General features: G+C 35.6%; 4 protein-coding genes across 5 annotated transcripts; 3 read left to right on the top strand and 1 right to left on the bottom strand.

Moving 5' to 3' along the window:
• The first annotated feature begins 5945 nt into the window (after positions 1-5945).
• On the top strand, positions 5946-27456 carry LOC135692673 (uncharacterized). Its single transcript, XM_065210918.2, has 21 exons — positions 5946-6505; positions 7641-7749; positions 8724-8800; positions 8904-8999; positions 9861-9899; positions 10385-10453; positions 11027-11089; positions 13050-13192; positions 14066-14132; positions 14498-14569; positions 15024-15137; positions 17586-17703; positions 18183-18239; positions 18617-18793; positions 20333-21478; positions 21811-21908; positions 22471-22588; positions 22908-23026; positions 24253-24334; positions 24657-24683; positions 25628-27456. The coding sequence occupies exons 1-21, from the start codon at positions 6401-6403 to the stop codon at positions 25693-25695; spliced, it is 2964 nt and encodes a 987-aa protein (XP_065066990.2). The 5' UTR covers positions 5946-6400; the 3' UTR covers positions 25696-27456.
• Positions 27457-31992: 4536 nt separating this feature from the next.
• LOC135692592 (mesoderm-specific transcript protein) lies at positions 31993-41781 on the top strand. 2 transcript variants are annotated; one of them, XM_065210778.2, is made up of 11 exons: positions 31993-32266; positions 34686-34789; positions 36462-36539; positions 37359-37489; positions 37814-37881; positions 38290-38330; positions 38835-38902; positions 39709-39810; positions 40520-40596; positions 41090-41150; positions 41553-41781. In XM_065210778.2, the coding sequence occupies exons 1-11, from the start codon at positions 32002-32004 to the stop codon at positions 41680-41682; spliced, it is 1125 nt and encodes a 374-aa protein (XP_065066850.2). In that variant the 5' UTR covers positions 31993-32001; the 3' UTR covers positions 41683-41781. The 2 variants fall into 2 exon arrangements, with proteins under 2 accessions (XP_065066850.2, XP_065066852.2); XM_065210780.2 differs by having other exon boundaries at positions 31994-32266; positions 34686-34771.
• A 338-nt stretch (positions 41782-42119) lies between these two features.
• LOC135692591 (uncharacterized) lies at positions 42120-51007 on the bottom strand. The gene is made up of 13 exons (XM_065210777.2): positions 50871-51007; positions 50056-50132; positions 47523-47567; positions 46733-46965; positions 46448-46530; positions 46240-46302; positions 45772-45820; positions 45545-45597; positions 44752-44856; positions 44259-44332; positions 43970-44071; positions 43388-43460; positions 42120-43031 (listed from the first exon to the last, which is right to left on the bottom strand). The coding sequence occupies exons 1-13, from the start codon at positions 50980-50982 to the stop codon at positions 42934-42936; spliced, it is 1167 nt and encodes a 388-aa protein (XP_065066849.2). The 5' UTR covers positions 50983-51007; the 3' UTR covers positions 42120-42933.
• A 7-nt stretch (positions 51008-51014) lies between these two features.
• Positions 51015-61718, top strand: LOC135692593 (protein FAM50A). The gene is made up of 12 exons (XM_065210781.1): positions 51015-51204; positions 55712-55805; positions 56392-56479; positions 56805-56917; positions 57360-57433; positions 57863-57929; positions 58378-58439; positions 59391-59467; positions 60307-60361; positions 60706-60825; positions 61027-61137; positions 61460-61718. The coding sequence occupies exons 1-12, from the start codon at positions 51094-51096 to the stop codon at positions 61481-61483; spliced, it is 996 nt and encodes a 331-aa protein (XP_065066853.1). The 5' UTR covers positions 51015-51093; the 3' UTR covers positions 61484-61718.
• The last annotated feature ends 447 nt before the right edge of the window (positions 61719-62165 follow it).

Genomic DNA, 62165 nt, shown 5'->3' with positions numbered 1-62165 from the left:
TAATAAATAATATTAATGTTTCTGTTTGAGAAATATGTAGCCGGAGCCAATCCTATGTAGCCTGAGAACTGCGGGTCCTTTTTCAATTCTATCTAGCCTGAGTAAGATCATAGAGGGGATTCATATTTACGCATTCCTAGTCAAGGAAGGATTCCTTCACAAGCTACAATGAGGGTTCAGAAAACTCCACTCAGCTACGCCTGCCCTCTTACACATGATAGATACAATTAACACTGACATGAATAATAATGGTCTATTAATTGGTGCTCTTTTTGGGGGGTCTTTGGGGTTGACGGTATTGCGGTATTTGCCCTTTTCTCTGTCGGTAATTCGGTAATCTTCCTCAAATTAGACGATATTTCGGTAATTATAAAATCTTCGGTGAGCGATATTCAGTGAATTCAATGCTCAGTGTATGGTATTGTCCAATCCTGAATTAAACAATGTAGTAGTTTAATTAGAAATGTGGGAGAAATGCTAGCGGTGGTTTCTTGTTTCATCCATGTTGTAACCTTCATGATTTTTCTCCGATAAACCTTAAATTCTCTCAACTTTAAATGACGTTAACACTGATTGAAAAATCCTAAAGTTGCAACTGCAAATGTACACGATTTAGTTTCGGATTATTCATAATTATTTTTTTCCCTTCGTTCTCCTCACAATCTAAAATACAGATTCGCTGGAGACAGCGAACCATTTATCTTCTACTGAGCTTTGCAGCACAGTAGAAGATAAGGGTTTCTTCACAATAACTTTGGATTCAATTTAGCTTTTTCAAAATTGTAGACCAATATCACGTAACTGATTGAATATTCTATATGTTTTGATTGAAGAATGAAATTTGGATACCACTCTCAGAAACATATTTCAATTTCCCCTTCATTTGTTTTTAAAACTTATATTCACCCAAAAATTTATTTATCAGTAATACTGAATCTTCGCCAAACATTCTTGCCGCTTACGCAACAAATGTTGTTGAAACTTTAACTGCAGGAAATTATATAAAATAGATCAGATGGGTGGTCTCAGGTTAAATATTATACTTGAATAGAGGGAGGGGCACAGTCAAAAAAATAACTTTCTTTTACAGCGTCCTTTAAGTTTCTGTGCAAAGAAAAGTTTTAGCTGTATCCAATATCCATCAAGAAGACTCTGAAAATGTATAATGTCAGAAGGGAAAGTCAGCTTAATATGATGAAATCTTCAGATGATTTTTGCTAGAAAGATTGATGAAAAAGGGTCCTGCACAAGCTTCATATCTCGTGGGCGGATGAGTCTTTGGATATATTGTAAACTTTCCGCGGATAAATGGGCATATATCACATGCTTGAATCTTCAAGATTTCCCCATAAATTACTCGAAGCTTGAATGAAGTTAATAAAAATTCAAACTGCAATGTGTTTATATTGAAAACTCAGTATTACGGTAAAATCGATAAATACTTGCGGAATTATGGTTATAGAGACATTTTCTTGCGGAATCAGGGTATTTGATACCCCCCTCCCCCCAAGACCCATCTTTGTCTGGACTTAAGAAAGGCTTTTGATACCGTAAACCATCGAATCCTGTTATCCAAATTCAAATCCTTAAATCTGGACGTTAACTTGGTATACTGGCTGTCCTCATATTTAGAGTATAGAACGCAGTTAGTTGATTTCAATGGAATCGTTCTGCAATAACTTCCACTGGTGTTCCTCAGTGTTCCATCCTCGGACCACTTCTGTTCTTATTATATGTAAATGATCTACCAAGCCTTATTGATTCCGAAAGAGTGATGTTTGCTGATGATACAACTATCCTGTCACATGGGCCCTCTCACAGTAGTCTTACTCCCATCATTCAAAAGGACTTGGACAGTGTTAGTCTATACTCTTCCATAAACCATCTTGTCCCTCATCCTACCAAGACAATAGTAATTATCTACAGTAAGCCATCACAAGCAACAATGCTTAAAAAACGTGCCGTCCTATCCCTCAACAATGCATAAATTGAATATGTCAACTCTTACAAGTGTCTTGGCTTACAATTGGACAACTCTTTACATGTCAAGGAAACCTGTTAACAAATTAATTATGGTCTTGAAAAATGTTTATTGCCTTGCGGAGTTAGGGGTATAGTTTTTATCATGTTTGCGGTATTTTATTTCCAAATGTTTTCGTTGTTTAGTTCTAACCTGACTCTGTTAATAAAACTTCACGTTGTTGAATTCATGACTTCTTCTGGTTCAGTTCATCTGTTCACCAATATTTCACCACAAAGGCTAGTTGAGATGATCTATAATTGTCTCGTTGAAACAGTCTTCAAAACGGTGGAAAGTCAATTCAATATCTTGGGGCTGAACTCAGGAATACATTACCCACAGGACCCCTGCATACAATTTATCTCTTTTTATCTCTTGAATTTGTAGTGTGATGTATTAATATTCCGAGTAACATCTTATTGATTTCTGTAGCATTTTATTTATCTATTGTTTAGCTATTTGTTTTTACAGTTAGGATTATAAACTACATGTAGGATTGGAATTTATTTAATTGGAAACTGAAACAGGAAATGAAAAGAAATGAAAGAAAACAGTTACCAAAGGCGTCCAGAGTGCTTTTTGTGGTTACTTCAGTAAACGTAATAGGTAACCACAAATTTTAAAACATGGCAGCAAAAGGCTCTCATACATAACAAATTTGTGTCATCAAGGGTGACACCAAAGGGGGTGATATCCAATTTTTAAAAATGGGCGTTTCCATAATTTACCAGTGACCTGAAAGGTGTGGCACAAAAATTAGTGTCTAACACCCCCCTCATTGTCATTGTTGCTTAGATCCGCCCCTGATGAGTGCCCTACTGTAATATAAAAGATTTTGTCTAGTCAAAAATGGCTGTTTGGCCATGCTTCTAGTTTCAAGATCTCTAAATTGAATATCATTAGCATTGTGGTTCAAACAAGAAAGTTTGTAAAAGCATGGGCTCCGACAAAGGTTGAAAAGTGGGGGGGGGGGGGCCAAGGGAAAATTTAACACCCATAACAAAGATTTTGAAAAAACTCTATTATTTTGCGAAAATGTTGGGGGGGCCAAGGCCCCCCGGCCCCCCCTTCGTCGGACGCCCTGTAAAAGTAGATAGATAGGTAGGCGTTGGATGCAAACTTCTTGGACGCCCCAATATTTTAGAAAATATTTATCGATAAAAACTTTTCATCTGGGCACACACCCTTGATAGCCTACATTTTGAGGAGGGAATCAGCACCTCTCTCTACAAAAACACAACAGAAATATGAAAATCTCCTATAAAAGCCTATTTTTTTAGACTAGATCAGTAGAAATCTCAAATCCCTTCAATTGTGATTCCTTCTATCCACGTAGTCATGCACAGCAAAGTATTCCCTTATAGAAGTGTTATCGCCGATGATGAAGAGCTTTAGTAACAGTTACAAGATTGAAAAAACCTCATTATAAGAGCTGTCTTTTCCATGTGCGACATAACTTTATAAATGCTTATTTCTATATGAATAAAACCTCATAAGGAAGCATCAGTAAGCAACGATAAAGATGATAAAACGAAAAAATATATTGGCCTTACCGAAGGTACATTCAAATTACGATATGCTAACCACATATATAAAACCACAACAAAGATTTTAAACATTTTAAACACAACAAATATAGAAAGAGTATTGAACTTTCAAAATACGTTTGGAAATTGAAAGGACAAGGAAAGTTACCAACTATTAAATGGAGACTTGTCAAGAAAATAAAGAGCAAAGCTAGAAATAACTTTTGTAAATTATGCCTGGCAGAAAAAGTTTATATCATTCAATCTGTAGGGGACAATAAAATACTTAAAGTTCATATGAAATGAAATTTCACACATATTTTTTTGGGGAGAAATTTAAGCAATCTAAGCTACATGTTGTTGCAGTATAAAACGAAAAATAACTCGAAAATTTACACTGGAAAGTTTGTGTTGGGGGTAATGAGTGCGAGTGACAATGAGTAAAAATCAGTGACGTCACAAGGTTTGCAGTTGGTTCCGTCTTCACATAATTACACCATACCACATCAGGGCAGTTAGTCAAACAATTGTTAAATTTGTGACAACAGCGTGAAATTTTGCAAAAAAGGGGTAGTTTGATACGCTGAAACAGATAGGATATAGAGCCTAACTGAAAAATGCTCCTTTGGGCTATTTTTAGACGGGGTTTATCACTTCAAGCCCCTAACGGCGTTATTTTGATATCTCCTCTGAAAGCAGGTACAATAGCACGAAACTTTATAACAAAGGACAGTTTGATAAGGTACAAAAGATAGGATATAGAACCTAACTGAAAATTGCCTCTTTTTCTATTTTTAGATTGGGGTACTTTGCTACAGATCTTTAAAGACAGTGTTATCGCATCTCAGTCGCACTTTAGTACTACAGCATGGAACTTTATAAAAAGGACAGTTTGATACGCTGAAAAAGATAGGAAATAGACCCCGATTGAAATTTGCTTCCTTGGGCTATTTTTTAGACTAGCGTACTTTACGGCATGACTCCACTAACGACTTTATTTTGATATATCTGCTGAAAGTAAGTACAATGGCAGGAAACTTTGCAATAGGTGGCAATCTAATACGCAGAAAATGATAGGATATAGACCCATCTACAAAATTAACCCCTTGTTCTATTTTAGATTGTGGTACACTGCTGTAAAACCACTTAAAAAGGGGGTTATACAAACGTGAGTTCGTAGGTCGTTCGCAGAAACGTACACGATAAATACGGCAAAAACTGTTATCCAATTCTCTATACACTTCTTCTAATTCATCAGTTCACGGCAAACGACTAAAAATATCTTAAATTGCTACGGCGACAATGTAACGGCAAACCCAATTCTGCAAGCTAGCGACAAGGTACACTGAGTTCGACAAAGCTTACGGCAAGACTGAACCTAACTATAAAGCCACCCCTTATGTACCCTAAGAATAATACAATTTACAGCAGCTGATGCAATTGCAGTGCAATGATGCAATTGTCATGTGATGTCCTGCAATGAATGGGAACCCTGTGTTCTAAAACTGCCCCAGACCTTAATAGACGGTATTATCGTATTTCAGTCGTACTTCAGTACAACAGTATGAAACTTTGCAAAAAACGACAGTTTGATGCGTTAAAAAAGATTGCATATGGACCTTGCCTTAAAATTGCCCCCTTCGGCTATATAAACTGTAGTTCCAATAGAGATCTCCATTTTGCTTAGTATACTGAACGCCAACTGCCTCCGTGTTTGCGAACTTCGTGACATCACGGATAACGTACTCTGTCACAGTCGAAAACGTGAAAATGGGATCATCACCATCAGGTACCATCTTCTATCTACCATGACCCTCCAACTATCCCAAAATCTGAGTTTTGGTTTGCTGTCATGGTCATACATAAAACTAAGGGGCTAATAGTAGAGATGACCCCCAGAACCACCTGAAAATGGGATATTCAACCTAAATTTTAAGACGGTTCCGCAAGAAAAATATCAGCTTAACATATATCATTAAAATCAGCAAATTAAGTGTGCTTTCATCTAAACTTGTTAAATTTAATTTCATAGGCACTTCAACAATAGAACATAATTTATCAGCCAATGTAGACGCCAGAACAAACTTTTGATTAGCAATTTTCAATCTTGAAATTGTGGTTACGATTCATCACTCTACACAATCAACTTTGTTTGATTGTGTTCGATATATTTCTATGAGATATATTTTACCATTCTCTAGAATGCTTAGTTTCAAAAAATGTCTTCCGTGTCGGACCCAACCACGGTAGGTCCTCATATGTCACTTAACTTGATGTTTATTCCCCCTCCCCAGTTTCAATTTTGTGACGCCCTTTCTTATAAAGAAATTGGGAAATGAATTTCATGTAGTGGGAGAAGAAGGCATAAATGTAATTCACGTTCGTCACCGTTGTGAAGGAATCTGCCTCGTTAACAGCATTTCCATGGCTGACAGCAAAGTTCGATAGGTGAAAGCGGAAACAAATTTGTGGCGGATGTACTTGGTCCCTTTATTGAAGATCCTTTTATTTACAGAGAAAAGGGACACTTGAAAGGGGATGGTTGAGAAGGAGGGAAGTGAAACGAAGCCTTTCCACCTTAGCATTTCTTCTTAAATACGGCGATCGCATAACAGCCATCCCGTTTGTCATGGAATGTCAGAGACATCGGGGGAATTTTGTATTTATCATGGACGAATGCACTAACATAACGTTTTAGCTTCCTGAAGTTTGTCGCTTATCTTAGCAATTTGGATGGTCGTTGTATATACATTTGATCAAGTTTTTTTAAAGTTGTTCGTCTTCGATCGCTGTCAAAACATCAGTTAGATTTCCGTGGAATCCAGCCATTTTTAGGTGGTCATAAGGCTCAATAATGACTGACTCAGACGCTCTGCAAAGTTTTCTGCAAAGATACGATCAGCTCATGAAGGAGAAAAGCCAAAGGCCAGGGAGAGACACGTTTACGACAGAATTTCAGGTATTATTGACTGGAAACAGCTTTTTATGAATTGTTTTTGTTTGGAGTTGAAAATAGATGAAAATAAACACAACAAATTAAATAACTTTCTATCTTTCTTATTTAAAAAGATTTTAGTAGTGAAAAATAGCTTCAAAATTTTAATGTGGACTGAGGTTTTTATGGTCTACTGTATACTTATGGAAGATAAGATAATATCATCATGCAAGTTGAGACTTAACTATCTTGGACTCACTGAAAGAGTATTATGTTGATTGAAGTCTAAGCTCTGGCCATTTTTCTAAATTCCCAAGGATAATATTTGTTTTAAAAAAGGTTCTTAAAAACTGAGTGTGCAATCTAAGGTTGCTCTTTTTGTTGGCTGAAAGCAATTTTTTCCCTATTACATTTCTGTTTATTTTACATAATATCACCTCAGACCATGCCCATGAACAACGACCATGATTATGTTGCTAGTCATTTTTGCCAGATACTGTAAATACTCCAAATTAATTGCTCTGCCCCTGGAAAAAATGTTCCCTCCCCTCAATTAAGCACTTTGAATTGTTGCTTATTAAACGATTTGCAGTATATCTCTGCCCCTTTTCTTAAAAAAATATTTAAGCTCAGTAACGACAAAATAAGTATATATGATTTTCATGGCTTTGGTTTTCAATTACAGAAGGTAAAGCATTACAGGAGCATGTCTTTGACTATGAATGTTATCTGAAGCAAAACTATTTGTAATGGAATGCCACAACAGGGAATGGAACTTTTTGTCATATACCCCTTTGTGTCATATGGAAGGCTTTTAGAATGTGTGGACCAGAAAACTTCCTAGGAATCAAAAGTTGTCACTTTTTAAAGTATACCAGAAAAGCAAATATTTTAATCACCAGTTAAGAGGGCCACAGAGAGAGAAATCTTCACTGTTCTTTAATAGGGTGAAATATTGCTTTTATTGTTGTTTGGCACTGATTGGAGAGTTATGCACCCCTTCCTAAATGACTTAAGGCCATCTATGTATTGCATCTTATTATCAATAGACTGGAATTTGAATAATTGTCTCTCCAACTCTCCTAAGTCTTCTTGTTTTGTATTTTGGATTTGGTAATATTGCCAAACAGAGTGATTTATTGAGCTTTTTCTGTTGTAGCAAATCAAAAGGGACTCAGAAAAGCTGTCCGTGGATGGACAAACTGTTGCAACTGCTGGTGCAAAAGAATGCAATAGAAAGAAAAACAGATATAAAGATATCTTACCTTGTATGTGCAAAGTTCTATTTTTATTTATCACAGTTTGCTATCATAGAAACATTGACAAAGAAGGATGGGACAGAAAGAAACATTATGAATGTACCTTTACAGCAAATAGGACTTCAAGATTTCTGTCAATGAGATGATTTCTTTTACGCTCTAGATGATAGTGCATCATTGAATACTTAGTTTTTGCTTAGGTCTAGTGCAATGTACTTATTTGAAGTTTAAATAAGTTTTCAGACAATGATTGCGACACATTCATATTTGAACAACACAAGTTTTTAGTAATTTTGTTTTAACAGAATACAAGAAACTTGTTAAGCGTTTGAATCACACAGATGTTCTTTCAAGGCCAGGAACTCTCTAGGAGTGTGTGCGTGTCTTGATGTGCTTTAAGAGTATTGCAACCTGTAGTGACAATTTTCCAACCATAATATGTCTTTCATTGTATCATTGTCATTAACACCTTTCATTGTCTCTGTACCCACAATAATGTAATCAACAAAATTTTTTTAGCGTCCCCTTGTTTTATGTGTATATGCCCTGTAATGTAATTTAGTCAGTTAATTCATCAAGATGCAATGGTCACACAACATTGTCTCTTGCTGGCTCTGTATTTTCTGGATGTTAAACAAGATCTGATAAATGACAGCACATACGTCAAAGAACTTTTCAACATCAAATGTAAATAAAGGAACATCCAAATGAGTGTTCCTATAAACCTTCAAGCCAAGTGTTCCTGATTTCCAGGGAGAATTCTGGATAATTGTTAGTATATTTTAAAGTGAAGTTTATAAAAGAACACGCACATACCACCAACCTTTTTATATCAAAATGGGATGAAGTAGAGTATTAGTGAAAAGGGGAAACTATTAGTGTTTCCCATCCCTAAGCTTTTCCATCAGGCATCTTTAGAGTGTGAGTGATTTCATAATCTTGCAGAATGGTCTATGTTCATCATTTATTTCATTTCTTTGCAGTTGACCATACAAGAGTTATTTTGAAAAGAAATGGCAGTGAAGAAGGATCAGACTACATAAATGCAAGCTACATTAAGGTATCAACACAGCATTTTTCTGGCTTTTTACTTGGACAAAAGTTTTATTAAAGAAGCAAAACATTCAAGAAATTACCATTTCATCCCTCTTGTTCTATCTTAGTCACCAGATGGGAAAAAGGGATACATAGCATCACAGGGGCCAATGCCTTCAACTGTTGATGACTTTTGGTGGATGATATGGCAACACAAAATTAAGGTGATTATATTATGTAAATTTTCCAAAGATTATACGATTTTAGATTTTAGCATATTAAGTTAAAATGGTTTTTATGAATTTTAAGTCCTGATATTATGAAATATTTGAGAAACTGGTTCTGCTCCACAAGCCTGCCAATAGGGGGCATGGGGGAAAATGCCTCAGAGAACTTATTGACAGCCTTTTTATTATTTTTGAAAGCAAAGTATGAAATAGAAAGAGAACAAACTGTTTGTATACTGCTTGATTTTCTTTAATCTATTTACTAATTTGTTTAGATGTCTATTATTTGCATCAATTCAGTAGATAACTTTTGCATCATTGCAATGTCTGCATTTTGGATGTGTTAACATGACCTACTGAAAATTCTTGAGACAAAGAAGATGCAAATTTCTGTTCAGGAAGTAAAATTCTCTAAATCAATACAACAGCTTCTTGTTATTCACATCGATATGCACTCTGAAACCAAAGGTCACTCTTTCTTTCTTTCCCCAAAATCTGTCACTAGATTTTTAGCATGACTCCTCCCCCCTTCAAAATGTTTCCTTAAAATCAATAATCAATGTTTTGCTGAGAATTGTTGAATCATCTTATCTGGGCGGTATAGCAATTTGTTAAGTTTTAGCCTGGGAGATGCATTTTTAGCCTTTCTAGAGGGCTCAATTTCAAAACTTTTCTTGGGCTTTTCACCCAACCCGTGGGCCCTTCTGTGTCACTACCTTGATTCTTAGCCCCCATGTCCAATTTTGTGGCTCTGTCTCTGAGTTTGCAAAATGTTTTGTTCCTCTTTAAGAGAGTAATTATAAAGCTGTATGTAGTTACTTTTCATTGACCAGTTTTTTGTAAATCAATCTTTTCTAGGTTGTTGTAATGGCTTGTAAAGAGATAGAGCTTGGAAAGGTAGTACCATTACAATATTTCTATCATTTTAATGCTCATGGATTGCCTCTGATTTGGAAGTAACAAGGCAATTATTCTTGAGGCAATCATATTTTCAATCAAGTGACCCTATCTGTAAATTATGTTTTTATTGTGTTTGACTGTGTTTAATTCAAGGACAGTGAATGTCCTAGCTGATATTTAACTGTCACATTGATTGGTAGGATAACCAGTGTTGCGCAGAGGTCATTGACTGTGAAATTGAAAAGTCATGACGAAATGATTATAGAGAATGAGCTCTTAGTTATTTAAAGTATTTTCTTGTATATGAGACAGACATAACCACTGGTACAAATCTTGTAGCGAACATCCTTTGGGTGTCCAGGAACAGGTTTCTGCTGACTATGATTCTCACAAGCGTTCTTTGTTTATTGATAACAAATACCTAGTACTTTTTCAAACTCAGTATTTTTTACAATACTCAGAAGCTTTCTATAAATTAACAGCATAGATGCCAAAGATACTGGCCTGCTAATGGAGAGGAGCTCAGATTTGGTCCAGTAGCTGTTACCTTGGTTGGTAAATTTCAATCCTTTACCAAAGAGCCTGAACATTATAAATTGTTTTTAGAGTTTTTTCTTGCTAGAGCTGCAGTCAACCGAAATGATTCTACTTAAATGGTCCTAAAATGACATTAAATCTTCCAGAAAATGTTTTGTTTAATACGACGAAAAGAAAGGAAATAGACGATAACATTGCTTTCTTGTGAAGGCAAAGTCGAAGTTTAAGCGATTTTGGAAACTGTGGATAATGGGAGGATTCAAATCATCCTATATAATAAGGATTTAATGGTCAAGCTAAGACATCTCTGATGGCTGTATTGCTTTATATGTTGCACGTAAAATGTACTTCCTTTTGGTTAGAAGGAATAAACCACAACATGCGGAAAGATTCAAACAGGATGAGCGTAAACAGAGGATTATTTTAGTCTTGAAATTCCGTAAGGTGGTCTAGCAATATATATAGAAAATTTTATTGTTGAATTTTGCTTAAGGCCTCCATCATATTTTGCATATTAACCAGGCTGCTCCATACCTATTTTAAAGAATTATTTTTGTCATATAATTTATCGTTTATTTTAATTGAAGGTGCGGGAAGAGTTGATAGCAAACTGCCTTACCAAACGAACGCTCAAAGCTGTCTTTGGCAATGTAAGTCTTGCTCAAAGTAACTTAATTAAATGTTTTCATAAAGGTTTTTTATTAACTTTTCTCATTTTTTGCAAACGGCAATCTAAGGCAAAATTTTCTTATCGAATTTGTATCTCAACTTTTCAAATTTTTTTGGCCAGCGGTCTAGAGATTATGCAAGCATTACGAATCCAATGATTTGTTGTAACACTAATGTGTATATTTTTTAATACGATGACGGCATGCTGGCTCATGCTCTTTATGGTACATGCACTGTTACGCTGAAGAAAACATCCATTGTGAAAAGAACAATGATTCCGAATGCTTGTGGCCGACTGAGATCGATTTAATGAGGGTGGACGCGAAAATTTTTCAATCAGAAAAGTAAAATTTGTTTTTACAAAAATATCTGCTTACTTGTGTGAAAGGGGTCAAAATTGAACGAGGTTTAGCTAAATAAGCCATTCACTGTTCTGTTTTAGATTTTTCATGTCTTATATACATGGCTGTGCCTCGAAGGGAAGGGGGTACAGGCGCGGATCTAGACAGGCTGCACAGGTTTAAAAAAACCGGTCAAATTCTAAAAGCTATGTTTCTCTGTAAATCTTGAATTAGTGAAAATCTTGAATCTGTAAATCTAAATTTTCAACTGCAATAATTGCTGCATTTCTCCCCTACTGACTACAGTTCTTCTGTTAACATACCGAATTGAACCCCCACACAAGTTCTTAATCTCATAAGGACAGCACTCCCTTGTTGCAAAGATTCCGACCCAAAGTACCCAAGGAATTCAAAATCGAGGAAGTCAGTCGCCACTCAGAGTGACAGCTTAGAGTGTGCTATCCATGCGCCAATATTGAAACCGGTGGCTATTGTTTTGTGCAAACTTGTGAAAACCGGTACCAATATGTTTCCCTTATGCGAAAAAACTGGTGGCTAAAAAGCATATTCGATATCGATATCCATAGCTCGAAGGCGTGGACGCTTTGATACAAAATGATACAAAATTGAATACGGTAGCAAATAAGAATCTGAGGTCCTGTATTGTGGGAGTAGACTTTCCTTCTTGGAAAAATTCATGAAAATTAGAATCGAAGTTGCAAGATAAGGATCAAAGGCCATGATGAACCGAGTAAAATTGCGACATTTTAGATAAAGTGTGGGCAAATTAATCACATTTTACTACCGCATTAGCAACTTTTAGCAGTATTTATAGACCAATAACACACAGGGCCGTAACGGGGTAAAGCACCCGGGAACCAGTCAAAATGTTGGCTAGATCCGCGCCTGGGGTAACTAAGCCTAGTTTTGGACGGGGACATGCCATCTTGGTTGAAAATTTGGACCCGTAATGTGAATCCAAGGCACATGTTTGAAGAAATGTGACCCATAATTCCGCAAACATGATAAGACTATACCCGTATTTCCGCAAGGCAAATAGCATCTTTAAAGCGCAACAATATCATCAAACAAATTTTATATGTCCTTTGCCCCAGACTCTCAATGCTACACATATTTCATATTTTCATTTCTAACTAGACCTTCGTTTTTTATGCAAAATTTTCCTCTGTATAATTTTGCAGTATTTTCCTATAATGGTACCCCTAATTGTGCATGTTTCTTCACATGGTACCCATAATTCCGTATACATTTCAAAAGCTGCTACCGATAATTCTGCACTTTTCAGAAAAAAGTACCTCTAAATAATGGCACGTTCCCATACCTCAAAACCTATCAAGGTACCACCCCCCCCACCCCTTCCGAGGGCTGTACACATTTTGTTGCGTGAAATACCTAGATTCCTACTTTGATTTTCACGTTTATTGCGATCACCAGACCAAGTTCTATAGCATAGCCTTGAGTGAGTCTGTATAACATTGAGTGTGGAAATCTTAATAACACCTCAAAGCCGCCCTGCTCTACATACCATAACGTGAAGTGATACTCCTCACGTAATCAATCAACTACATTTACTTTGCAGGAGGAGCATCGACTGTGGCAATTGCACTACACCGCATGGCCAGACCACGGTGTACCGAAAACAACACAGAATCTCATTCATATTATCGAATTAGTAAGGGAAATCCACCCTTGGGACAGCCCCCCTGTACTGCTCCACTGCAGGTTAGTGCTTCCCAAAACAAAAATCCTTGTCAAACCACTGTAAATAGTTTTTGTTCTCAACACAATGAACCAAGCCAAAACTAGTTACCATTTAGTAATGTTCAAGTATTGAAGTGGCTTTCTTAAGGTAAGTTAGCAACGTTTCTTTCTTAAGGAATTAGTCCTCGGTTCTGCAAAAAGTTGGAAAAATTTAGTGCTGGATGTTTGAAACCTAGCAAAGCTGAAAAATAAAGATGCTCAAAATTTAAAGGAGAATTGGCCGTGCACGTGCGATCATATTCAACCCTTGGATGTGGAAGCTGTCGAAATCATCTGTCTTAAAATTTGCATGATTAAATCATACCCATTGTGTTCTGTGTGTTAGGTTTTATTCGATAGTTGATGTTGGAATTATTTTATTTATTTTATTATCGTTTTATTAGAGTATTTTTTAGTGATATGGTATATTTATAGCATTGCACACTATCCGTCACTGCGCACGCGGAGTGATATAAAACTTTTCAATTTTTGCTAATAAAGCCTTTAAAATGTTTTAGTACTGAAACTGGGAATTCGCTAAGAAAAGTTTAAGTTCTTGGTTGAGTACGAACTTTTGTCTAAGAATAGAAAGCATAAAGTAGTTTCACTTCACTTCAAAATTTCACCTACAATTTCATTTCAAACAAGCTTCATTTGTCGTAATCTGTAATTTGTCGAGTATAGGCCATTACTGGCAAAAAGATATGTTTGGAAGTTTGGGCTAGATTTTTTGGCCTTTTTTCTTCAAGTGACGCTGGTATCCATCTTTTCTAAGCTGAATATATTTTATTTCGTAAAAGATCAGTCCTTTGCTAAGTCCCCTGCTAACCCCCCAGTTTTTGCATTACTTTGCAGTGCTGGATGCGGAAGAACGGGGGTGATGGTGGCTGTTGATTATGGCCGTCGAATCATTCGAAAGTCTGTGAGTCTTTTTAGCTAAGTCTTTTAAGAAGATTTCTTCGCAAGAGTTCGTTTTATTACTTAGGAGAATTAATGCAGTCAACTGGCGTAAATGCCACGCAAATTTCTCATTTCATAGCAATAACCTGTTAATCAAAGAAGTTTATATCTAAACAATTCTTTTTAACCTCCTTGAAAGATTCAAATTCTGGCTGTAGTTGCGCCATTCTGTTTTCATTGCAATATTCTTCTTTATAATAACCAGTTTTGAATTTTTCTTAAATTCTATCGTATGCAGTATCGCAAATTTCCAGTGTCACACAGCAGAAGTAACTGTATTTTGACGACAACCAACTTCACTATCAATTTTTTTATTGTTATAATTAGCCTTCAAGTTTCAACGTGATCGACATTGTTATGACTTTGCGAAAACAAAGACCGGCGATGGTTCAATCGAAGGTTTGTTAAAACTCTTCTCTCCAATAAAAAAGCAATGGTTTTTCTAGTTCATTGTCTACGGATTTTCCCTAGAATTTGTTACATTTAGTTATTTATCTTAATACAGTTATGAAAACGTACTGCAAATTGACAAAACCACCATCTACATTCAGCTTTGTTTCAAATTGCAGATAGAAGTTCAGATTTTAGTACATTCGTCCTGTTTCTTCTACAAGTTGGTCCACCTTTCACACTAAGTTGGTCCAGTTTTCACACTAAGTTGGTCTACCTTTCATACTAAGTCAGATGGTCTCTACATGGTGTCGTAGAAAAGCATTGTTGTCTTTTCCAAATAGTAAGACTAATCCTACATGTTGGTATATAATTATTGCACTGAAAGAAATAACAAAGCATTTGTCAAAAATATTCCATGATTTACATAGCCTCAATTAGTTGACTGATGTTTTTGTTCTAGGAACAATACGAATACCTTCACGAGGTTTTCAGAGACTTGATTTTGGAACAAATGAAGAAAAAGGGAGACTTTTCTTCTTCATACGTAAACCTCGAGTTTCCAAGGAAAGATGAGGTTCGTACCGTACGACTGCACATAAGCCGTTTAATACTTTTTTGACGTCATCACTAAGGAACTCTCTTGCTTACTATCGTGCCTTTAAAGTGGGTATTAATTTTAGAATTTTAACGAAGTTGCTGACTTTATGTTAATGCTGTGTAAATTTGTCATAAATCTTCAGGTGTTTTCGGTTTTTTTAATAGTTTAACCAGACAAAATGTCGTGTTGCATTTACAGAATAACAGGTCTAATTACAAGTCAAAGAAATTATGTGTGTTCGATGAGACAAGGAGGCAGATTGCCCCAGAGCCTCAAGCTCTAGGGGGCCTCATAAAGTAATGGAATTTCATTTTAAGAATGGAATAAATCGAACGTAACAATGCTATGCTTAGAAACAGTAGAGCTTATTTAAGGGGGTGGTGGAAAAAAATTTGTCCCAGGACCCTTTTTCAGTTCTGCCCCAAGACCTCCGAACCTCTTGGCACAAACTTACACCTATTTGAAGTCGCTTATTAGAGTGTGTTTTGTTTTAAAGTAACATTAAAACCACATCTAGCCAGTACTATACCAATGTCAGCAGATATCAAAGGCTGTCGTTTCCATGGGCAGACTTCTGTATCAAATCACACAAATACCCTGGCACACAAGGCCCTGTCACATGAATACCTCTGTTTTCGTCAAGTCATCCATATAAACACAGCTATGATACTGGATTTTTTTCTTATATCCCCTTGCTCTTTTGGGAATGCGACCCAACAACAAATACAAATGCATGCATTTTCGTACGAAAACGAGACAGTTTAGACAGGGACATAGATCGTATTGGTTATGATGATGTTTGTAGCAGAGGTAAAATGCGTGAAGCCGCGAAACAGCTGTGGAGGAAGCCCGGTTGTCATGTAGGAAGGAAATGAGAAAGAAAAGAAGAAAGAAGAAGGAAAGAGAGAGAAAGGAGAGTAAAGAAAATGAAAGGGGAGATAAAGAGATGAAAGGAAGGGAAGGAAGAGTAATTTGAAAGGTTGGAGTAAATTAAAAGGGAAAGAATAGAGTTTGATGAAAAAGAATATAAAAAAGCAAACTTCTCAAAATCGGTTAACTATGAAAATTGTTAATAATCTGAATCCTTTTATGGCTGACCTGTGAAAAATTAGATTTGTGGAAGAGTGACAATGTCAGGATCTTTTAATCACCAACTTTACAACCTTAATGTTAACAGAAATGCTGCCACTCCCAAAACATGTGCTCTGATAGATCTCCCTCTTTTTAGGAATTCCCCACATACAGGTTTCACATATTCCCTTTGTTAGTCTAATTTTTTGATGCTTATCGTTTGTTTTTTATCTGTATTATTGTATTTGATGTATTTTGTATTGGAACTTGTATGTTGTGTGAATTTTGAAATGAAGCTGAACTAAGGGAGGGTTAACAGATGTTAAAAGAAAGAAAAGGCAATATTTAAGATATGTACACTGTCTCCTTATATTGTAAATCACACTAGATGCAAATATATTATTGAGATTAGAACAGAGCTGCTAAAATAAACTGCAACACAAAAGGGAATCCGTATCAAAACCAGTTGATCGTATAATTCTAAAACAATCCAAAATTCCATTTATGGACTAGCTTGCTTACGTTAACAGTTTATAAAAAGTTCAGAAGCAAGGAAGGGTTTCGATAGGATACAAATATTTGCAGGAAAAGGTAAACTTGAATGTAAACGAACAGTTTGATAGAAGCTTGATAATTTTACTTTATTACAAGGCTACAAAAAGGCCATTAGGGTAAATCGGAAACAGAGATAGTGCTACTGGGTAAGAAACAGAGAGTTAATAAATCAGCAATTGTTTTTTCTTTCTGAAAGTCTTCTGAACAAACAAATAGAAGCCACTTAAAAAAAATTGAGACATATTTCAATAAGCTGACATAAGCATGCTGAAATAGCTTATGGTCATGAAAAATTTGAATTCAAACACAAAAATTTTACGAGGCAGCCTTAAACTATATTCAGACCTATGAAAGGTTTCATTAAGTAGTTGTACAAACCTTCTCTCCTATGTAATTTGTCTTACATTATTTTTGTTTTGTTCTTGTTAATGTATCTTTTGTTTAACTTAATAATTGTAAATTATATTTGTTATTAGTAATCTGTAACATGTAATTGCAACATTTAATGTAACTCAAATTTCAAGTAAACATGTTTAATGTAATTATGTATTTCCATGCTCCCTGTGGCATCGTCTTATAGTTAATCTGTTTTGTAAAACTTTTTGAGAATATATAAAAAAAAACTTATCAGCTCTTTGGAAATAGCTTGCTATAGATTCTGGTAAAAAAGAAGGAAGAATTTGAGTTATAATTTGTTGGAAGATAAAAATTTGTTGGAAGGTTGGAAGGAATATCTTTTACAATTGGAAGGTAAAAATTTTTCCACCACTGATTTGTACTAAATTTATTGTCTAACAGGATATTCATTTATATGAAAACGTGGATACTGCATGCAGACTTGGCGAGACCCAAGCGAGAACCGAGCCGACTGTTGATGCCAAGAGCTTTTTCCTACGAGAACGTCTTGAAGAGCCACGTAAGTTTTTACTCCTAAAGCTTGGAAATCTATGTATAACCTATGAAAATTTTGATAATCAATGTTGTTCAGAGTGTTGTATGTCGAGAAATGAGCAAAAATTAATGCAATATAATAACGACTTTGTACAAGAATGAAATATAAGTACGACGTATCGAGCACAATTCTTCATCAAGTATAAAGAATAGGAGAAATAACGGTTAAAAAGAGAATAGAAGAGTAGAGTCACAAGATTTACTATATGGAACATGGTGGGAATACGACGTAGAGAGTGGAAATACATTTTCTAGTATTTTTATAGCAATCTGGTCCAATTTAAAAAGTTCGTTAAAGAATTTAGTTTCTGGTTTGTTTGTTACAGCTATGCCCTGGTGTTAATTCAACGTTTTTCACATGAAGACTTATTTATTCGAATTATTCCATTCTAATTATCATCCATTATATTGAACTGATATTAATTTATTCATTTTTGTTTATAGGAAGACCAATGATAACTACCAATGTAATGAATCCACAAAAAGCTGTTATCAAGACTGGTATTGTCTTATTTTATTTTGCTATTGTAATTAAACCTGTTTCCATAAAAATTAATGCAGATCTAGGAATGCAGAAAGCTCTTTGTATTTATATCACAATTGTATTTATTTTCTTTTTACACATTCACTTGCACGGTACAGCCAAGAGTCCACATGAAAAGGGCACAAGCTGCTTCTAGGGTTTCGGGCCTAATTAAGTTTAATTCTTTGAAAGAAAAGCCTGGAAAAATAAGGTTTTGTAAGACTTAGATGCAGCCTCTAAAGTAAACTATTTGCAGGTAAGTACGAATTGCTGTTTTGTGCTTTTTAAATTAAAACTTAATACTTGAGCTAGAGGTTTGAATTACCTGTTTACATTCCTTTTTGTTTGTCTCTAGAACTGCGGAACAAACCGGTTCCATTACCAAATAAAAAGCCTGGGCTGACGAACCAAGGATCCACGAGTCCGAAGCCGGTATTACCAGTTCCATTGAGTCCTACCCCTGTCATTCCGGAGACGAAGCCATTTTCGAATTCAGAACATGTACCGCAAAATTACATCAATGTGGAAGTAGGTAAGTAATTGGAGCAAAGTTTGAACGCTTATTAGCTTTTGAGTAGTGTTATTCAGGAAATCATAAAAAATATGGAAACGTCTGCATTGCCCATAGACACTCTTGCAGGACTAAGCATATCACATCATATGCTGGGTGTCATATTGCTACAAACTTTTTTATGTAGCAGCGGTTTTGGGTCCTGAAGTTTTGTTATAATTGGCTTATTGATTATGCATCTTTTTGTCAGCGGTGTCTTTGAATTGGTGTGCTATATCTTGAGGTGGTGTCTTGAAATTGGTGTGCTTTATCTTGAAGTGGTACCTTTGAATTGGTGTGCTATATCTTGAAGTGGTGTCTTTGAATTGGTGTGCTATATCTCGAAGTGGTGTCTTTGAATTGGTGTGCTATATCTTGAAATGCTGTATTTAAAATTGGCATGCCATATCTTGAGATGGTGTCTTGAAATTGGTGTGCTATGTCTTGAAGTGGTGCCTTTGAATTGGTGTGCTATATCTTGAGGTGGTGTCTTGAAATTTGTGTGCTATGTCTTGTAGTGGTGTCTTTGAATTGGTGTGCTATATCTTCTAGTGGTGTCTTGAAATTGATATGCTATGTCTTGAGGTGGTGTCTTGAAATCGGTGTGCTATATCTTGAGGTGGTGCCTTTGAATTGGTGTGCTATATCTTGAGGTGGTGCCTTTGAATTGGTGTGCTATATCTTGAGGTGGTGTCTTGAAATTGGTGTGCTATATCTTGAGGTGGTGCCTTTGAATTGGTGTGCTATGTCTTGAAGTGGTGCCTTTGAATTGGTGTGCTATATCTTGAGGTGGTGTCTTGAAATTTGTGTGCTATGTCTTGTAGTGGTGTCTTTGAATTGGTGTGCTATATCTTCCAGTCTTATTTCAAACTCAGTAACATAGGATATTTGCAGGAAAAGGTAAACTTGAATGTAAACAAACAGTTTAATATAAGGTTGATAATTTTACTTTGTTACAAGGCTTTCACCAAAATTATGACTTTTACCAAAAAAATAGCAGCATACAAATTATCTTTCGTCTGCTGTGGCATTTATTTATGATAACAGGCTGTAGGATTCAAAAAAATTATCTTAATCAAGTTGAATTTTTGGTAAAGACAATGATAGAAGGTTGCATAAAAAGGGTTGTCATGAATGATTTTTGCTAAACCGTGAAATTCGACTTGGAATTAGACCGTACTTTCACTTTCCCATTATTAAGACAAAGTGAAGTATTTAACCGATGAAACAGCAGATATATGGTTGATTCGGTCAGGAAGGATTGTTATAATAGGAAGGATATACAAACAAGCATGCCTTGCTTTTGAATACAAACCTCAAATGATTTTATAAGTTTCCCGCTTAAAAATAATGCGTAAAGCACGCGTAAAAGTAATTGAGACAAACCCCTTTTCTATATTCAATTTTGAAAAATGTTCGCTCACGCCTCATCCCGTTAGTTATGTAGTCGAATGTATTTGCAATAACCTGAGGGTAAGCTATCAACGATCTTAAACTGTGGCACATATTTTTCTGTTCTAGGACCACCAAAAGTTCCAGCAAAACCCGTACACGCGGAAAGTAAGCAAAAATTGCACGTGACAAATTCAAATGAGAATTCAGACAAACGGAATGATTTCAGCCATTCAGCCCCCAGCCTTCCAGAAAAACCAGCATCGCAACCGAAATTGCCACTAAAGCCAAAGCCATGCAAAGAGAATGCGAGCCCAATTAAATCCATAAGTGCACCTCATTTTGATTACGTTGACGGGAAGAAACCTCCTTTGCCATTAAAGCAGAAAGATCTTGCTGACTTCGATTCCTTTGCACCTTCGGATAAGACCAAAAAGGGGAGTGATTCTGGTAACGAAGCGATACTGTCACTAGGAAATGAGCCTTTGTTTGGAACAACAAAGTCAAGAACACTTGGAAAAGAGGATGAGAATAGCCGCAGACTTAGACTTGATCTCTGGGACACGTTTTCTCCTGATTATGACACAAGTTCAGAAAACAAAACAAAAAGAAGTCACTCTGATTTTAATTTGTCGGAATCGACTAGAATACCCTCTCAGTTTACTGACAGAAGTGATAAAGGGAATATCTCTTTGTCAAAAGTAAAGCAAGAAATCCCCAAACAAAAACAACTTAATTCTGCGACTGTTAATGATGTTGTCCGTCATTCTGAAGGACCTGCGATGAAAAACATGTCAGCAAAAGATATTTTTACTCCGTTTGAGCCTGCCAGTACCGTGCGCGTATCACCTATTCCACCAGAGATGGCAAGAGACAAAAGGGTAGAGGTGAAACAGACAGAGTCTGAAACTCATATACCATTCACCGAAAAGAAACAACAGTTCCAAATAAGTGACGGCCTTGTTGGAAGGACGAACGCTTCAATTATGAGGAAAGGTGTAAGAAACGATGGCTTGGTGAACAGAACAAATTACTTGGTGTCTATTGAGAAATCTGTATCTACCCAGAGATCCGATCATCATAACCCGCCTTTAAACGCAACGAAGCGACCGATGCTACCCAAAACTGAATCAGCAGACTCTATAAAGCCAGTTGGGTCGAGTAATAAAAGTTTGACTCGTATGGCAAGATTTCTAAGCGATAATTCCGAATTGGAGAGAAAGGGGAATAACTCTAAAAACCCTCTTGACAACGGAAGGGACCTCGTCGATGCTGGTGAGTGTATGATATGTTCCCTAAAATGTCACAATTAATTTTCGTTTTTGCCTCTTTTTCTCCAACCTCAAATGCCTTGTAGTAATTAATTCCATCAAATTAGAGAGCAACGATTTTCACCGACCATCTATATATGTGGGCTTTGCTGAATGTCTGTGTACATGCTTTTAATAGATATGAACCTTTATTTTATGAACCTAGTCCCAATACTAAACGTCATCCATTTTACATTCTGATGCTTCTGGATGGAGAAATTACCAGCATACAAATCAAATATGATAGCCTTTTGTGTTTTCTGCAAGCGCATTCGCTCTATATATTTTAATTTTTAGGAGATGCGAACTATGCCATGATCGAAGTAAAGTCACGTGATAAAACAGATCATCTTTTGTACGAGTCAATTTGGGCGGCGCCGACACCAAAACCAACTGTACGTTGTAGAAGAACGATTACTTGTTTTCTGAATTAGTGCCTTATCCTGGTAACATTACTGAACATGTTCAGTACAATTGATAGGATGATGAAGTTCACATTTGTATCGATGTAAAATAAATATGCAACAACGTCTTATTTGCCAATTTCATGGAGAAAGCAAATTTTTGCATTCAATTTGATTAATTATCAAATGTAGTATATTCCTACAAATTATATTCATTTCAGGTTTCAAGTTTTTTATTCAAAGGAGTATATCCCTTGAATTTGAAAGGGAGGGCAAATTTGCTTTGATGTAAACAGATTATAATTCAATTTTTCTTTGAGTTTTAGAATTGTTTAAAACTGACAATACAGCATTTTTAAGGGGAGAGTTTGTAGCAGAAAATTGCCAACATGCAGACGACAACTACAAATTTTCATTTGTCAACACGCAAAACGTCACGGATTAATCTGTTATGTTGAGAACCTTAAGTAACTTTTTGCCTAAATGAATGTCTTTACATAAAAGGGGCTACAAGTCAAAGAAATGTCCACTAAAAAGGATCTTTCTATTTTAGAGGCCAAAAATAAAGGAAGATCTGCCCCCTGAATTACCCCCTCGAACACTAGATTCGCTGATTTTAGTTGGCAAGACCGCAATAGAAGAAGAAAGAAACCCTGATAATGAAATAGCAGGTAAGGCTGGAATTAAAAGTTATGTTGCAGATCAAATTGTTCCAACGCATACAGATAAAGCAGTGTTGGCTCCTTTCAATGGACGGGGGATAGTCGTAGTAACAGGAAGGTTTCACTCCTTTTCCAAGGGTCTAATCGAAAACAATTTAGAAGATATCCTGAAAAACGTGTCTTTTAGCCAATATGGTTAAAATAAATTGTAAACTTTTATGCTTAGTTGACCTTTCTTATGTCTTTTATGTTGCACTTACCACCTTTCTTGCGATTAGAAAACTTCTCGATTAGAAAATTTTGCGATTAGAAGAAATTGTTCTCACAGAAAACGGAGATACTACCCCGAAAGAAACCGAAAGCACGGCCAGTGGAGACCAGGGGTCATTCCCTTGGATGTCGGCCGGGGTTGACCGGCTCAAGAAGATCACAAATCTTAAAGGAGCGGTATGTCAATTCTATTAGTATACTTAGGCCCGTAGCGTGTATTTCCTTAGCGGCTCTTGATCTCGCGCTGATGATTTTTATCGCAATGTTAAGTACTTGATCGTTTGCACTCTTTTCTCCCTCTGGTTACAGGCATGGTAAATTCTTGAAAGTTAAATCCAGCAAACCTCCTTAAAAACGAATTTTGCGAATGTTTATTCTTTGCTATTTAGAGAACTTTGCTATCGACCGTCCTGGAAACTTTGATGACGAATGATTGTTTTTAACGAATTTAAATATTATCTTCGTTGATTTATTTGTAGTAAGTGGAATGAAACCTCAGTTGAAAAGAACTTCATGTTTTTCGCGCCAAACTCAAAATTTTTAATAAACCGTACAAGTTTTTTCTCGAAGAAGATCATATTTCGCTTCTTTCGCGAAAGTTAATTCCAAAAATTTCGCGCTTTTCTCAATTCGCAAAACTTTCTTCTTGCAAAACGCTCTTACCTTTAAAAACAGTATAATGCCGATAAATCGAACGCCCGGTAACTCGTACTTCTGATAACTCAAAATCTTGATTACTTGAAACACTCGATAATTCGAACGATTTTTGTATTCCCTTTGAACTTTCCCCAATTTGTTCTGTTCATTTCACGAAAATTCGAACATTCCCTTGAAGGTTTTGTGATCACCTTGCAAAGCATCGAATGAATAATGCAATTAACTTAGCTACCCCTCTGCTTTTGCAATTGTGATATGTTCTATAGCGCAATCGGGGATACAGAAGGAACCTGACTTTATTTTGTCCTAGAAGGCTCAGTCTATCAAGCTAATAGAACACGCCTATTCCATCCCATGAATGTCATCTCTCTCATGGTTTATGTCCGTTTCAGTACATGCTGCAAGTTGTAACAATCATTACTGGTGATATTGTATGCTATTTATATTTCGCTAGCATTGCATAACTTAAGGGACACATTTGATCCTAAAGATAATCGTCAAGACATCTTCTACATTAGGGACACTTTCAAAGAAATGTTTCTATATATAGGATAAGAAGGTGAAGAGTGAGAATTTTTCGAAGAGAAATCAACTTATTACTCTAGAACAATATGGCCAAGACAAAAAATTTAGTAAATGGTTGCTAACTTGATGGCACCAGAAAGCCCGAGGGACAATATACTTGTGTTTGCTTTATTGCTGCTAATAAATCGAGATTGGGATCTGAAATAACTTTTATTTTTCAGTTTGCTGTTGCTTTAAAAAATCCGTCAAGGCAAACTTCATCAGGGGCTAATTCTCAGTTCTACTCAGAGGGTGTCAGCGCAGGTAAAATTACTTTTTTCATTAAAAAGCATGTTATGCAATTCGTAAGATCGAATTTTTTGTTGGCTGAACTTATATATTGTGCTTAAATATTATATATTTTGTATGTTTTAAACTGTAAAAGTCTTTATTTGCTGATCCATCTGTTATTATTGTAATTTTAAACATGCAAGCGAATTGTAACTTGTAAATGACACGACTTCTCTTCAGATACAGATTTGTTGATTTGAAAATCCCCATCTCCTTCTTGATGTGTTTTGCTTGACAGCTTTTGAAATCTTTGAATTATATCGATAAAGCATTTTTTGATCTTATTCAATTCTAGAGGCTTCAGTCAGGGATCATGATATGTGTGAGTATGGTCATTGGTCGCACAAAATTTGTCCGTCATTAAATTGCATACTTGGATTTCAACTCTTGCCCCAATGATTCTTCTTTGTTTGAACTATTGTCAAATAAATATTTTTTTAATCGCTTATATTTATTCCACTAAAGTGATTCTAATAGGGGCCGTTCTGGCCTAGATACCTTGCCGTACACAAGACAACATGTTGAACAGAGAATAGGAACACCTCTTTTTTTCCTTTTCTGGGAAACTGTTTAAACAACGACCGAGTCTTACCAACTTGGTTTTTAGTTATCAACCATACTAATCTGTTCATTTTCAAGAAATGATGGCGACAGCTGTTGCTCAAGGGGGGCAATTGCCGCCAGACCCGAAAACAAACAGGGTTCCTTGGGATTTGAACTGTCACACATGATACCTGAACTCTTATAACATGGTAATTGGAAAACATATCTGTCTGGAACACTTTAACAATGCTCTAATCAGTGGCTGCGCCAAGGGGTGGTATAGGGGGTGTAATTACCCCCCACTTTTCTGAAAGTATGGTCTACATATTTCTTCTAAAAATGGATTAAAAAACGCTGGGTAGGGGTAGATCAAATTTCCTAAGGAAAGTTAACTAGGTACAAATCACTAAAACGAGGCAAAAGAGGCGTGATCCCACTGGCCGCGCCCATTACCCTCCCACTCTATAATAGCTGGCGCCGCCACTGGCTCTAATAAACATTGTTGTACTGTTAAAGTCTTGTGATCTTGAAGAATGCAGCAATCAGAGAAATTCCATACCTATTAAATCCATATTAAACGTATTTTAGTCTTACTGTTGTTGGTAGGAAGTAATCCAAGCATTGGCTCACCCCAAGCCACTTTACCCATGGAAGCAATGAGCTCATAGTCCGTTGGTATACTTTCGGGTCAAGTTATCGAATAACCAAATAATTTTTTTTCAGCATTTGGTCGTCGACTGCCTCATAGGCCCAAAGGGCCAAGACCAATGCCAAGCAAATGGCACTTTTAGTCAAGTTGCGCGTAAGACTCATGCAAGTATTAACGAATTATCCAGTATCACAAATACAGAGGGCTACCCTTGCCATGTTTAAGGAGAAATTCCACAGTTTCGGCCTGAAAACTGTGGCAAAATGTATTAAACGAGTAGTAAAGGATAGTAGTAAGTATGAATTTCAAACTTTATTTTCGAAGTCAGATGGCTCAAATCGGTGCAGAAAGTGCCTAGTCATGGTACGAAAGCAAAACATTGTGCGAAACGGTCAAGTCAGATACTAGACTAGTAAGACACCCCTCCGTTGATCCCCCTTTCCCATAATTTGTTTGTAGAATTTATCTAAAATAGTGCAAATAGTTAGTGTTCTTGAAAAATTATTGGAAAATTTTAATTAAAAGTTTCAATAAAGAAGGATAATTGGAAAAGAAACAAAGAAACACAAGGTTGATACAAAATCAGCTGGAATTGTGTTCTGTAAACTGATAGCTACTCTCCTAGAAAAACCCTGAACACTCGTAACCTCAGTGTATATAAACGGGAGCGCTCACTTTTTAAATGCATGTATTGAGCAAAGGGAATGCAATATCAGTTCGGCTAAGCGAATGTTCGAGTCGTCGGGGGGCTCGAGTTATCGGCAATTTACTGTAGGTTGTTTAAATTGTGATTCAACTTTAGTTGGTTTTGTAACTTTGCTATTTCATAATTAGTATATCGTTAAAACATTGCATTTTATCTTGCACTTTTCAACTTTGTGATATATGTGAGATAAGATAGTTGACGATTCAATATGGAGGTTAGTAATTTGTAAATTAGAATAATGAAGTATATTTTTTAGCAATAATGGGGTATAATACTCTGGAAATTTAAACTCTTTCAGTGAAGTTGTCAAACATTTTCCCGCCATTCAAATATAACAGGTAATTTTTGAAATTTTGATGACATCAAATTAATTCCTCATTTATTGTTAATTCATTAGCAAGGGACTCAACATAGACGTAGTTTATATTCCAACGTAACTGTATTTTTACAACGTAACCAATGTACAACGCATTCTCTTGTATCCTTGTTTATCATGTTTATCAGGCTTTTGTTAGCCTGTGCTCCAGACCCTTCTACTTTCAAATTAGGGGTCTGGAACACAGGGTATTATTTGTAAAAAAGTAGTATTTCAAAACAGTCATAGAATTTGAGAATCAGTTCGTGCAAATGGATAATATGCGTATCCCAAAGTCTTTCGAACCCTGATATCTTTCGAATCAACCAATATAATGATTTTTTGCAAACATGGAGAGCTGTCAACACGAGAATTTGATTCTTTCCATCATATTAGAACTGTACCAATGGCCAGGCATTTTTGTCAACTGTTGATTGAAAACCTAACTGCTGACTTAAAGCCTTTGATATATTTTAATAGGTTTCCTGTATTTTTATAGATAATTTCGTTTTACACGGTAACCAATACCCGTTCTTTTTTGCTTGGTAAAGACACACTAGAATAATTATATGCCTCTGTATTATAATAATTGTAAGTAGAATCCTCAGAAATATCCCAGCGATTCTGAGAATTTTATTTTTTTCAATCTTCATACTATTAAGGAGTTTTTGAAACTTGCATGCAGCGTTTGGACGCGTGTAGTTTTTAATAGTTTTTACATTTTGTTATAATTTTAGATTTGTATTTTGATTAGTAGATAAATACTTTTTTACGGTTAGATATTTCTCGAAAGCTGGTTTTTACAGAATTAAAAGTTATAAATTTGGTGTAATACAACCTTCTATCTTAGTAAGAGTTGTCTTAAACTATTTATCAAACATGATTTTTCACTAGCTTTTACCCATCCACTATACCAGAACTTGCTCATCCTAATTCAGGGCCATAGTGAGAGAAAAATTATTTGAGGAGGGGGGGGGGGGGGTGAAGATGGGGCTATGAGATAAAATCTCCAGAAAATGTTTCTGCAGACCACCCCTACAGAATGCCTTATTTTGCGATGCTGTCACAATGTTATCCAAAGTTGCTTGCCAAACGCATAGAATATGTCACTATACTCTTTGGATTATTTGGGAGACAAATATGTTTCCTAAGGCAACCCAGTTTTTTAGAGACAAAACTATATTGTAATCGACTTTGATCGAGGGTGATAGAGGGTTTTAGTTTGCAGTTCATCGTATTTCTTTTGAAGTATACAAAGAAATGTTAATCAATTATGTATAAGCGAAACCATAAGCAGATCAAATGTTTTTTCTTCTGGATTTCCTAGGTTTTCATTTTCCTGTTACAGAACGTCGTCACAATATGTCAAAATAGCTGTTCTTGGTGATGCAGGATTATAAGTGACTGAAATTTTGATATGACATTTTCAGTGAAAATCAATAACCATTAAATGAAACTGTAATTATAAACCAATTGCTAATCTTCCCATCGATTGAAACATTAATATTTAATGCACAATATCTTTGATTGGTCTCAAAAAGCTACGAAGCATTTATCTTCGTGTTTTAAATGATAAAAACTGTTTACTTTTTCAGAGTCATTGTCTTTGAATAGGGTAAAAAGCAAGGGCCTCACTTTCAAGACAATTAATTGGATTATACATTCGGGGGGGGGGGTGAGTAAGGAAAAGAAGAATTTTCCTCAAAAATGTGCACAAATTAAACTGGAATCTGATAAGATTGAAAATGCTTGTAGGTTGATATCAAGAAACGGTTTATTTGCAACAGCTAATACTAATTAAAAAGAAAGCTTTTAATAACAAAAGATCATTTACAGATAAGTGCTAAAAAATATTTGATTAAAAGCAAAACGAAATTTAAAGCAAAAGTTTGAAATTCATCATCTGATCTTTCCATCAAGGTCCTACCCTAACTTCTGTTTTTGGATGGTTGTGAAGATTCAATTTGTTAAATTTTCGACCAGCCAAAAAATAATTTGAAATATCATCTCCTGAGAAGCACAAATCTACGAGACAGTTATCAAATTTCTTTCGCGGTGTTTCATAGAAATTAGGTGTTCTAGTAACCATCTATTTTCTCATATACATAGTTTTGTCCATGCTTAGGAAAGAGCAATTTTGTTACAAGCTGTTCATATCAACTGTATTTTCATTGCAGTCAAACCTGTTTCGGTAGATTTCAATTTTTGATAAAAGAACAACTTTTTCCAAAAAAATGAAGGCAAGAAGTAAAACGTCAAAATTCGCAAGATTAGTTGTAGCAAGATGATCGAATTTTTAAAGAATCTTAATGAAAAGCAGCGACATGGGTAAGAATTTCATATATGAGGACTGCTCAGCCATCAGCTCCTCATTCCGCTGTTATAAATAAAATACACTCTTTTTTTATAAGAACAATTTTATAAGAACTCGAGCCTCAAAATTGGTCAAAAGTTAAGAACAAATTAAGAATAAGCTGAGGCTTAGCTTCTGCAAAATGCAATTTTGAACAACGTTTTTTCTCAAGATCAAGGATTTTTAGCAATGTTGTGGGTGCTTTTTCAGTGAAAATTCAAATTTGTCCGCAAATTAAGGCTGTCTGTTGGCAAATGAGGCCTGTACTTACCACCCTAGAGCGAAAAAGCTAGCACTCGCACTGCTTACACCCTATTAGCAGTGGCGTAGCTAGCGGTCATGCTTGTCATGCCGGGCATGACCATCTATTTTCAGAGTTAGCATTTTTCAAAAAATTATATTTTCGTAAGAATAAAGTCCTATTCTCCTGATGAAATAGCTCAGGCCATTCGCCTTTGGAGCCCTATGGTTCCACGCAAGAATATGGAGCCCTCCGAAGGCGCTCTTCTATTGTTGGGCATGACTAAAACAGAGGGTTTCCAATTTAGTCATGCCCATAACTATGAGCATGACCAAACCCTGTGTTTTAGTCATGCCCATAACGCTGGTTCCCTATGTTTGGTCATGCCTAACAATAGAAGTGACGCAGGAGAGAACAAAGGCTAGTCATGCCATTTCGAGAGGGCATGACCATCATTATAATCATCAGAACCGTCCTGTGTTATTTCGTGAACGCGAATGCGAGGCATCGATGGCGGCGCTGCTATGCCTAGTTCCACGAGCTGGGAGGTAATTCTCTGTAAGTAAAATGCAAACAAAAGCTTATTGCCAAGCAGCCACGACTCATGTTAATCTCCAGAACATTTTATGGCAACGACAGGGTTTTTCAGTCTTAATGGTGTTGCACTATGTGGAGAAGTGACAGGCACGAAAGGCCATTTTTGGACATAAAATCAGCGAGCAGGATCATTTTATGCAACCAAACCAAACTCTCAGCCTTTTCAGTAATCAATTGTTACAAGTTGAACATTTGCAGAGAATCTTCTTGATTTAATGAATGCCAAATCTTGATTCTGTTCACTGGAGATGGATGGAGGAGATAGCAGTGTTATTTTCCAAACCAACAGATTTGAGAGCTTAAAAACTTTCCAGACATTTAGCAGCATATTCAGAAACTGTTAAGCCCTTCAAAAGCATTGTTACCATATTATGATTAGGACAATAAGATTGTAGTTAATGGATAGGGAATGCCAGAACTTGCTTAAAGTTATTCTTCAATTTTTTGTTTATTATCACATGCAATAACACTGTTTTTACACACAATTAAAGTCAAACTCAAAGCTCTACTGACTTCACTTTTAGTTGAAAGTACTTTTTACTACTTATAGCTGTTGAAATAAAATGACCAGAGACAAGTCAAGCATGTTACTGATCTTGTTAGTTACACAGTTTTATTTCACTATTACAACTTTTGATGTATTTGAAAATTTACAAGATCAAATTATTCATTTACAACCCTTGTTTGCTAGATTTAGTAAGGACAATCCAATCATGTGGATATTTAACACAAGTATATGTGGAAACATCAATGTTTTTGTTAAGCTAAACTTATTTTGCAAGGTATTTTTCTATTAAGTCTAACTTTGCAGAAAACATTTTGCAACTAGGCCTATCCATTATTTTAGCTTCCTCTATTTCATATCAATATTTACATTGGATATTCATTTGCCAATTTGTTTTATTCATCTATCAATTCTATTGGGGTTGTTAGTTAATCGTGATGGCTTTGAAATACCTTCAACAGATTGATAATAAGACTATTTGTGGAAAAGATGACCAAAAAGCTCCAATTCAGTTTCATGTGATTTATTGTTTCATATAAAAATTTTAGCTTATCTCTAAAATTTACCAATGTATTCCAGCCTGCAAATTGAAAGAAATTAGGAGAACAAAACAATTTTTAATTTAAGCTAAGTTTATCTACTATACTAAACTTATGTTTTTTTAATGTCTTTTGTATAGTTCTGTTTTGAAATTGTCAGAACTCTGTCTGTATAAATTACCAACAAACCAAAACAGTGTCACAGCTATAAGATAAAGGTCATTTCATGGTGTAACAAGATGATTGCTATGAAATAAGAAAAGCTCATTCCAAAAGTTAATCACAATTTTTTTTATAAGTCACAAGCCTTAAAATTAAAATTTCCAAAAGGAATTCATCAACTAAAAAATTGGGCGTGGTAAAATTTGGCCACACCCATATTTTTTCAAATTTGAGGGGAGGGCATGACCACTGCTATTTGGCTAGCTACGCCACTGCCTATTAGACTAAGAACAAATTAAGAACAATCCAGCCTCAGATTTTCGAAAAAATTAAGAACAGTCAGCCTGAACTTAAGTTTACTGGTTCTTATAAAAAAGAGTGTATAATGGTGTTTTAACCGACAATTTAGCAAAACTTGGGGGCACACAATTTTTGCCACAGTTAAACAGTTTAGTAATTATTAAGGCTAGAGCTCCAAGCCCAGCCCTCACTTGCATTGGCTGCGAAAGGTATGCACACACCTTTCAGGAGACAACGGATTGAAAGAAATTTGTTTCTTCATCAATTTCTTTACGTTTTATTTTTAGATACTTGTTAACAAATTATGTTTAAAAGCTCTGATTTTTAATGGTCGATTATAAAGTTATAGCCTGATTTTTAAAATTGTTTTATTGCTCTGTCGTATCTTTGTGATTACCTTTAGTTTCATATTTTCATTCATATGGCCTTTTTCTTGCTATATCATTTCGTATAAAGCAGTTTCTGTTGACTTAATGTGAATTTTTAACTGATGATGAACATGAAGTTCGGAATATATTTTATCTTGTTGTACATTGATGTTATGGAGGATCTGTATTTAATTAAAGCCATTTGTAATTTTACTTGAATAAAAATACATTGTATACCGTCAAATACCAAATCGGGTTGATAAATTAACTTTTGAATGGAACTGGTTCTGTGACGGGGGTTGCAATTTCTTAGCCTTACTATATGAAATCGAGACTGAAAATGGCTAGCAGAAGAAGAGAAATCATGCCGAGGAAGTCGAAGTCAAGAGACAAAGCCGTTCAAGGATTCCTTGGCTCTAAATATAATTATAAAACATTAATTACTTATTTCTCCTTATCTTTTTTGGTGGCATTGCTGCTTGGCTTGTTTGTGAGTTCGCCAGCACCTTCATTGTCACCACGGCTTGCTGATTGGCGGGATAGTGGATATATTTTTAGCTTCTCTGGGTTTTCGATATTCTACCAAGGTAACCATTTCAATTTATTTAAAGTGTGGCAGCTAGTATTGTGTATTTGTAACTGTTCAGATATTTTGGGTATGGGCAATAGAAGCGGATTTACAATCGGGCGAACATATGTTTATAAAGTATCCCTTGGAAAAACTGATTTCAGAAGTTGCACAACTTCCTTTTCCTCCCCCCTATTGAGTTTTGGAAGAGGAATGGAAAAAGAAGGGAAAGAGTAATACCGTCAAAGCCCTATTTAGCCCCCTCTCTTCAAATTTCTGTCTCTATGCAAAAACTTTTTATAAGCCCAAGGGATATTGAAGTATTTTGTCTTTTTAGAAAATTCTCTCGATGGTAGTGGAGAATTCAGAACTTTGGAGTGGCAGAATTTTTTTAAAAGTAACAACCATTTAAAATGGCTCTGGCAGTCTGTTTTGATAACTTTTTTCAATTCTGCACAACAGAAGTCAATTCTATATAACAGAAGTACTTATAGCTGCTCCCCTATCTAGCCCCGATCCAGCTTGTTCAAGAATTGTTTTAAAAGCAAATGCAGGTTATTGAAAGCAAACAAGTTATATGCTCTAAATTTCTCGAAATTTAAAGAAAACAAAAGTTTAGTGTCAACTCCTAAATGTTCCAACCCCTTTGCTTGAGCAATCATTAATTGCAAAATGAAAATGCATTAATCACTTAATTAAGTGAAAGTGATGAAATTAGTTGTATTTCAAGGACCAGGCTATGATACATGGGAAGCAAGATCTGCCATAATAAAAAGAGTAGTCAGGGATTTCATTAGAAGCCAGCAACTGATGAAAGTCTGCCGCTTACTCACCAAACCTTTGCTGTCTACTTTCACCCTCACTTTAGTAAGACTGCACAAACTTTACTTAAACTTTTAGACATCTACTTTTAGATGGGAGCCTTCTACTTAAAAAGTTTCTTAAGTAACAGAGGTGCATTATTAAGGTTTATACAGCCAGTAGCATTAATTTTTTGAGGGGGGGGGGGGAGGGGGGAGGGGGAGGGGGGCAGCACTTTTCTCTACTAAAATAGAAAAGAAATGGTTTATTGGAAATAATAGTCTACCATTATTTTTGTATTTGTTTGTCAGGGACTCAAACCTGCTGAGCCATCCTCCCACTTAATGTCAACTTCTAGTTCAAGAATGACTAATTATGAACCAGAGCAGTTTTGTAGATACAGGGGGTGTCAGGGGGGTGGCAAAAAGCCCCCTGTAAAGCTAAAAAGCTATTTTGTTGGAACATTTCTGATCTTGTCAAAAATTTAACATGGTTTTCTATTATTATCCAAGTGTTACATTTTTAAAAGACAGTCTTTAAAGGTAATTATAACGATTTCTTCAGTTGTTCTGAATCGGATGGGCAACTTGAAAATGCCTTTTCGAAGAGAAGACCATAAAATCTTCAATTATAATGATTTATGACACATGACTTTGAGTAGATGATTAGACTTCATCTCCTGTTTTATTTCAGTTCTGATGTTGTTATGTTATGTTATGTTATGAATTTTCGCCACAATTTTTTCTAATCTGTGTCAAATGCTCACCAATATGGTACACGGCAAGCCACAAAAATGACATTTGCAATCTGGTATCAGATCTGTGTGTTTCTTTGGTGCCAAATTTTTTTTACGAAACAGTGTTTCAGTAGATATAAAAATATCATTGTCGGTTGTCAGTTTTTATCAAAAGCTTAAAACCTTTTACTCAACAAGAGCTATCAAATTTGATTCTAAACCGAAGTTTATTTTTCTGTCACTCATGTAACTGATCAATTACATTTAAAGCCACCTTAGAAAAGGGGGTGCTCTCTCCTCGATTATTTCACCTACTGAGCTCCTCCTAAAGAAACTCCCCCGCAAACAAAATTTGGCACAATTGTTCTTTGTTGCCTGTTATTATAGGTATTTTATGTAATGTGAAAACATTGTATGTAATTAGCTGTAATGTAGTTGTAGTAAGATATTTTATGTAGAGGAATTTTAAACTATAGAAAACTGAACTGAACTGAACTGAACTGAACTATGTTCAAATGAATAAAAAGGATTAAAGATGTGTGTTAGATTTTTGTCAGAAAATCTGACTTTTTTCCCCTCCTATGAAATTTCCTATCTATGCCACTGAATCAGAGATATCCTTCCTATAAAGAGATAGATAAGCCAACATATTGTCACTCAGTACACTTGAGTAGCTTTCTTTTTTCTTTTTGGGAAAATGGACAAATTTATTCATTTCTGAAGGAAATAGTATGTTAAGATCTTAATTGAAGTTCATTGGAAAAGGTCTGTATTTGAGTGTTTCCGAGAGTTTCATGGGGTTGATTTGGTTGCACGGCATGGATTATTTCTGATGTACCAATTACATGAATCATTTTTCAAGTGTCTGAATGTAACTTAATCCGCATTTTTCTATTTGCAGATATTCCAAAATTGAAATTACCAAGAACTGGTCCAGATATTTTGTTACTGCATGGGTTTCCAACAAGCAGCTATGATTGGAAGAAGGTAACGACACAGCAACAGGTCCACACATTAACCTCTTTTGAACCTCCTTGATATGACTGGTGCCAAAAAGAAATGTGCATTGTGTGTATGTAAAATGTATGCACTCGCAAGCTGCTGCCAAAATTTGTTTTTTCAATGCTGGAAAACTCCTCTTTTTTACTAAAGTCAAATGATAAAAAGGCAACAATGCTTTTCGTGATGTTTAACAAAAAGCATCCCTTTTACTAACAAGACAACCTCTGAAGAGATGATATGGTTAACGGTAGTACTCACACAGGGATACTAGAATACTGAATTTGATCGGGTTTTTGAAGTTGAATTAGGACCAAATTATTTTATTTCTGTATTCCTCTGTTGATTAAAAATTCAATTTTTTCTGCTGTGTCTTCTGATTCCTCTTAGGGTTGTTTTTTCTAAGTCATTAGGTGTTTTGAAGCATATACACTTAGTGAGCAAAAGTATTTGTTTGTATAAAAGTATAGGTTTGACAAATGAATAATGGCGATGGCATAGTAAAGGCGATTGATATTGAACCACTTTTGTGAAGCCATAAGGCGTCTTTTTATAGTTAAAAACCAATCAAATCAATTTTCAAACTGTTGGCAGCACTTTTGATTTAAAGATTGAAAAAAATTACTTTTTCAAAGGTAAAAAATTTTGACTTTTTATTGGATGGTCTCCCGGCTTTGAAACCTTTATGAGACTTGCTAGAAGTTTGTTAAAAAGTTTTGTAACAAAACTGTTAATCGCGACATGATAAATTCAGAAAAAACATTTGCAAGATCGCATTTAGGTGTTGGAGTACCAATTTGATCATAAATGACCTTGTATTTTGTGGAAAGTGGCATATTTTAAGCCATTTTATTAAGCCTACCCTATTACAGCTATTAAGGCACTTGAGTGAACCTGTTTATCGCGGGAATTTTGGTATTTTCATTCAATGAGAGGACGAGATGTTGTTTTACGCAATTAGCAGCATCATTTGTTCCCATTATAACATTGCAATCAGTTGGAAAAGATGGACTTGACGATTTGTGACACATTTAATTGATTGAATTCTGCTGCAACATATCACAAATTGGCTGCTGCCCATTGACTAGGCCCATTGCAACTCCAAAATTTTTCACCAAAACGATTAAGATATTCTCTAACAAAAGTGAAGAAAATGAGCAGTTCTAGACACCCAAGCATAAAGTAAGTACCCCCGAGTTCATTGTAATAAGATATCGCAAATTGGTGCAAAGATGAACTTTTTATTGCACATGTTTGACAGGTACTTCAATCATCATGGCTCAATTTTTGTGATTTTGCAAATGTCAATATTGTTTAGAAATAGGCAAAAATCAAGAATATACTTGCATTTACAATTTTCAGCATCAAACCTTGATAAATTTTCCAACATATTCCAGTTAAAAAGTCATCTTATAGCTTATATGACATATGCTATGGCCACTTGTATTTTTGTTGGCTAAAATATTTTGCTGCAGTTCCGCCATTTCTGTTTCAGCCTGTGCAATACTTTTGCTCACTAAGTGTACATCATTGACATGGCAGATTACTTTGTGGTCTCTTTTCAGTTCTATCCAACGTTTGCCATCTCAATTTTTAACATAGCTTGGTAACAGATCGTTCAAAGAAAAGCATTTATTAGCATTTATGTCATGTTGTATCTGTTGTTTCTTTCTTTTAGGTGATATTTTCACTACATGGCCATTTTGGCAGAGTGATTGCAGTTGACATGTTGGGACTTGGATTCAGTGACAAGCCGGTAAGCAATTTTGATTTTGCATTATTCATGGTAGGGAAGCTGAGGGCTTGCCATTATGGGAATTTGCTTAAGATTTCTTGCGAGAACAATAATCAAAACCGATCTGATCAACCCCTCCCCCAAATGCTTTTCAACAGATTTCAAGAAGTTAGAAAATTGACCTCTGGGAGAACTGGAGTGGATGTGTCTATGCTGAGGCAACACCATGGCAAATGAATAATTTCTTTGAAAGACATATCAGCTGAAATCTTTTTTGGCTACGTTTTTTCCAGTAACCCCATCAATATTTGGTGGCAGAAGTTATTTGTTGCTCAGATCAAATATTTTATTTCCAAACAAGGTTGCAGATGAAATCCCTTTCCTTAAGATCGTCTTCTTGAAATAGATAAGTTGGTGGGAATTTTCTCACTCTAAGTTCTGACCACTTCCCATTTATCAGCTCCCACAGATAATTAAGTCTCCTGATTAAAACTGCCTTTTGAAGGCAGTAAAATGTTTAAAAACAGCAAAGGATCTATTGTTCTAGAAAGTAAAAACAGTAAAGTGTCTGTTGTTTTAGAAATCCCCCACCCCCAATTTGGTTGACATTTTTAATAAGTTTCAGAAAAGTAGGTCCATTTCTAACCTAGCTTTCAACTGTCCCATAGCCTCCATTGACCCCGGACGAAAGTACACATTTTTACACCAACTATTCCTTACTCAGGAAAAGTTGTTTTGATCAGTTTATCCTAGTTATATTAATGGCTCTTTTCCCAATGTTTTGTCTGTATAAACTGCATATTTTCATCAAACTATTTTTATTCTTTTTGCTGAGGGTAGTCAAATCACGAGTACAGTATTAGTGAACAAGCAACAATTCATGAAGACCTTTTGAAACACCTGGGAATTAAAGACATACACCTGCTGGCTCATGATCTTGGAGACACTGTTGCACAGGAAATGCTAGCAAGGTATATCAGTGAAACTAAATAAACTAAAACACTGTGGTACAATTTCCTAATTTTGATGATTTCAATAACTGAAATATTCAAAAACAGTCCTTGTTTTTTAATTTGTTAGCAAGACAACACTTCATATTTCCTGCTGCAAGTTGAAATATTAATATCTTTGTGTAATTTCACTTGATGGATATTTGTAAAGTACTGTTTTGATTTTTCATGGCTTTTTAATTCCTTGTCAAAGGATTTTGATTAACTCTTGAAGAAGATATGTAAAATATCATTTTTGTTAAAAAGTTTTAATGAATGCTCAGTATTTTGATTATTGTGATTCAGGTATTTAGAAAGAATTTCAAAAGCAGAAGAAGGACTTGCGATATCAAGTCTTTGTTTGACCAATGGAGGTTTGATATTATTTTGTTTTAATTTTAAAATGTTAGAATACTTGCTCTTCTCATCATTCAATTCGTCAATTCGTCTTAGTTATTTTGAGATTGATGATAACTGTATAAATTTATTCATTTATTTTATAATTTTTGGAGGGTCTCATTTTAGTTTCCTTTTGGTTGAGAAGGGGGCAAGATTCTTGGTGAATAGGGTGAACAGATAGTTGAGGTTCTCAATTCACATTTCAACGCTATAATTTCTCTCTTATTAATGTTATGTGTAATAATTTGCTTTTTGCACGAGTGGCAACTCATAGTTCTTTACCTGTTCGTTTCCTGACTATCAAGTTATTATATACAAAAACTCGAAATTTAATGAAAAATTTGCTTGTAAATTCTATGCTATTGCTCTTTCCCTTTCAACAGGAATTTTTCCCGAGACCCATCGTCCAAGGCTGGTTCAAAAAGTAAGGATAGGTTTGCAATTATTATCAACCATTTGGCTAATAACAATCCATGCAAAGCCTGTTTTGTGTTTGTCAACAGTTCTGGAGGTTTCTGGGGTACCTATTATCGTGTCTTCCCAAGATGTTTCATGTTCAGTTTTTGCCGCAGCTGAGCTGTGAAGTAATTAACTTTTCCTTAGAAACGTGCAGATGTAGCTCGAATATTGCCACTTTGAAATATGAATAAAACAGAAAAATTAATTATTTATTAAGACTAAATCTTTTAGAAAGCGACATTTGATGTGCTAAGGGAAGGGCAAGCGCAGCTACTGTGTCACAATTATCGGCTTACATCGCTAATTATTAAGGATGTAGCTAAGTTTATTGTTTTTCATGATTAGAAAACATGAAATTCACCTGCGCTAACGTCAGTCGTGAATCATTTTTTTTGCGGGATTTAAACCTGACAGCACAGGCTGTTGCAAAGTGTTTCATTCATTATAAATATTTTTTCTTGTTTTTTAGCTTCTTCGGTTGCCATTCATCGGAAATATTGCAGCGTTTCTTATGACCTTCACAACCTTTAAGTATAGGTAAATAATGAAAATTTATCTGATGAGTAAGTTCTGCCTTTATACACACTAGCTTTAGCTCAGCAAAAAACTCTGCGCATGAAGGAATACTGCTGATCTTTATATTTAGATAATCTTGCTTTTTGACAATTTCACAATCATTCGCTGTACAATTTCACCATCCTAAACATGTACTTGAGTTGTGTGTGAAGGCTGCTTTTTTGGAATATACCTAAAGCCATGGCCAAACTGGGCAACATTGTCGGGTAACATTCACAAATTCATAATGTTGCTCAAATGTTGTCCAGTTTGGCCACCATGTTTCGACGACAAAAAAATCAACAAAATTTCAAGCAACATTGTCGGGCAACAATGTTGCCCAGTTTGGCCAAGGCTTTACATGTCCCAATATTGCAGCCAGATTCTGAGATGAGAAATGTTTTAGTAAAGGGAATGCGTTTTTTTTATTTTCCCTCTCGGAACAAAAAATGCAGACAAAACTGCCGTTAATGTCACTGTTATTGCAAACACAGCGAGGGGACAACTTGCGAAGTTGATAAAAACTTTTGTTATCTATATAGCTGCCAAACTGTTCAATTGATTGTAGATTATCCATAGGATAAGACTGTCATAGAGCGGTATTTTAAGATGACGTAGCCTATAGATTCTTGCACCAAGTCAGCAAATGACAGGATTTTTCACTGTTAATATTTGATAGGATGTTTCATTAAGGTTGTCTTGAAAATGAAGATACAGTTTTACTTTTATTGGATAGATTTAATCTTTTGAAAATTTTAAAAAAGTGACAACTGTTGGATTTTTTTTAGTTTCTCTGCGATATTTGGCCCTTCTACTCGACCGAGTGCAGATGAATTGTGGGATTTTTGGACTCAGATTAGATTCAACGACGGGCATTTAGCAACACCAAGGTGACTTCATTAACAAATTGAACTGTTCTTTATGCATTATGTTTGTGGGTCATGAAGAATACTTGGGTCATATGTTGTCAATAACCACTTTTGTTCTTAAGTAACAGCATACTCAGTTCCTTAATCTCCCCTATATGATTATATAGTATCCCTGTATCAAACCTTTTCTAACTTTTACTTGTTATGTTTCGTGGAAATTTTCTGTATTACAATGCGCATTATTGAATACAATTTGTTTTGTTTATGTGTTTATCGTTTTCTACGCTTCGGCGTATACAACAGGATGGTTCTCAATTGCAACTCCTAGTTTCTTTCATGCGTTATGCGATCTTCGGGCAACTTAATCATGTCTTACTTATTGATCTAGCTAGTCTACAATCCCGGACAAAATTGTCGAGACAAAATGCAATTTCTGAAATTTTCTACTTTTTGTCGCCCCTATAAATTCGAATCCCCCCTTTTCCTCGAATCAATGTTGGATTTGTAGTTCTATCATTTCTCCTTCAAAATCATGCATTCAACATTGAATTGGGGGAGGGGGGTAAGTTATTTTTAAAAGGAAAGTGAAAATATAAGCTTTCTTTGAAAAAACCCCACCATCTTTGTCCGAGATTGTAGCTCATTTTTTTAAAGCTAGCTTCCAGGTAACCAGGGGAAAGAAGGTCGAAACGTTAAAAAGCGTGTTTTAAAAACCAGATACTATTTTCAGGCTATTGAGATATATGGATGAGAGAAGAACATATAGAAGTCGCTGGGTTGGCGCATTGGAGAAGACCGAGATACCGTGTAAGCAAAACGTGATTCTTCTTGATTCTTTTATATTTTAGATTTTGTGTTTTGCTGAGTTAAGAAAGAAAGAATTCTCTTTTGCAAGTCTGTTTGTCTTATTTGTCGTGTCATATCAATATGCGGGTGTTTATCAGGCCAGGTCAACTGGCAATGACATGCAATTTGAGCTGTTTTGTAAAATGTTTTGATCTTATTGCTTTACGGAAAAAGGAAGTGGTGTTATACTCAGAAACAGGGCCAAATGCATTTCAATGAAATTAGGCGATGCACGATTGCTGACCTGACAAAAGCTACCATAATAAAGGATCTTTTTTGTTGTAATGGAAGCCAATTTTGAAAGAAGCAAATTATTTTGTCTCAACAGAGTTGCATAGTGATTACTTTTGGACGGCTAAGTTTGCATGTGAAAGGGGGGTCACATGTGAAAGAGTGTATGCATCTCTTTGAATTTATGTTTGTCAGTTGCTAAGTAACTATTTCTTGTACGCAGTGCATTATATCTATGGAGGCCTGGATCCAATTAACCCCGAAAGCGCCTTGAAGCTCTACAGGTGAGGATTTCATTAAATGCATTGCTTGTTGTTCTAAGGTAAAAAGCAGCATTTGCATCAATGGTGGCGCCAGCCACTAAGCTCTGGGGGGGGGGGTAGACAAACCAAAATATTTGCTGAGAGAAATTAGTGCAACTATCACCAGAGCTAAAACAGCAATTAAACCATCTTTAGTAACATTTTGAGAAACTCTTTGTTCTATATCTGTTTTAACTTGTTTAGAAAATCAGCCAGTGTCCGAAGTCTTGTACAAAAGCCATTTCCCAATTTAGGCCCTGTAATCATTGCATGTTGATTTAAAATAAACTATGGGTTCCTCTCATCTTTTTTAATGCCTATCTTTTGCCAATCGGGTTTTCTAATGGCATTTTATCTTATCTCTAAAACTATTTTTCTGCAAAGGAGCACAGTTACAAACTCATCTGTCACCGTACTGCAAAATGCTGGACATTATCCTCACTGGGAAGATGCAGAAGGATTTTTAAAAGGTTATTTCGAATTTCTAGATCGTATTGGCGTGGCAAGAAGCTGATATAATTTATAATTAATGTTAAATATAAATTGATAGTGGTGTCTTTTGAAGCAATTACGTAATGTATGGTTTGTATATTGTGGTTTTAACATCTTTTTTCTTTGCTTTTTGTACTGCGTCTTACTCTAAATTCTTAACATCTACAACATATACAAGCAATATATCCATCAAGAATATAAGTTACTTTTGTGAAGAATTTGTTGGCCAGACTCTCATAAATCCCATTGACAGTATGAATCACAACAAAGCAGTAAGGATGTCTTATTCAACTGCTTTTTTCTAACAGTCTTTAGAGAGGACGCTTTAACTTACCCCGCTCAACAGTCACGTTGCCACACCTTTCCCTTTAGATCGTTGAAACACACTTTACGACACATGGAAATTTCGGACCAAGTGTTTCTTTACAGTCCTGAACTGTTGATGTTGAGGTTTTGCACTCCTTTCTCCCAGTTTAATTTCGACACTTCTCTCAACTGTACTTATCTTTCATTCGTGTACAAAGTCGTTATTTAATTTTTGCACACTACTCGACGTACAACACGCTGAACTACACTGATTATTAATCTCGACACCTCTGCTATTGTGATATATACACCACAAATTTGAACATGGAAGGGGATGAAAAATTTGATAATATAGATGCTTGCTACATGTCATGATTTAGTTGGTCTCGGCCGCGCTGTCCAGAACTGTATTTATAAAATTAGAGCGAGTTCAAAACAACATCTTGTCACTCCAAATTGACTCAGATAAAGTTAAACAAAAATTTCGTAAAAACACTCAATAAAAATATACACTTTTTCTCCTTTCAATGTTTAAATAGCAAAGACCATTCTATTTTAACCACAGCTGCAGCTCTAAACCGGAAACCCTTTTCCCACCTTTTTTGCAACCTCCCTTCTTTAACTGTCTCAATAGCAGTGCAAAAAACAAGTCCACAACACAGAGATATCAAAACGCTAATAGATACTAAACTTCTTACGAAGAGGGAACGTAATGTTACATGAAGCATTAGCTCCCTGGAACGCCGGTTCGCAAGCTATTAACTATTATTAATAACAAATAATGTTGGATATTTCTGTCAGCTGACAAGTAAATAATCCCAGTGCAAACACAGTAGAGAGCTACTTTGACAAAACGTCATCTTGGCATCTTCATCTGATACACTGATAAACAATGGAACATTGCAATATTGTTTCTGTAGGACTTCTGTTCTTCTTTTTTTCAATCACTTGTGATCGACAACCATTTTTACTCGCCTAACTCGAATCGTCTGAACTTGTCCAGATTGTAAAACTTTGCACTAACTTGTCGGCCCCCAAAAAACCTTCCGTTCAAATCTATTAAAGCTGTAAAAGAAAAAAGATTAAATGAATAATCCTGGAAAAGAAAAAAATTGTGTTTTAAGGCAGAAAAAACATCACCCGTTGAACGAGAGAATGAGGCAAGCTCGGATTGTTTTGCATATTTAGGCCGGCGCCAGGGGTCATAACTAGTACTTTCCGAAATTGGTTGAGAATACAAAATTCAGTAGCCTCTACATATATCTTTCAAATCATTTATGCACAGGTAAGAAGTTGCAATACGTGCTTGAGCTGTTGTCCAGTAATACCACTAATTGCATGTACAAGATTCTTCGTGATGGCAACTGTGCTTATATTGACTAATTTCGCTCATGATTGGTTAAGAATTTTAAACAATTTACCTTTGACAGCAGACTCGTTTCTTCTGAATTCGACGAATATCCGCACTGCTTCCTCCTCTGGAACTCCCGGCATCTTGCAAACAGAGCGATCCAAATTAAATAATTAAAAGATACTGTTTTCGGAAAATAGAGGATGCTTTAAGAAAATGATGGTAACAGTTTTATATTCTGAGTCTATGGTGTAATGCTATCCCTTATTAAAGCTTGCAAATTTAAAATCTATGATTCGGTCTATCAGTAAACAACGATACGAGGATGACTCTGTGGTTGCGGCTGCGGGCTACAGGCTCAAGGGTCTGAGCCTCCAGTCCCTGACATGACATAACGTTCATCCAGATTGCGGGGAGGCGCTAGCTCTCTGCAATTCCAGGCGTAGGAATCACGAGGTGTGGTCACATCGAGAGGGAGGACCAGGACACTGCTCGATAGGCATAGCTTCTAAATGTCTTTAATGCTATCTTCGGGTGCTAGGTAGAAACAAATACAAAAAAAACAATTTTGTTAGTTGATTTTGGGCGGACCATCTCCTAGACATTCTAGATGTCGTCCTCCAGTTCAATCGATAAAGACATGACAGGCTACCTCGAAAATGATGACTTTTGCAACCTCTCCGTATTTGGTTTGGCATTCTTCTTCAACCTCTGGTTGTAATTCGTCATCAACTTCGCCAGGCCCTACCATATTCTGCAAAATCATTCAAATAGGAGCATTATAATAACAGAACTCAAACGTTCACTAAATTTTCGACATAAAAACTATAGATATCTTTGCTTTTGGATGTGGTGTGTTAGCAGCAAATGGGTGAATAACATCTGTGTTTTGTATATCGAAGCTATGATCAAATAATTAACAACAATAAAAATAATCTCACTGTAAGCATGACGACTTTGGAAATATTCCTCAGCAATACAGCATTCGTGTCACTTTGTGGTTGTTCCTTGGTTTCTGAGAATTGGAACGAAAACATTATGAAACATTTCGTGATGTTATTTGAAAGTTCACAGAAAACAAATTTCAGGAACAACAAAGCAATTAAAAACGTACCAATAGAGATGGAATGTAACTCGTGTCTAATGCATCTCCCTTTATCAACTCTCTATCGATTTCTGAAGAGCTTATCACAAAAATGCATATAAATTAGAAGCAAATGCAACCCAAATAACACCAGTTTCGCACTATTTTTGCTTTAGTTTAACACTAGAAAGGTTTAATCAGCAGAAGTTCGTTAATATCATTAGAAAGCGCGAAAAGAGCTCTCAGACAAGAAAACTTTCTATGTAAAAAGAAAGTTTTTCTACGTAAAAAGGGAAATTCAAGAAAACATGGAAAGTGTATATTTATCCAGAAAAGCTTCAAATACCCACCTTGCTCCTGGACAATTTTATCCTTGTTGATAATTTTTCCGCCCCGTTTGCTGGTTTTTTCGACTTGAAGACATGTGCTCAATCCCTGCTCATCTTTGCCAAGACCTTCAACGAAAAATTGAATTTTTTTGAAACTGATAATATCAATAATGTATTTAAAATAGAAAAACGACACGATTAAAATATTATGCAATTTCTGCTAACATTTTAGCTGCTTATAACCAGGTTTAAATCACTTTTTTAAAGAAATGAAAATTTCAAAAGAAAGTTACAACAATAAACAAATGTGGACTTCTGTGGATTCAAAGAGGAAAATAGAATCATTTACGGGGAAAGCACAAATTCAAAACTATATCATTTCAAAGCATTATGATGCAAGAAAGAACAAGAACACAACTTTAAATGTCATTACAAAAATAAAAAAGGGATCAACTGACAAAATGTGTCATAAAAAGGAAATCTGAACTACTCAAATGAATCCAACATGCTTTGGGTAGTTTTATCATGTCAAAAATTATGGTGTCATGACTTCTTAGCAATTTGCAGTGTACAAAATTGCTGCAAAAATAATGTTTCTTTCCAGGAGACCATTTATCGAGAGAAAAATTCTCTACAAGATGAAAATATCGCATTTTAAGTTTGCTCAGTGTTGCAGCTTTATAAAAAACTGACAATGCAAGGGCCTGTATGGTTCTGTAGGTACTTTGTCAAAAGGCCTCCACAGATAGTTGAATTACATAGATCATCAGAAGAATTTGTGCATGTTTCTAGACACAGAATACATAAATCGCACCTTGGCCCTCCTTCCAACCATATTTCGCCATAATATTACTTGCCACGGCGTTCCTAAAAAGATTAAAAGAAACCTATTGATGGTAACATGCAGTCGTGGAGCTAAGTTGCTGCTATATGGAGACATTTAAGAATGCCCATCTTAAAAAATATCTCTCAATTATAATACAGAGCAACAAAAAACATCTTTGTGACTTAAAAAGGGGGAAATAAGCAAGGTGAACGCACCCAGTTGAGAAGCCTCCAGTTCCTGCACCAACTTTCTTTTCAATTTCATCTGTAAACAAAAGCAAATGTGATGGATGGAGAGTTGGTTGCAGCTTTAAGATGCGTTTAGCTACGTTAATATATCTTTTATAATCAACGGAAGGTATGTTCAAATAACAAAAGATCCAAGTTGATAAAGAGTTAACAGTTCATAAGGAATTTTTCTTACTATTAGAGTTTTCTTATCTTTTGCGCAAGTCAAATTGCTGTCATAATCTGTATTAAGGCAAAACGGAAAAAAGGTTTATTTCCGAAAATGTTTCTTTTTCGTCACTTAGTTATTTGAAAAACGGACTCTGGCAACTTATGCAATTTTCCTTTACGAAAAGCTTTTCTAATCAAGAAGAAAGGAAATTTGGCGCAGTGAAATTTCGCTGACTTAGAGATAACTTCATAGTTAATATTAAAGGTAGAGAAACAGCCATATACCTGGATCTGGTGCAGCAATCGAGAGTGATGGTGGAGGAGCAATAGCTGCACCACTTCGAGGTCCTGAAGTGACAGAATAAAGCGTAGGTTTAAAAATCGAGGCTGAACTAATCTTTGCAGAAAAATGAAACCAGAAGAAGATCAATAGATCACAAATCATCATAAAACACGGTGGAATAAGAAAGAAATATTTTAGAGCTCCACTCACCCTTGCCTCTATCATCTTCTTCATCACTGTCCCTTCTTCTTCTGCGTCTATCTCGATCTCTGTCTGGTTCACGATCTCGTCTCCTAAGAAATGCATTTAAAACGCAATTGAGCCACTCGGCAATGCAGGAAGCTTCTTTACAAACGTTGTTAGGCTAAAGCATTCTAACCAGACGTCTTGGAAAAAACTACTTCAAGAGACAAACCACAAAAGCCTAATATTCTGATAATGTGCATGCATCATAAAAAATGATGAGTTTTGCTGCGTAAACAAAAAACTTGTTACCCTGGCCTCCTGTCATCATCCTCTCTGTCTCTTCTTCTGTCTCTGTCCCTATCTTTGTCCCTGTCTCTATGGCGATCTCTGTCCGACTCCCGCTCCCGCTGTCTCCTTTCTCTGCGCTCCTCCTCTTCCTTAACCTTCAGCTTTTCCTTCACGTCGTTGTATTCGTTGGGCCTGAATGGATCGTACTCATCAAGGAAATTCGACTTAGGGTCAAGGCCGCCCGTCAGATTTGCCTTCGATTAAAAGAAAACTGGCTAAGATAACAGAAATATCTTTAAACAGAACAAAACTTACTCCATAAAGCGGAATACAAATGCTTCTGCAGAGCCAAGAAAAAATGGCAAAGTGTCAAGTGCCAAAATAGCAAAAAATTGTCAAAAAACCCCCCTTGATCGTTGCTGAGCAAAGATCTTCAGAGTTTTAACCTATTAGCCGAAAAATTACCATGCTCTAATTTGGAATTTTAATTAGATTATTAAAAAATTTTCTTAATAATAAAACTGTACCATATTTATCATTCATAATATATAATATAGTATAGAACCATTTTTTGCAAAAATACAATTTGTATATATTATGCGAAATGTGATGTCTTTGAAGGATGTGTTGAATTATGGTGAATTCTTGTGTTTGTCATATGAATTCTTGAAACTGTTCACAGATATCGAATTCTTAAAGTTGTTAGGTAGGTCATTTGAAAAGTTCATGCCTTTAAAAGTTAAAAAGATGATTTCCTGGAGCTACCCATATCATTACTTGCAACAAAAAAGAACAAAAAATTAATACGTACAAGGGTTAATGTTCCAGGTCCTGAGCTTGTCAAGGATCTGCTTTTCTACAAGTCAGATAAAAAAATTGTCATAGATGTGTATCAAAAAGCGCGGGCATTGGGGAAGAGGGTCAACAGAAAACATTGTCAAACCTTGTGTTATAAATAAGCACTGCTTTAAAAAAAACTACCTAACAACCAGTGGTGTAGTCGTAAATTCTCAGAAAGTATAATGCAAAAGTCAAAAAACAGCGCTTTTCAGAAAAATATCGCATTGTCTGCTTTTAAAGACATTGAACTGTTTGCGTTATACATCATTCATCTTATCCTAGTGATATATGCAATGTTCTGCAGGTAATCTTTTCGTCCATTTTTTTAAAAATCATAGCTGGATCTTTCGTATTCTCTTTATTGAAATTGGTATCTTCTCTGTCCACTCTTTTATGTCCATTAGGCTACATGGCTCGCCCATTTGCCACTCATATTTTTCTGGGTTTTGTACAACGTCAAACCATTTTATTTGCGATCTTAGGCTTTCATTTATCTACTTGTTCAGGCATGTTCTTTTCCACGCTTTTCTTTGCCACTGCCAATTTATGCCAGTTTCCATGTTTTCACACCAAATATTGTTGCTAGTAGTCAGTGGCGTGGTGGCTCAAAATTAGCTAGGGGGCATGAACCTTCTATGGCGCCTCCTAAAGTCAGTGCCTAAAATAGGAAATTTTTCCAGATCAACATACTTTTATAAAAATTGGGCGTGGTATTATCCTAGGATTGACACAATGGCCATGGTAGATATTGATAATATCCGGAAATGGCCGCGTTAGTAAAGCCGATCTTTTTAAAATATATGGATTGGGTAAATAAGAAAATTAGCATAATTTAGCCATGACTTAATTTGTCAGCAAATTCTAATGCTTCAATTTTAAATGTTTCGATTGGTATTTTATACTGTGCTTCCAAGAAAATGCACTATTTACAAATCCACACTTTCTACAATTACAGATCCACAATATTAGTTTACAACTCCACAAAGTGAGTCAGATCCACACTCATTTTGGGCCCTGCCTAAAGTTAAGCCCATGGTACAATTTTATCAGTGCGACGGAATGTGATAGAAAATGGGGGGGGGGCATAATGCAATCATTTTTCAGGGGATCTAATCAAAATTGTTCAGGGGTTTCATGAAGGCTGCCACCAAAGTTGGCAGGAAGAAAAATTTTGAAAGTATAACATTTTAGGGACTGCCGGAAATTGCATCTAAAATGAATTTAACATCAGTTGGGAATGAGGAAAGATTTCTTGGTAGTATTCATAAACTTTCTTTTATCATTATGCTATAATACTTAGATCTAAATAGTGCAAGGATAACTCAGTTGTTGGAGGTGCTGACTTGACCCGAGGGTCCTTGGTTTGATTCCCTGGCCTGACCACACTTTCACCCAGAGTGAGGAATGTCACCAGCTCTCTGTAATTCCAGGCATAGGAATCACAAGGTGTGGTCACATCAAGAGGAAGGACCAGGGCACTGCTCGACAAGCATAAGCTTCTCAGTGCCCTAAAAACTACCTTTGGATGCTAGGTAGAAACAAATACAAACACAAAAAGACAAAGACTGAACAAAAAAACAAATAGTAATGATGCTGGTTGCATAAAAACTCACAAATGAGTTTATACTTTAAATTCGCTTTTTATGTGTAGACAGGTCATTTCTAAGTTGCTACTTCTACTTTCTCGCTTAATGCGATCATCGGGCAGATGTTCTGAGCGTCTGCAGGTCTGCCTATATGGCATCGAGCACTTTATGACGGACCGGTAAACAGCAATTTGCATAACCTTTCAAATTCAGTTATAGTAATATTTCAAGCTACATACCATGATCTCATCAAGATTGCAGGCACCGCGCAGTCATTGGGCTAGCAGCTGAATGCTAGGTAGCTATTCTTCTGTCAATTTTTTTATTTTTTTTGTTTTCGGATATTAGTATTTGACCTAGGTAACCATATTCATTTACTTCATTTATGATCTGGCTCTCTTTTTTGACCAATTAACAATATCTTTACTATAGTACTGCATACAATTAGGAACAAAAGGATCTGAAATGCATTAACAATATCTTCATGTGACTCTACTCACTTTCATACTCACTCTAACCTTGGTTGAGACAAGTATGTAAAGCCTAACCAATGTTTTTGCTATATTGTCTAATCAAAAATAGATTAGTCTTTTGTCTTATATGATACCGATATTTAAGAAGCATAATGCTTCTGTTTGCTTAAATAGGTAGCATAATGCTGGGGCTCAAACATTTAGGAAGCATAACAGCATTATGCTGCGTTACCCTTCCACTACATCAATGCTAACAACAATCAAATGGAAAACAACTCTTTGAGTCTGCCATATGCAGAAAAAGCTTTTAATGTCACCTTTCAGATATATTTCATCTGTTGAATATTGTACTACATTTTTCATTCTAAATAACTTTCTTAGAAATTAAATTTTCACTCAATCACAAATTTTAGGCACTGATAGTTTATTTAGAAGAGAAACTTACAGGAGGTGGTTTTCCTTGTGAAGCCTTTTTCAATTGCAGTTGGGTTTTCATAAACTGAAGGTTTGAAGACCATCCTGCTAGAGAGACAAAAAGATTTAATATTAGATTTGGTATCACCAATAAGAACAGAAACTCAAAAACATGTGCTCTAGAAAAAGAAGGAAAAAAATCAAAACTGGTGTCATTGGGTGACTTTGGACATAGCATAGTTCAAGGGGACTTTGATCTGGCCTTGCTTGTGCTGGTTGCTCAGCCAGTGTCAAATCCATGTAGCTTACGCCGTAGACTAACGATTTCCCATTTTCTTTCTATTGTTTATTGGCCTACGTCCGGCGTGAGCTTCACATGGATTCCACCTTGGTTGCTCAGTGGCTGATGATAACAGGCAGGCCTTACTAGCAGATTTTTTTTGGAGTGGAAAAATCAAAAACCCAAAAATCAAAGAAAAACAACAACAGAAATATAACTCCAAGAACAGTTATGTCCGGGCAGACGAGAGAAAAAAAGTGCATTGGGAAATTGACACCGCTGACTGCTAACCCTTTTTGACTCAGGGAAAAGCTCCTTCTCTTGTGCACAGAAATCTTGTTTTTTTTACAAATATGTCTAGAAACTTCCTGCAACAAAACCAGTCCAAAATTAAAGGCATTTAAAGTTCTCTGACTTTGTGCATCTGTTCATCTAATTTTGCGTGCCTCTCACTTGATTTTGGTCTGCCTAGCATACTAAAGAACAGTAAAGATCTATTATACATTAAAGTGCTACGTGCTTTAAATTTGTTCTATATTTCTTGGATACTTTTCCGCTTTACTTACATATTTGGCTCGCTGTGAGACTGCTGGAGTCTTTTTCTTGGCTAATTTCAAGGCCATCGTACAGCGACATTTTCATGCACTTTCCTCGAATAACGGGCAACAACAACAGCATAAATTGGTGTACTTCCGAAACGAGGCCCCGTAAAAAAGGCAGATTCGTCGTGTTTTTGTTCAGTGGTTTTTGTCGCAAAGTTGGGAAAACATTAAAAAGAAAGACGCAAAAATGGCACAGTACAAAGGCGCATCAAGGGAAGCTCATAGAGCAAGAACGCTAGAGAAAAGACGAGAAAGACAGAAAGAAGAGATGGAGCTTCTAAAGAATAAATTGTCAAAGGTAAAGGCTCTAGCCTAGAGTCTAGGCTATGTAATCCGCGTGGGGGTTGTCTTAGTCACCAGAGTTGAATCCATGCAATCTACACTTTCTCTTGAGTTTCAGTTTTCAATTTCTTGATTTTGAAATTCCATTGCATGCAATTTTGGTTAAGATTACATTAGGATGATTACTGAAAACAAAAAAATAACCAATTTTAAAAAAGATGAAAGAGAGACAAAACAGAACAGAAATTATATGAAGGGGAATTTGTTAGATAAAGAGGAGTTTTCTCACAGTAGAAAAACTAATCAAGGAAAGAGCAGCCCTGTTGGTAAGAATAACTAAACCTTGCTGTTTCTAAAAAACTGAACACTCCAAGAACAGACTGAACACCCTAGGAACACCCTAAGACAAACCTGCCAAGTACCAAAGTTTTGCCAGGAGACTCACGGTTTTAAAAGAAATCCCACCATCTCACAGTTTGTAAGGAAATCCTCACAATAGATTCATAAATAAAAAAAGGCGAAAAAATTTTCCCAATCTGCCATCTCTGACAAAAAAATGCTAGGATATCGGCATATTTAACTCCTGAATAATTATATTTTTACCTCCTTTGCAAGTCAAAGCATTACCTCCTCAGCATTGTAAAGGAAAAAAATCATTAGAAAGGTGATCAGTGAAACTAGGTGGCACATTGTTGAGTATCCTAGCAATTGAAACAATCTATCCTGAGTCCAGCACACCCTATTACCGCTGGAAACCCACAGAAGAAGTCTTGAAAAGTTCCAAAACAGTAGTAACAAAATACAAGTTGTGATTGAGTTCTTATTGAGACGTGTTTGTATTTATAAAGCAATCAGTAAGTGGTTTGATTTTTCTCAAGGTTTTTTTTATAAGAAATTTTTAAAAAGTTTCAAGTTTTTGCACCCACCAAACTTGGCAGGTCTGCTAAGAACAAGCCATAGAATCCCTATTAAAACAGCTGAACACCTTTTGAAATATATCAAAATCCGCATATGACCCAAAAATAATTTGGTCAATCATTTAAAATAAATTTTTTGGGTGGGAAAAGCCTGATATGTCTAATGCTGTTGGTACAACCAACTGATTTTTTGCGGGCCGAAAGTGTGAGCATGGGTTGATACTTAACTGGAACTGGTTCATCTTCATTTTATCGAGTGAACAATGGTTGTGGGCACAAAAGAGAAAGTTTCCATTCTCATAAGGAAAGAAATTATTCCAGGTCAACCCTTTTAAGTCTGGATTTTTTTTATATCCATTAAAACGTTACAATACATTAATACAAGCTAGGCTACTCATTACTCTGATGATACCCCAAGGAGCAAAAGACTATGACTACCCCAGGGCCATAGACACGAAGGTTAAAATAAACTACTATAGTCTGTCTCAAATTACATGCCACAAGAAATATCTGCCATCAATTCAAATTTAAGAAGGGTGGTTTCCAGATCATAAAGTTTCTTAATCAAGGATCAAGGACATTCAGAAAACATATTGCAAATTGAGGGGGCCAAAACGCTTTTTGAGGCTAAACATGCTAAGAAACCGAGAGCAGGATGATTTCTGGATAGTTTTAGGTACATTTTGAAAATTATTTGGCAGCTAAACTCCCATAGCTCGCTTGCAGTCTCAGGCAACACCCACATAAACATGCTAATTTGCAGACAAATGAAACAACTTTCTGACAAAAGCACTAAAATTTGTGTTTTAACCAACAATTGAGCAAAGGACCCCCTAAATTTCCACCATGGGCATAGAGTAAGTAAGTTTATCGTGGGCCCATTGGTGCATGAGCCCCAGAAATTTTGCTTGTTAGAACTGCTCCTGCTAGCAGTTGCATGCCACTAACCTCTAACAATTCTTACCCTGTGCATTTTGCTGTTTCATTTGTCGGAAATTCCTTTTTATTGTCACTGAATGTGAAAGATTTTCAAAACAATGGGAAATTGCTTGAATGCACAAAGGAAGAATCAGAAAGTAAACCATGAACTTGCCTCGTGTGTATATCCTTAATGAAATTGATAAATACCATTGATTGCACACCTTGTATCACTTGTCTTTGATAATTGGCTGAGACTTTACTTCATTTGTTTGCACGCTTCAAAGATTGTATAGTAGATCTTTGAGATTTTGATATGGACACCCTTTTGTGTACAAATCAAAGCATGTACACCCAATTGTCATGCTTATTTTCTAGTTCCTTCTTTACATCTCTCCATCCTTTATCTTTATTTCTTCAATTTTAAGGACTCCATTCTCATGATCTTGACTATTCCATTGTCTCTTCAGGCTTCTTTTTGAATTTCTAAATTAGTTTCGAAACAGATCTCATATTTGAAAACTCTAGGTGTTACTACAAACCCCTTTATCACTGACATCAATACAAACATTACAAATGACTAACTGTTTTCTAGGGTTAAATACTAAACCTAATTTTTCCAGGTTCTGTATGGGCCTTGCTGAAGGCAATGATAACATGTCCAGGTTGAAGCAAGTAGGAGCATGTAAAGCAGTTGTTTGTGTTTCCATGCTGCTGTCTTTTGATTTAGATTATTTAATTTATTTTCAATTATTTGGACAGATTGCAATATATTGCCTACCTTATACTTACATCATTTGTATGACTTCTGACAGAAAATTTTTGTGACCTTCTTTAAGGACTAATATTTCACTTGTTTTGTTTCTATCAACCAATTTTCATTAATTCATACAAGGCTCTGTCTTATTCTTTAATTTGAAAGATTAAGCATTCTGTTCATGTTGAGAAAGTTTTCCTTTTAGCTGTCATGTGCTGGAACAGCTTTTGAATACGTGACTTATCATCCTTACAAAGGACCTTTGGGTTTTCATTTCGATGCTGAGTGGTTAGATGGCGATTGTAATTCTGTTTGAGGAAAGAACTTTGACAACCTTTAACTTTGCATCTGAGTTTTAAATTTTTGCTGCAACCTATTGCTTTTTCTCCATTGTCAGAAAAAATATAGTTAGATCTAAAATTATAAATATCCCACTAGGTATCAATTTAACAAAAAAGATATACTCAAAACAAAGAATTTGCTTGAGCAAGTACACAGTTGCAGGTTAACTTCAGAATAACTCTGTGAATCCATTTCTTTCTTTTTCATGCCTTCTGATAAATTCGTTTTTCTTTTCATCACACTTGACAAGTTAAAAGGGAAACAACTGCCCCTTTTGTGCTGAGGTCCCCTTGACTACAACATTTTACTTAGCTACAGAGAAATAGTTACTTACAGTTATGATAAAGGAAAATGGTGGTAGCAAATATGGGAAATAAATTTTTCTTACATGCTTATAAGTTGCAATATACAAATGACGTTCTACTAACAATCAAACACTACTCTTTATATTAAACAATACAGAGGCTACAGCAGAAATTTCAGCAACATAATGCTCATGTTTTGTTTTTTCGATTAAACAAGAAAGAGATAAATAACTAAAGAAATAGTAGATAATTAAGTGTGAGAGGAGCTAATCAAACCATTAGATATTCAAGGACATCATACTGTTTTGATAGCTGCAGAGGATGTTTTTTGAGCCCAGATTGGGAATTCTTTTGCAAATAAGGATAAGGTGATGTCATCGTGAATCTTTTCATTGCTTTAATTGAAGAAGCGACACCTTAGAATTGAGGGGCCTTCTTTCAAAGAGGATTCACATCTTTGCACTTTTGTGGAGTACGGACAGATTTCTAGCATTCCATCTAATGTGGTTTGAAACAGAACGTGGGGTGAGAGCAGGGAAAATGCACTGAGTTGCTGTTATGTAATCTGCTGCTTCTCATGGGGACAAAGACTGCCATCACCATTGCAGTCAATATCTTTGATTTGACACATTGGTCGCAATTTTAGGGATACCATATTCTCTCTTGTTTCCCCCTGCAGGTTTATTGAATAATCCTCCTGATTTAATGCAGGATTATCAGAGAGATGGGATTAATTTTTCAATGTGATTTTTGAAAGTAGGTTTAAAATTTCAACATTGACAAAGTTGGTTTCAAAGTTGATACTGATTGGCAGAGACATTATTCAGCCTTGTTGTCATCAAATGAAAATGACAAAACTAAATGTTCAAAAATCATTCAAAACTCCACACAAGTACCAGATTGTTTATAAAACCCCAGTAGAAATAAGCCAGTATTTTCTAAAAGGGGCGTTTTCTGGTGTTCTAGAAGGCGTAGCCTCAAAAAATTTCGGTAACATCCTTTTCAGCCCTCCCACATTTAAACTGGTGCGTTGTCCCTGAAAACATTCAATACCATTTTCATCATATAAGGCTACATTTTCACTTTTTTCAGTTCTTTGTTTAGTTTTTCAGTTCCGAATAATGGGCATTGTTGGGAAATAAAGTAAAAACGTTTAAATGTCAAAGTCGCAAATATGCCCACAGATGCTTAATCAGTTGTCTGTATAGCTATGTATCATTAAATTCTCTTTTCTAATTTTTTGCAGCTAATTTCCTTTACAAAACTTTGATTTGCGTTTTTCAGGATCTGGAATCTAAAGGGGGAATCGTAAGAATGGGAAATAAATTTCAGTCGCACTTCGATGCTGTCGAGCAAGAGCTCAAGTCTAGCACTATCGGTAAGTCAAATGTTGTCATAGTTTCGTATCTGGTTTCACATGGCATCTTTGAAAATAATACGAAAAAGGCAGAAGTATAACGTATTATATTAAATACGTAGTTAAACACAGAAATCGATAAAATAGACCATAAGGCTTTCCATCTTTACCTGGATAGAGATTTCGTTTACTTTTTGGTATTTATCTTTCAGAGTTTGAGGTTTTGAAGTGTATTTTGTACTTTAATATTCTGCATTTAGAAGGTGCAGAAGATGCATGCCCCTGTTGTAACAAATTGGCACTCTATGACGGCAGAAACAGGGTTTTTTATGAATTATTCACATTGCCTTGTAAAAGTGGCTTGCTTCTATATTTCCGAGAGAAAGGCTTTTTTAGAAAAATCAACTTGTTTCTCAAAACATACTAAGGTTACACAGAATTCCAAAGTAATATTTATCCAGGAGTGACAAGCAGTTTTTTTCATATGGCGCATTTTTAGAACAATATATCCCAAAAGAAATTATTATTAGTACCCAAAAACTTTTTTCATATTAAAAATATTGGTACGTTATAATTGATTTGTTCCATATAATATTTGTTATCTTAGGTTTAGTAACTTTGAATGAAATGAAGGCAAAGCAAGAGACAATTGTTCAAGAACATGAAAAACGAATAGCAACAGAAACAAAAGAAAGGTAGGAACGAAACTTAACAGATTTTATTGAGCAAAGATTTTTCATGTAGTAAAGAAGTTTCATGTAATAAAAATTTGAAGCTCGTATCATTCATGTTTTTAAAATAAGAAAGATTTAAGATAAGGTAATGATAATTTAAGGCTTGCTCATAACAAACCTTAGAAAATATATTTCAAGGGTTTGAAAACGAGGAATCCCGCAATATTATTTCTTGTCTGCGCCTCTGACAAAAATGTTCATTCTCGTAAAGGTGAGGCAAATCTCTGTGAGATTTATCTCTCTCTCTGAGTTTCCTATAATTCTCGCTCAAGATTTGATATTTTAGTGAGAGAAGGGAAAGAAAACGAAAGAAACAAGAAGCCAAAGAAAAGGCCAAGCAGTCATCGACTTTATCCTTTGATCTGGATGAAGATGTGGAGGAGGAGGAGGTGGCTTTTGGCAAGTCGTTTATTTGTATTTATAGAAGTATCTTTATTTTGTAGGAGAAACTTTTATTATCTTATTCATGCAAGATGTTCAGGAATAATTCAATTTCCCGGCAACGGCTTAACTTAGATCCTGCTTTTACATAGATATACTTACACCCTAGAAGTTTATTCTAGAGATTGCGTGACATGTTTAACGAAGTAAAAAAATTTTTGGCTTATAACTGACATGGGATGAATTGAATTGACATATTTTTTTTTGTTTATCATAAAACTTGGTCTAACTTGGTACGACTAAGACTTTACCAAAAAAAGTTTTAATCCGGAACAAACATATTTGAAATTTGTCCTTTCCAATAACATGCACTGTTAACGAGCTTAAAATTTGCTTTGCTTTGATTGTAAAAAGGCTGAATACTCAGATTTCATTTTTTGTCCGTTTTTTACTTTTATAGAACCACCACCAGCTAGAAAAATAACAAAGAACCCTGATGTGGATACTTCTTTTCTGCCGGACAGAGAAAGGGAGGTAATGTGCTAATTTGTCACATATTCTGGTGGAGTAATTTAAGTAATGCTAGGTTCCAATGGCATAGCATACATATTTGGAGGAGGGAAGGGACTCAATGCTTTTTTACATGGAGTACTGCAATTTTGGCATAATATCTGGCAAAATTGAATCACGGACAATTTTGGGATAAAATATACCTATTTGATAACCTGAATATCATCATGCGGAGTCAATGCATTGTACCAGCATAGGAACCGAAAAGCTTTCAACGAAGCTGTGAAAAATATTTATATAGCACTTAACCTTTTATTTGATAGCAATATGATAGCAAGAATTGTGCTTAAAGTAAAGTTATAGCTGGCTTTTTTAAGTTTCTTGTGGATGGGTTTTTTTCAATTCTGTTATAAATCCCCAGTTTATCATAGATTATCATAATTTTTTTCTCAGGAACAAGAGAAAAAAGAGAGAGAAAGGCTGCGTCAAGAATGGGTCGAAACACAAAAGAGAATCAAAGGTGGGGTGTGTTTTGTCAGGGTTGTCGTGATAAACTCGATTTGAAATTGTCAAATATTTTTAGTGTTGCTCTTTCATGTTTATAAAACTTACTTTCTGAGTACAGAGTTCACGTGATTATGCATACAAGCTAATACCATAGCGAAATTATCATGAATATCATGAAAGTTTACTATCGTGCACGAATAAGTAGAATTGACTCAAAACATTTCATGATAATGTCCTTTTTAAATGGTCTTGGCTATATGCATTGTTCTGCAAATGCAAATCGGATGTGAATATCATCAAGGTGAAGTTGATATGAAAACATTTCAAACTCAAGACTTATTGAACAATTTTTAAGAAATCTTGATCTGTACCACAATCTAGCCAAACTTCCAATTACGTTTATTCTATTTGTAAGTACAATAAGTAACGATAAAGTGAATTGGTCTTATTTCTATTTGCAGAGGAAGAGGTAGAAGTTACTTATAGCTATTGGGATGGATCTGGCCACCGAAAGACCTGTAAGGTACTGACGATTTCGATTCGTTCTTTTTATAAACGTATTTTTGTTTTGATGTGCGCTTGAAGCGCATCTGTGAATAAAATCTACCGAAAGTACAGTAAAAAGCTCTTTTCAAGAAACTAACATGTAAAAAAAATTACAACCTTACATTTTTTGGTTTTGCAAAAAAATGCAAAAGATGTTGAGCCTGAATATTTTCCAGTTCATTACACTTGTGTATTTCTGAGAAAATTTTCATAAAAGAAAACAAATTTTTGAAGCATTTTGCTGGAATGAACTGGAAAACATGAAATGCATGAAACTCAGTCATGCGTAATGAGATGCGAGATAATAGGAGATGAGATGAGGAGATGTATTGATTGTCCGCCATCAAGTTTTTGCTTCTTAAAGTTAGGTCCTTTATCAGAATGTCAAAAAGAACCTTGTGAGTCTTTTTCTAAACCTTATTTCGGTCTACCTGATCTGAAAAAATGAGTTTTGTCATATTTGAGTTTTTACTGTATCAGGAGAGTAAATGGCTTGAATTACATATTTTCCTGAAAGTACAATACAACACTAATACTTAAAAAGACAAAAGCTTCACTACTTTTCGTGCCAGCTTCGTTGTCGAAATAATGAAGGGATGACAAATCAATAAGAGTTTCAAATAAAAGCCTAAAAACTCATTTACGGGGACGTGCTCCTTAAGCGCCAGTGGCTGTTACTGTAAAGCATTAGTTTAGTTTAACTTTTGCTTGCACTTAAGAGAAATAAAGAGGCCTAAAACTTTCGAAAAAAATAGTCGAAACTATTTTGGAGATATAAGATTATTGGGAAGGCAAGTCAGTTAGAAATTTACTGCCGATATTTGCATTCGTCATTTTTGCCATATTATATTTTGTTCGTTTGTTTTTTGTATGTTCTCCACGATTTGCAAATACTGTGATTTAGTTAAAAATGTGCTCTCTTTTTTAGATGAGGAAAGGAGATACCATTCAGAAGTTTTTGCAGAAATGTCTCTTAGATTTAAGAAACCAGTTTACTGAACTAAGGTAGATATGTTTTTCTCATTATGATAAAATCACGTTGAAAATGAAAATGAAGTGTCGTGAAGATATTGCCAACCGCAGATTATCACAGAGGGGAAGCATTCTTTCTACTTGAATTCCGTTCTCTCTCTAATGAGCGCCCCTTCTCTATTGAACGCCATCTTTTTGAAAAAGTATTTGAATGACCGCTCCTCTCCAATGCGCGATCCCCCTCCTCCCAAATGTTAAGAAAACAGATGGAAAACAGCAAATGATCACAATATTCAGTCATCAGCTAAACATATTTAAGAAAACTTATGCTGTTTGAACCGGAAATGTTCTGTACAAACACTGACAGAACCAGATAGAAGTATTGAAAATTCTGACTCTGATATTCTGATAAGAATAACTTCGTTATTCTTATTTTGTGGTCCAATCTCAAGTGAGAAAAAGTCTCGCGAAATTTCGCTGCGAAACACTCCAGGCGAAACAATTCCAATGCTTTTATTGACCTCACGACATTGGAATGTAAAGTTTGGAAGCTTGACAAATGGATATGGACTATTGATTCGCTGCTGAAGGATTTCGCAAGCGAAAAGCGAAAAAAGTTAAACTCATTTTAACTTTTTTCGCAGAGAGATTCTTCGCGAATTCCAGCAAAAGTTCACTACGTATGCCCATGACGTATTTCGCGCGAACTTCCCGCAGTTCGCTAATTTTTTTCTCACTGGAGATTGGGCTAGATGGAGACATATGGGAACACAACGAATGTCTTTGGTAGAGATGTCAATTACATTGTAAGATTGCAATTTTCCCAGTTCCAACACGATACAGGCATTTATTGATGTAATTTCATTTTACAGAGCTGCTGGTGTGGAGCATCTGATGTATGTAAAAGAGGATCTCATTATTCCACACGTGAGACAACACTGCCGATCCTTTTACTATTACAACATTATTTCATTTCAACAACAATACAAGTTTTATATACATTTTGTTCTTCCGCTTCTTCTCAAGGATACACTGTTGGTTTTGACCTAAGGCAAGGGGATCCAGACGCGGATGGAGGAATTGACGTAGTTTAGCGTGTAGTACATCGATGAATAATTGCCAAAAATTAATTTGATTAAATAACGCTTCGTTCATTTGAAGGGTAAATATAATTGCGACGATTCTGCATAACTCTTCATTAGGAAAAAAGGGCATGGCAATGCATTTTCAGTTACTGACTACTTTAAACTGGTATTAATCTCTGTTTTTAGCACTATACGTTCTACGATTTTATTGTGACAAAAGCACGAGGCAAAAGTGGACCATTATTTAGTTTTGATGCCTACGACGATATTCGAATCAAAAGTGACTCCAGAATCGAAAAAGATGAGGTATACACACAATTGATACTATGATCACTGTCTATTTTATTCAAAAATTCTGTTTCCCTTTGTCCAGCTTTTATTCTATGTTTCTTTCTATTCTTGTAAAATATAAAGCTTGGTTTTTTCTCAAACTTTCACCTCTACATTCGAAGAAAATTAATGTGATACAGCAGCTTTTATGATTTTTTTTGCTATTATTTCCTTTAGTCTCACGCTGGGAAGGTCGTTTTGCGTAGCTGGTATGAAAAGCACAAACATATATTCCCAGCTAGTAGATGGGAGCCGTATGACCCAGAAAAGAAATGGGAGAAGTACACGGTACGTAGAAACTACATTGCTGTTAACCACAAGAGGCGATTTATAATCGCTACGAGCGATAGGGAGGCTGCCACTATTAAGAGGTCTACCTATATAGTCATGTAGATTTAAGCCATTCATCAAGAACTGAGCGTACTTGAACTTTTGGTTCGAATCATGATGGGATTGAGTCAGGGCTGGTGCTTTTTCGATCTCCTTCTCTTTAAACAAATTGAACACCCATACACAGTAATTCTTAACAGATTCAGAAGTGTCTACTGTAATCAACTGCACACTCTTTTCATGTTTTGGGCAACTATTGACGACACATCATTATTTTTAGGTGGCTGATAAAGAAGGCGAATAGCCATGCTTGAGACAGATACTTTGACAGAACATGGAATACGTTCCAGCGAAGTTTTCCTCCAAATTTGTTTCATGAATTTTTATTGTACTATCACAAACGTAAAAATAGTATTGAAACGAAAGTAGTCTTGTATCGAATGCCTAATTGAAGCATGTCTTTGGAAAAATAGCTTGTCACGTATGTAGTTTTCGAGAATTAAGTATTAATTTGGTAGCATACCTTTTTCAAAATCTGATCTTGTTGTATGTTTTTGCCTGAAGTTCCATTTCCTCCTACACGCACAGGAGATGACTGATTCATTGCTCTTAGCTTTATCGATGCAAGAGGGATTTTTGTAATGAACACCACGAGAAGTGGCATGCAATGTAAGATGAACTAGTGTTTACCATAAGATATACGGGTGAATGAATTGTTTTTACTTCTGTAAATTATTACGTTAAAGCAACAAAATAACTGTACTTTAAATGTTTGACTCTTTATTGAAAAGCAAAGAAAGAATTTCTGCCACTCAAATTAATATGTTTATTGGACAATGAATTTATTTTACACTCCCCTCCCTAAAGTAATCAAACGGAAGCCAATGTTGCGACTGTACTGGGTCAAGTTGTTGAAAACAAAAAGAAAAGTTAATAGCTTATATTTATATAATGACAATAGGAATCACTTCAAAATTTCAGGGAAG

The sequence above is a fragment of the Rhopilema esculentum genome, chromosome 3, assembly GCF_057945365.1.
Source record: "Rhopilema esculentum isolate cy_ngs chromosome 3, ASM5794536v1, whole genome shotgun sequence".
Lineage (NCBI taxonomy): Eukaryota > Metazoa > Cnidaria > Scyphozoa > Rhizostomeae > Rhizostomatidae > Rhopilema > Rhopilema esculentum.
Note: the sequence above shows the minus strand (reverse complement) of the source record. Positions and strands in the feature narration are given on the sequence as shown.

What these genes read in the sequence shown, in the direction of transcription:
- LOC135692673 (XM_065210918.2), top strand. Translation starts at nt 6,401, where the DNA reads ATGACTGACTCAGACGCTCTGCAAAGTTTTCTGCAAAGATACGATCAG. An exon ending in TAAATGCAAGCTACATTAAG is followed by an intron (nt 8,801 to 8,903) that starts GTATCAACACAG and finishes GTTCTATCTTAG; the next exon opens with TCACCAGATGGGAAAAAGGG. An exon ending in TCAAAGCTGTCTTTGGCAAT is followed by an intron (nt 11,090 to 13,049) that starts GTAAGTCTTGCT and finishes TTTACTTTGCAG; the next exon opens with GAGGAGCATCGACTGTGGCA.
- LOC135692592 (XM_065210778.2), top strand. Translation starts at nt 32,002, where the DNA reads ATGAAATCGAGACTGAAAATGGCTAGCAGAAGAAGAGAAATCATGCCG. An exon ending in TCTTTGTTTGACCAATGGAG is followed by an intron (nt 37,882 to 38,289) that starts GTTTGATATTAT and finishes CCCTTTCAACAG; the next exon opens with GAATTTTTCCCGAGACCCAT. An exon ending in GGAGAAGACCGAGATACCGT is followed by an intron (nt 40,597 to 41,089) that starts GTAAGCAAAACG and finishes TCTTGTACGCAG; the next exon opens with TGCATTATATCTATGGAGGC.
- LOC135692591 (XM_065210777.2), bottom strand. Translation starts at nt 50,982, where the DNA reads ATGCTGTTGTTGTTGCCCGTTATTCGAGGAAAGTGCATGAAAATGTCG. An exon ending in ACTGGAGGCTTCTCAACTGG is followed by an intron (nt 45,598 to 45,771) that starts GTGCGTTCACCT and finishes TAATCTTTTTAG; the next exon opens with GAACGCCGTGGCAAGTAATA. An exon ending in CAAAAGTCATCATTTTCGAG is followed by an intron (nt 43,461 to 43,969) that starts GTAGCCTGTCAT and finishes TCTGTTTGCAAG; the next exon opens with ATGCCGGGAGTTCCAGAGGA.
- LOC135692593 (XM_065210781.1), top strand. Translation starts at nt 51,094, where the DNA reads ATGGCACAGTACAAAGGCGCATCAAGGGAAGCTCATAGAGCAAGAACG. An exon ending in AGGATCTCATTATTCCACAC is followed by an intron (nt 60,362 to 60,705) that starts GTGAGACAACAC and finishes CTCTGTTTTTAG; the next exon opens with CACTATACGTTCTACGATTT. An exon ending in AGAAATGGGAGAAGTACACG is followed by an intron (nt 61,138 to 61,459) that starts GTACGTAGAAAC and finishes CATTATTTTTAG; the next exon opens with GTGGCTGATAAAGAAGGCGA.